Here is a 62,848-nt window from a genome sequence, read left to right as displayed (position 1 = left end):
CAGTGGCTGGGAACTTCATGGTGAGTCCAGGGGGTGGGAGTGGGGGCGGGTGCCCTGTAGCATGTGGGGCCTGCTCATGGGGAGACCGTACCCCCCTTGCAGGCCTTCTCTGCTTTCTTCTACACCGTGGACTTCCTAAGGTCTGTGATGGGGCTTCCTGTGGCAACCCTGCAGCAGCTGGAGACAGCCGTAGTCGCCGTCTGCAACCAGACATGGAGTCAGGTGAGGCCTAGTCCCGCCTTCTCCAGGGTTGCACAGGAGGCCCCGGTCAGCTGGCATCATGCCTCCCTGAGGCCTGACCCTAGAACCGAGATCTGGAGGACAGAGCGCATAGCAAAGGCCCCGTGGCAGCAGGGCGCACAGAGGGAAATGGGGTGGGGACTGGTTGCAGCAGGAAGGACCGGCGGAGTTTAGGGGTGGGGGAGCCAGACTTTGAAGACAACACCCAGGCTTCTGGGGCTTCTGGGGTCTGCCACCGGTTAGACGCTGGTACCAAGTAAAGGAAGACAGAAGTGCTTGCTCAGGTGGAGTGTCAGGTGTCTGCCAGACCCCGGGAGAAACACAGTGTCTGTGGGCTCTGGTGGTGACCGAGGCCCCGTCCTGTCTTCTCTGGGTCTAGTCGCAGGCAGACTTAGGGGGGGCGGGGAAGCGGGGGACAAAAGGCCAGCCCAAGGTCCATGCGGAGGGCCTGGAGCTTCTCCTGTTGCCCTGACCACGGGCTAAGGTCGCTGCCAGCCTGCTGCGCCCTGGGTGGTCATCCCTGCTGTGCCCCCGGGGGCCCACCTCCAAGGCAGGGGTGTCCACTGCCATCCATCCACAAGTCACACTGTCCTTCCTGGAGGGCACAGTCCTGCCCTGGGTGGGGGGGGGGAGGGGAGGAGGTGGCCCCTCTGACCCTTCACTGCCCGTGGGTGTGTGTTGGGGGGAGGGGTGCGGCACGCCGCCGGCCAGCGCTCCTCGTGGGCCGGGACCTCCAGGTGGCGGCCGGCCCCACAGTCTCCCCCGCGCGTCCCAGCTGCAGGCTAAGGCTCCAGGGCAGCGGGCCCGCCTGCCCGACTACTGCGCGGGGGCCATGTTCGTGCAGCAGCTGCTGAGCCGCGGCTACGGCTTCGAGGAGCGCGCCTTCGGAGGGGTGACCTTCCAGAGCAAGGTAGGAGCTGGCGGGGGTGGGGGAACCCCCGGGCCGCGCGGAGGCTGAGGCCGTGCCCCTCGCCCGCAGGCCGGGGACACCGCGGTCGGCTGGGCGCTCGGCTACATGCTCAACCTGACCAACCTGATCCCCGCCGAGCCGCCGGAGCTGCGCAAGGGCACAGACTTCAGGTCCTGGGTCGCGCTTCTCCTGCTTTTCGCCGCCATGCTTCTGGCCGCCGTGGTCCTGCTGCTGCGCCAGGCGCGCTCGGCCGGGGCGTCGAGCGCCATCTAGCGGCGGGCCGGGTCCCGGTTCCCCGTCCCACCCGTGACGCCTCCGCCCACAACGCTGCTCCGGCCGAGACTGGGGGCCGGGCCCACGGGGGACCGGGGTGGGCGAAGGGAGCCACCTCCGGCCCCTGCCTGCCTGCTGCAGCCTTCTCCAGCCTCCAAGGTCTCCTGCTCCTCCCCGCGCCCCCACGCCCCCCCCCCCCCACTTCCTGGGGGTGGGGGATTCAGACACCCCCCCCCCTCCCCGAGCCCTGGGCTGGTGACTTCAGGACTGGGTGTCTAGGGACCCCCACCCCGCCCTCGGGAGTCTGGGTCTGCATCCGGGCGGTCAGAGCCCACAGGCCGGGAACGCAGTGCTTCCTTGTGACAATTTTGTAATAAAAGCTTCTTCCTAGAGCCGCGGAATGTTCCTAGGGTGGGGCCTCCTTGCTGCTGCCTGCCCTCCCTCCCTCCCCACAGCTATGTTGGCCAGGAAGGCCCGCTGCTGGTCCCCAGGGTGGCCCCGGGCTCCTTCTCCTTCCTTCTTCTCTGGGCCCGGACTGGAGCGGCGAGGGAACCCTGGTTCCCTGGTCCCCTGCTCCCAGTGTGTGGCCTGGAGTAGCTATGGGGTGGCCGAGCCAACACAGACCCCGTGTCCCCTGAGTCTTCTCCGGCCAGCAGTTTCCCTGCGGTACCTCCAGATCTGCATCAGTGACCCAAGCAAGATTGGAGCTGGGCCCTGGCCTGGAATTGGGCTGGGGGTGGGGGTGAGGGCGGGGAGCGTGGAGGTGGTGGAAATAGTGGGCAAGGCAGCTGTCTGGCTGCAGTCAGTGCTGGAAGAGTGAGGGGGGCGGTGGACAGACCCTCGGCAGGAAGCGGTGTTGGGGGCTGTTGTGATCAGGACCAGGAGGGCCGCGGGCCCATTGCTCAGAGAGACGAATCCCGTGAAGAGGCTGGGCTGTAAGGCCCAGGGGCCACCACACTGGGACGCGGCTCCCTTCCTGCCTGGGTGTGGTCTTCCGCACCCCCAAGAAGCACCAGGTGCCCCCACCTGCCTCTCCTGCAACCTCCTCCCCCAAGCACTGTTGCACTGTTTGTTAATTTAATTTTTAATTTTTCCCCAGCATGGGAAGGCATGGTCTTGCCTGTGTCTCCCTGCCCCCGACCTTTCTAGAAAGTGAGTGCAGACACCATTTCTGTCTGGTCATTGCCCTGAGGGCAGCGCTTGCTCTGGGGTTTTGAGCCATTTCACGAGCCCGAGGGCAGCCAGCCCTACCTTTGGGATTGTGACACAAAGGGCTGAGAAGACGCATCGGGTGTGGAGGCTCACCCCTGTTCTCTCGGCAAGGTGAGCCGGAGGGAGGTTTCCAGGTGGCAGGGGTGGCTGTGCTCTCTGGAGGCAACCGGTGCGCTGTAAGGGTGTGCATCCATAGGTGCGTGCTGCCGTGAGGCCTCGGGGAGCTAAGGGCTGTCACCTAGGGACCGTGGACAGCTCCCAGCCGCTCCAGGTCGCTCTTGCCCCCTGGCGGCCTCACTGAGAGCAGCCGCCCCATTCCCCCGAGCGGTCACCAGCACCCGCCTGGTTCTGCGAGTGTCCGCTGCACACCGAGGGCCGTGTGTCCCTGAGGGCCCAGGTGCGGACGCACCTGTCCACCCGTGTGCGCCTGGTGTCCCTGTGTTCCTGGGGCTCGCGCCTCCAGGCCCAAGGCAGGTGCCCCGCTCCAGCGGGGCGGAGGTTGGGTGGGAATTGACGACAGAGAGGGGACCCGAGGGAAGTGTGTCCCGCGGAAGCCCACCCCAGGCCTAGCCGGGTTTGTGGAGGACAGAGAAGGCCCCCGGCTGCAGAGGCCACAGAAGTCGGGGCGCCCCGAGGCCCCGAACGAGGAGGTGGAATCGGAACTAGAGGAAGGGGGAGGGGGCGCAACCTGGAGGCGCCGGCCCTCCCCCGCAGGTGGAGCGCGCAGGCGCACTCCCCGAGCGCCTCCCGCCGCCGCGCCTGGATCCCGGATCCTTTGCCGCAGCGTCAGCGCCGCCGCCGCCGCCTCTTTTCCGCCTCCTTTCCTCCTCCGTCTCCGCCTCCGCTCCCTCCTCCTGCTCCGGCTCCTCCGCCTCCCGGACGCGGCGCCCGCAGCCCGCGCCGAGCCCCGGGCCGCGCGGTGCCATGCTGCCCCGGCGGCGGCGCTGAAGGATGGCGACGCCGGTCCCTCCGCCCTCCCCGCGACACCTGCGGCTGCTGCGGCTGCTGCTCTCCGGCCTCGTCCTCGGCGCGGCCCTGCGCGGTGCCTCCGCCGGCCGCCCGGGTGAGCCAGCGCGTCCAGCGCAGGCCGCGGGGGCACCCGGGGGCCGGGGAGCGCTCGGCTGCGCGGCGCCGCCGCCCTCGCCCGGCCGCAGGCCCCGCCTCGCCCGGGATGGGTAAACAGGCTGGGCCCGGAGGGCGCGGCGCCCTAGGGGCCGCCGAAGGGCTCCCCCGGATGGCGCTTCTCCTGGGTTCCTGGCGGCGAACCCGAAGTTCACGCGCGTCTGGCCTTTGTCTCTGGATCCGTGGGCTTGTTCTGTGTGTGTGTGTGTGTGTGTGTGTGTGTGTGTGTGTGTGTGTGTGTGTGTGTCTGTGTCCGAGGAGGGTTCTCTCCGGGTGGGCCCGCCGCTGGGAGTCTGTCCTGTGCGCGTCTGTGTGTGTGCGCTTCTTGGCCTCCGCGTGTCCGGGCCTGGCTCCGGGTGCCTGCCGGCCTTGCTGCTGGTGTCCGTCCTGGGGACTGCCTGTCCCCCTGCGTCGGGTGGCCGGTGGGGACGAACCTTACCTTGCTGCGGTGAGGGAGTCTGAGTTGTCCCAGGCTTAGGGGCTTGTTCTGGCCTCAGTGGGGCAGGAGGGCTACCAGTCTGGAGCTTCCTCCCTCACCTCCTGCCCTGGAGGGCCCCCTTATGCGCTAGAGGCTGAAGGGCACCCCCCCAAGGTATGCTCCGCAGAGCCTGAGGAGCCCAGCGTCCTGGGAGATGGGCAGTGAGGCTCCAGGTCCGAAGGTCTGCGGGAACCCAGGATCCAAAATGCACCCCCCACTCCAGGGCTGAACTGGGAGACTGTGCTCACACATTCATTCACTTCTCCTGGCAGCAGCACAGGAGAGGTGCTATTCTTAGCCCATTTTACAGGTGAGAAAACAGGTACAAAGAAGTTAAGTGACTGGTAGGTGGTACAGCTGGGGTGCCAACCTGGGCCGTGTGGTTCTGTGGGAGGCCTCCAGAGGCCTCTTGGGCATAGCACCCCTGGACAGGGGGCTGGGGCATGGCTGGCCAGGGATCGTGAAGGCTGCCTGCTGAGAAGCTGACCCTAGAGCATGAAGGGTGGGGCCTCCGGAGGAAACGCAGCCTCTGTGCTGAGCCCCTGGGGTGGGCAGTTGCTGCTGATCAGCCTTATGCTCTCACAGATGTGGGATGTGGTGCCAGCCAGTCTCCAGCTGCCGCTGTTCCTGGGACCTCATCCTGCGCCCGAGGCGGCACTGGGGACTGTCCCTGGGGCCTCGTCCTGCACCCGAGGCGGGGAGGACTTTTCCAGGATTAGCAAGGCAGCAGCCATGTCCTTCTAGGCTGGAGGACTGGGAGTGGAGGGAGGTCTCTGCAACCCAGACCCTGGCACCAGCTGTGCGCCTTGGGCCTCTACCCCTGGCCTAGTGCACTCTGGGTTCTCAGCACCAGGAGCAGGGACTGTCTGGCTTCCTGGGCACCCAGCTGGTGGGTGGGGTCCAGACTGATGGGCCGACACAGGCTTAACGTTTAACTAGCCCACGCCCCAGGCCGGCTTTCTGATACCGGTGCCTGCTGACCGGAGGTAGTGCAGGATGGGGTCCCCGGGATGGGAGTCTGCCTGCTTGCCGCAAGGACTGCTGGGACTTCCTGCCTACAGACAGGAGGCTGGGAGTATCAGGTTACCAAGGAAACCAAGTCAGGCCAGCCAAGGTCTGGAGAAGGACAGGGCCGGGGAGTCCCTGATCCCTCACATACCTTGGGCTCTAATGGTCCTCCTGCAGTATATGTGTATGTGTGTGTGGGGGGGCTAGGTAGAGAGGAGTAGTCCTAGTCCTCCAGAGATGCCCCATCCCAGCCTCCCCAACCAGAATTGATGGGCCCGCTGGGTATCTTCCGGGGTCCTCTGGCTCTGCTGCTCATACCTGGGGCCAGCGTCCCAGGCCTTGGGAGATTCCCTCGTTTCGAGGCAACTCTCCTGCATCTGAGAAGGGAAATGGTCATGGAGGCCTACTAGCTGCGTATACAGGACACCACGGTTGGGACCCAAAGTCCCAGGGACTCCCCGGTCCCTGGCAGCGTGGCTGCAAGAGTGACCCTGGCCTGGCTTCCGTATTTCAAGCAAGTCAGATTTGCTGACCCTATTCTAGAGCTCCCCAACCCAGCGGCTTCTCTGTGCTCTGGTGACAGGCCAGAGGTCAGACGCTGGAGGAAGGGCTGTCTTCCCTTGTTCTGGGCTATCTTCCGGCTCTGCTCTGGGGCTGGGGGACGGCATGCTGGGACTTGCAGGGCAGTCCTGACGTGGTGGGAGAGGCGGGCGGCCAGCATCCTACGCTGTGCCTGTCAGAGACGGACCTGGGCCCCACCTTCCGGGCTCCCAGTCTGGATGGAAGGTCCAGGGCTTGTTCAGGGCACGTTGCAACTGCAGGCAGGACCCAGAGGGCTGCACGGCCCTGGCCAGGAGCGCTGTTGCTCTGCAGCCAGTGAGGGAGGGCTTCCTTACAGGGCTGGCTCAGGCCTCCCAAGTGGACTCTGGGGAGTGGGTGGGGCAGGGAAGTTCCAGTAAAATGTTGGGACTGTTTGTCTTCCTGGTCCTGATTTCTGGCTGTTGGGAGGAAGGGCCTGCCCAGAACAATGGCCGGAGCCAGGCCAATGGGTCAGCTCAGTGGGGGAGGAGTGGCCAGGGCAGTACTGTCTCTGTGCAGGGGCTGAGCCAAGCAGGGCGGTGACCTGGCTCTGCTTTCTTCCTAGATGCCGCTGTCTGTCCTGGGAGCCTGGACTGCGCCCTGAAGAGGCGGGCACGGTGCCCCCCAGGCGCGCACGTCTGTGGGCCCTGCCTTCAGCCCTTCCAGGAAGACCAGGAAGGGCTCTGTGTACCCAGGATGCGCCGGCCTGTGGGTATGGGAGAGAAGGATGTCCTCCCCACCTCCCCTGTCCTGACACATTCGCCACTCAACCTCGGCTCTTAGGTCCCTCGAGCTTTGTCAGGTTCCGGAGACTCTTCCGTCTCCGAGTAGCCTGGTGATCTTTCCAGATAGCACCAGCCCAGAGCCTGGCAGTGTGCCGAGGCCTGGGGCAGCTAGCCCCTACCGGGACAAAGGGTGTGTGGTGTGAAATGCTGGGGTGACTCCAGGAGAGAAGGGGGTTAGAGCTCCCCAAGTCCTACCCCCTGGGCTGCCCCGGCTCCTCGCCCAGGGTGACCTCTTTCTCCGTGGCTCACTCACCCTGTGCAATCCATGTGGCTTACCGACCGATCTGAGCCCGGGATGTCTGGACAGCCAGCCAGATGCTGAGTGACTTCAGGTGTGGAGGGGATTACAGAGGGATGCCGGGGGAGCTGAAGTCTGGTGGGGCAGGAGGACCTTCCTGCCTGTAGGGGAGGCAGGGGAATGAGATGTACAGGCTTGCTTCTAGAAGGTGGCAGGCGTCCTGCTCTTTCGATGCTGTGCAGAGTGTCGGCCTGGAGCCTCTGCCTGAGCTGTGGAGCCCACGGCAGGGACGGGGGGGAGGAGCCGAGACACCAGCCCTACTCAGAACTCAGAGAGCTGCCCTCAGTTCCTGCTGATGATGATGACCTGGTGGGGGGGGCGGGGACAGAATGGGGCCTCTCCGCTCTTCTTGAGGAGCCACCGCCTGTCTTGGTAGAGAAGGGGTGGAGTGATGCATGGGTAACAGGTAGGGCGAGGAGCACCCTGCCCTTCTCCTCCTAGCCTCTGCACATTCCCCTAACTCCTCCGCTCCCTTGCCCCCACCCCCACTTTCCTGGGAAAGCTGCCGCTCCTGTGGACTGCCTTCGGCTGTCACCATGGCAACTCAGGGTGGCCGGGGCTGGCAAGCTGGTACCTGGTCCTCTGGCGGCCACCGGCCCCTGGGAGGAGCCTGGAGGGAGAAGGAGGCCTAGGCCTGGAGTCTGCTTCCTGGACCGGCCTCCCCTTCTCTGGAGGGCCGCCTGCAGCTGGCGTTGCCAGGGATGGGCTAGGAGCCTCTCCATCTGATGGCCCCTCCCCCCACCCCCCCAGGGGAGAACCTGCCCAGGCCGAGACTGGAAGACGAGATTGACTTCCTGGCCCAGGAGCTGGCCCGGCAGGAGCCCCGGCACTCCAGGCTCACGGCCCAGCCCCAGCTTGAAGGCGCACAGCAGCACCTGGAGCCTGGTGAGCCCCAGCCGGTCCCCCTGCGTCTCCCCGCCACTTTTGACCCCCCAGGCTGGTCCTGTGCTCTAACCATACCCTGCCTTCTCTCTGCAGCAGCCACCCTGGGGCTCTCAGAGCGTCGCCAGGGCCCCAACCTGGGCCTCCCCTCCACTCGGGGAGCCCCGGCACCCACGGTCCACACATCCTTGGGCTCCCCTGTGTCGTCTGGGCCGGTGCACATGTCTCCCTTGGAGCCCCGGGGCGGGCGCGGTGACGGCCTCGCCCTCGGTAGGTCTGCGGGTCTGTAGGTCTCGGTGGGCCGGACGCAGGGTCCCGCCCTGAAGGCCGTCCTCACCGCGCCCCCTCCCCGCAGTGCTCGTCGTGGCGTGCTCGGTAGCCGGCGCGGCCGCTCTCGCCGTGGCCGCTCTCTGCTGGTGCAGGTGAGCGCGGGGCGGGCCGGGCGGACTGGGGACCGCGGGCGGCGACCCCGCGGGTCTCAGGCTCCACTCCCCGCAGGCTGCAGCGAGACCTCCGCCTGACTCAGAAGGCCGACTACGCGGCCCCGCAGGCGCCGGGCTCCCCCGCGACGCCCGGGATCTCGGTGCGTGGCCCCGCCCCGCCGCCCCACCGCCCCGGCCCGGCCCCTCCCCGCCGCGGCCTGACCTCCCTGCCCTCCCCCTGCACAGCCGGGCGACCAGAGGCTAGCGCACAGCGCCGAGATGTACCACTACCAGCACCAGAGGCAGCAGATGCGGTGCCTGGAGCGGTGAGAGGCCCCACCCGGTCCGCCCGTCCCCATACCGGCCAACCTACCCGGCCAGGCCCTGCCGGCTGCGGCTCGCCCCCCCTCCTCCCCCCGCCCCCCCCCCCCCCAGCCTCCCAGCCCGCCGCCCCTGCCCTTGGGCTCTGGGGCCAGACGCTCCGAGCCCCCCTTGCAGCCCGGGCCACTAGGCGCTGGAGGGTGTGGGAGGACCGAGCCGTCCCGCCCCCCACCCAGGCATAAAGAGCCGCCCAAGGAACTGGAGTCGTTGTCGTCCGACGAGGAGAACGAAGACGGCGACTTCACGGTGTACGAATGCCCCGGCCTGGCCCCCGTAAGTGCTGGGGCCGGGAGTGTGTGGGGGCGGGGGGGTACTTACTGCCTCCTGGGCCGCTCCCCCGTGCACCCCGAGCCTGACACTGGCCTTCACAGACCGGAGAAATGGAGGTCCGGAACCCGCTGTTCGATCAATCGTCGCTGGCCGTGCCCCTGCCGCAGTGACCCGAAGGCTGCCGCCCACCGGCTCCCGGACCGCACGGCCCACGGGTGGGGAGGGGCAGGGCTTGGAGTTTCCCCCTACAGAGACCCTGTTGAAGGTGGGCGTGCTTGTGGCTGGGCCAGGGCACGAGGGCGGGAACCCGCATTGAGCAGACTCAGCCCCGTCCTGCCAGGGGCCACGTTCCCCTTGCACCTGCCCTCTGGAGTGGGAACCGCCAGTGAGGGGATGGGGCGAACCCCCTAAAGACCAGGCACGGATGAGGCATCCTGGAGACAAAACCATTAAAATACATTTCAAACACACCATCTTGGCGTGTGCTGCAGACCGGCCTCCGTCCCACCATCTGGGGCTGCGGAGGATGGGGGTGCAGTGGGGACCTGGGGCTCCTCCCACGCTCTGAGGGTGGGGGAGGGGCATCTCTGCCCCCTGCTGGGGAAGAGAGGCTTTATTTTTCCACCAACACGGAGGACCACCCGTATCCAGTTTCCCCTGTGGGCCTCACCCCTACTGAAACTTCTCTCTCAAGTTGGGGAGGGAGGGGTGAAATGTGGGGCCAGGCGGGTCTGGAGTTGGTACCACCCCCTAAAAGAGCCCATTCCGTGCGTGCTAAAAAGGGCAGGGGAGCGGGGGAAGTGGGCGCCCACGCACACCTGGCAGTCGGCACCCAAATGCCACTCTGCAGTTGCCCACCTGGGCCAGAAGGCGGGGAAGAAGCAGGCGCTGAGTGTGGGTTTGTTACAGGGACCACAGAGACACCTGGGCCCCTGCAGCACGTGGGCACGGCAGGCAGAGGGACCTGAGGGCTGCGGGCCGCACGCAGACCAGGGTGGAGCAGGTGAGGGGGGGAGAGGTGGCCGGGGCCCTGAGTGTCAGGAACTGGGTCTTGGCCCACACCAGCCACCCACCCGGGAGCAAGGATGCCGGGGGAGGGGAAGAGTGACCTTCAGGTGGAGGTTCAGAGCGGGGGTGAGGGGGACCGCGCTGTGTCATCAGAGGTGTGGAGGGGTTTCAGGGAACAGGAGGGCCTACTGCAGACACGGACGGGGTGCAGGGATTGGGCCCGTCTGCCCCACTGAGGCGGGGGGGCGGGGGGAGAGGGTTGGGTTCAAGAGAGAAATCTGAATTTCTTTTTTAATGTTTACTGGTGTATTTTTTTTTCAACGTTTTTTATTTATTTTTGGGACAGAGAGAGGCAGAGCATGAACGGGGGAGGGGCAGAGAGAGAGGGAGACACAGAATCGGAAACAGGCTCCGGGCTCCGAGCCATCAGCCCAGAGCCTGACGCGGGGCTCGAACTCACGGACCGCGAGATCGTGACCTGGCTGAAGTCGGACGCTTAACCGACTGCGCCACCCAGGCGCCCCCTACTGGTGTATTTTGAGAGAGAGAGAGAGAGCAGAGGAAGGGCAGAGAGGGAGAGAGAGAATCCCCAGCAGGCTCCGTGCTGTCAGCTCAAAGCCAAACGTGGGGCCCAACTCACGAACCGTGAGGTCCTGACCTGAGTCAAAGTCAAGTTGAGCCACCCAGGCACCCTGAGAATTCTGAACTTCAGGGGCGACCCTGAGAGAGGAAGACAGCCGGGTTCCTGAGGAGAGACCGGTGGGCTGGGCTGGGGGAAATGAGGTTGCCCCTGTTTGGAACACCCAGCCTGTCCTAAAAACGTCTGTCTCTGGGGCTAGTGCCCACAAGGCTGGGAAGTCCTTTCTCCCCACCCTGGCTCCTGGGCCGTGGCCTTGGGCTGGCCCGCAGCTGGGAGCCTCAGTTTTCCTTCTGTGCACTGGTGTGGGAGATGGAAGGAGGCAGGTGCAGGGAGCTGGGAACCTGTGTGGGTGAGGGCAGGGTGACGATCGCATGTCCACTGTTGCTTACTCTGTGCCTTCAGGGGAGATAGCCACGGAGGGAAAGGTGTGGAGGGTCCCAGCCTCTCTCAGGAAGGCCCAGGCGGTCTGCATTGCTGGCTGGCTCCTACATACTGAGGGCCAGGAGGTTCCCCTTGAGCTCTGGGGTCAGGCCCGGTGTCAGGACCCTTGCCTTTCCCGCTTCCTGTGGCCTGACCTGGGCAGGAGTGGCCACCAGGGCTTTCCTAGCTTCTGTCCCCAGCGTCCTTGCTGCCTGCTCCCCAGGGCCTCAGACAGGAGGGTCCCCCTTCCTGGGTAGCTGCAATGAGACAGGAACCGGTATGTCTGGGCCAGGGAAGCAAGGGCAGGGGCTGGGGTCCTCCAGGCGGTTGGGTCTCCCTTGGCATAGGCCCGAAGCAGCTCAGCAGCCCGCTCCCTACCTGGTTCAGGCCTTCCATTGGCCTCAGGCAGGGCCAGTCCCTGCTTTTGCCTAGACTCCAGCCACCCTTTTTCCCCACAGGCCCAGGATACAGTGGGCTGCCCTGGGGTGGGGGCTCAGGGCCCAGGAAAGCTCTGTCTCCACAGGGACTTTGGAGGCCCCAATCCTGGGCGAGGGGCCCATTGCCTCCCTCCGTACCACCTGTAGCCTCGTACCCCCGCCACTGTTCCTGTTGCCGTCCCAGGGCCCCTGACCACAAACGACCTTCTTGGCACAAGAGGCTGATCCCATCTCTGCCCTCTGGCCCGACCCTGTGCAGAGCCCTCCTGCTTTAGCTCTTTACCAGCCTTCCCCAGCTTGACATTCTCCTTGAGCATAGGTGACGAAAGGTGACATTCTCACAGCCCAGCAGAGACTCCAAGGTGACACCCATCTGTTGGGAGATACCCCCGCCCCCGCCAGACCCTCACCCTGCAAGAATGTAAGACCACATTTGGCACAGAACGTGGGGTGGTCCCTTAGCCAAGACCCTGTGAAGTGGGCACTTTCTACGTGCAGACTCCAGGAGGTGACGCCTTCCTCCCGCAGTTCAGACACACTTCCCTGTCCCCCTGGGTGGCTGGCTGGGCTGGTTCCGGATCCCAGTCCCCCAGCTGCACCCCCACCCCGGGTTTCGTGCGGAACAGAAAGGGACGAGGCAAACTCGGTGCATGGGCATCTGGCGCTGGTCTTGGATGAGGAAGTGAACGTGCTCCCGGCCTGGGCGGGAAGGGAAGGGGTAGGAGAGGAGGCGCTGTGCTGCTGGCCTGGACCTGTGTGCCCTGTGGCTGGCCCACGTGGCCTCTGCAGCTCGAGACCAGAGTTGTCTCCCGCGGCAACTGGCTCCCGGCCCAGCCCTCGTGCTGCACCCCCAGCCTGGGGGCTCCTTGGCTACCTGCCAGTCTCTGCACCCACCTTCCAAAGGCTTCCCTGAACCCCCGGCATCATCTTGCCTTTGACAATGAAGTGTGTGCTGCCCTTGCTCCCTCCCCTGCGGGAGCAGGTGGCTTTGGAGCACGGCCACCAGGGGGCCTTCTGGGCACAGGCATGGACTCTGCCCTGCTCAGGATAACCCTTGGCCGGCAGGCAGCTAGGCTGTGGCCCCCCTTCCCTGAGGCAGCCCCCCAGGCCGGAGCTAACGCTGGTCCAGCCCTCCGCCGCCCTAGGTGCTGCTGCCTGGCCGCTGTCTGCAAGGGGGAGGTGGCCAGTGGCCCGCCCTCCGTCTGGGGCAGGGCCCCCCACCCCCATCTGTGGTTCCTTCAGTGGGTGCCCACGAGGAGGCCGGCCCCGAAGCAGCCCCGAGGGCTCAGCTGGGGGAGCCACAGTCCGCTCCTGCCCCCAAGATGCTCGCGGGCTGCAGAGACGGAGTTGGGTGCCCGCCTGCGTCCCAGAGAGTCACAGGGCCTGGGGTGAGGCGGCAGGATGAGGCCCCCGCTTTCCCTTTGACTCACGTTTTCTCGCCTTCTTGACTTTCCCCTGAGAGCGTCTCATTCTGACCTGTTTCTAGGCCAAACCTCAGGGCCCCATTTCCCAGCCAGCAGGTTTTCATGACAGGGGGCCGCCAACCCGAGCTGGCAGGTGTGTGACTGGGGAGCAGTGGACCTGCGGCGGAGGGCAGGGAGGGTCCTTTCAATCCACCCAGAAAGGCAGCGGGCTGTGGGTGTGGGTGAGGCCTGTGGTGAGCGCCTTGGCCAGCCTGGCCGCGCAAACAGGAAGGGCACGGGTGCCAGCAGCCAGAAGCCAGGTCCTAGCTGGCTGCAGTGGGATCGGCCCCTGCCCACCTGTCCCCCTGCCCACCTGCTGGGTGCCTGCCGCGAGGAGAGGTGGGCTGAGGCCGGGGTGTGGCTGCTCTGTGGTGCCCCTGTCAGTGAAGAGACGCCAGGGTGGGGCCAAAGGCTCAGCGCCACCCGGGGCATCCCCCTAAACGTCGGCGGGGGGGGGGGGGGGCTCCGGGCAGGCCCTGGTGACCACCGGCAGGGAGTCAGGCCTGGCTGCGGCACCCACACCACAGGCTGCCAGATGGTTGCCGCCAGACCCCATAGCCTCCCTCCCCTCCTTCCACGTTGCGCAAAGCCCCACTGCAGCTCGGTTATGCAGCGGCAGGGGAGCCCCACAGATGCCACACTGCCCCCTCTCCTGCACCGGCGTCTGTCTCCTCCGTGGATCTCACGCCAGCTCCCGGCTCCACCCTGACAGCAGTCTGGTCCTCACTGGGGGGCGGGGGCTGGGAGAGGCCAGCAGCTTCAGGTGCCACAAAGTGAGAAAGGATGGGGACAGCGGGCTCTGCAAGGTCCCCAGAATGGGGTGGGGCAGCAGACCCAGCCAATAGTTCCTGTTTGCCCTTCCTTCCACAACAGCCATCCCGCAGGTTCAAGAGCGGGACCGGCCTGAGGCCTCCAGAAGCTGAGCACGAGGGCCAGTCCTTGCCCTGCCACGTCGGGGACCACGTGAGGGTCCAGCCAGGGTGAAGGAGGCAGATGGGCGCTGGCTGAGCTCAGCGTGGGGAGGGGGCCAGAGCTCAGGGGAGGCCGACCTTGCTGGTTTGCCGTGTCTCCCGCTCAGAGGAACTGGAGAAGAAGGGGAAGGAACTTGACCTCCAGGCCTGGGCCCCCAGAGCTGGCCGGAGAGCAGCGGTGGGGGTGGAGAAGGCCTCTGGACTTCTGCCTTCCTTTTCCTGGAGCAGGAGCCGGCCCCCTACCTGCCAGCGTCAGGGACACAGCGACTCCTTCCCTTTCCACCCTGGAAAGCCCCCTCCCTGTCCCCACCCCCATCCTGGGCTGTGGGGCCCGGAGGAAGAGGCCTGGAGCCCCCAAGGGCAGGCCCCTGCCCACACTCCAGGCTGGCCAGGACCCTGGGACTTCGGTGGACATGTGTCCCTGGGTGAGGAAAGAAGGCACGTGGCCCTGCAGCCCACCCTGGGGCCAGGCCCAGGCTGGCGCCTGCCCTTTCTAGGCACGTGCTGTGGCCTGGTGTGGATGGAAAGGGCACGTGCTGTGGCCTGGTGTGGACGCTCCCGGGACCCCGGGGCAGTCCCCCTCCCTGGGAACCTGGGTTCTGTGTCGAGGCAGGCGAGCTAGAGGCGGCAGGGGTGAGGAGGGGCGGGGCAGTGCCGTGAGAAGCTGTGGCCGAAGGCTCAGGCTCCTGGCAGGGCGCTGAGCACAGCAGGTCTTTGTGGGGGTCTGGGAGTGGCAGAGCGGGCGGGCGTTGGGCAGGGGAAGTGGGTGATGCTACCGCAGGAGGGGCCTCCCGGGGAAGTGCGCCCTGCTTTCCGGGCCTGGGTGGTGGGCAGTGACTGGGTCCTTGCCAGCGGGGCGCTCTTCTGGGAAGGGGGCCCCCCCCGTCGGCCCAGGACGGCCCCTCCCCTGCTGGCCCCAGGCCCCTTCAGCAGGGGAGCGGGGCCTGGTGTGGGCTCTGGATGGCGCCCCTCCTAGAACCACCCAGCCCCCCTCCCCCACAGCCAGAGGCTCAGAGGAGAAAGCCAGCGAGCTGGCAGGCGGGCGGGCAAACCAGGATGGTGGCTGTTGCCAAAGGTCACCCCCAGGGCGGGGGCCGGGGCGGAGCGGGAGCAGGAAGATACCCTGGTTTCTCTCATCTTGGGCAGATGAAAGGAGATCGCTTCCAGGTGGGGCTGGGCGCGGGGGCGCAGCCGTGATTTCAGGGCGCCTCTGCCTAGCGGCTGCTGTGATTTGAGATCCTCGGGTGGCTGCAACCGGGCGCTGTGGATGAGCCATGCTGGTGAGTGCGTGGTCCCCCGGGGAGACCTGGGCCGGGAGGAAGGGGCCCGTGGGGCGCGCCGGGAAGACAGCCGCTCTCCCCCCCGCGTGTCCCGTGTAGGATGTGGCCCCACTCAGACGCGTCGGGCATCTGGGGACGCTGGCCGGAGCCGCCCTGCTCTCCACCCTGTGGCTCCTGTGGCAACTCGGGTGGGCCCCCGCGAGGGTCCCCGCGGCGCCGCCCACGCTCACCGTCCTCGTCTGGCACTGGCCCTTCGCCGACCAGCCCCCAGAGCTGTCCGGCGACACCTGCGTCCGGTACGGGGTGGCCCGCTGCCGCCTGAGCACCAACCGCAGCCTGCTGGCCAGCGCGGACGTCGTGGTGTTTCACCACCGCGAGCTGCAGAGCCGGCGGGCCCGCCTGCCCCTGGCCGAGCGGCCGCGGGGGCAGCCCTGGGTGTGGGCCTCCATGGAGTCGCCCAGCCACACCCGCGGCCTCGGGCGCCTGGGCGGCATCTTCAATTGGGTGCTTAGCTACCGGCGGGACTCGGACATCTTCGTGCCCTACGGCCGGCTGGAGCCTCACGCGGGGCCCGCCCCGCCGCTGCCGCCCAAGAGCGGGACGGCAGCCTGGGTGGTCAGCAACCTCCAGGAGCGGCAGCGGCGCGTGCAGCTGTACCGGCAGCTGGCGCCCCACCTGCGGGTGGACGTGTTCGGCCGCGCCAGCGGGCGGCCGCTCTGTGCCAGCTGCCTGCTGCCCACCGTGGCCCCGTACCTCTTCTACCTGGCTTTCGAGAACTCGCAGCACCGAGACTACATCACCGAGAAGTTCTGGCGCAACGCTCTGGCCGCCGGCACCGTCCCCGTGGTGCTGGGGCCCCCGAGGGCCACCTACGAGGCCTTCGCGCCCGCCGACGCCTTCGTGCACGTGGACGACTTCGGCACGGTCCGAGAGCTGGCCTCGTTCCTGGTGGGCATGAACCAGAGCCGCTATCGACGCTACTTCGCCTGGCGGGACCGGCTCCGCGTGCGGCTGTTTGGGGACTGGCGGGAGCGCTTCTGTGCCATCTGCACCCACTACCCCCGCCTGCCGCGAGACCGGGTCTACCGGGACCTCAAGGGCTGGTTCCAGGCCTGAGCCCTGGCTGCAGGAGGAGGCGGAGGGGGGCGGCTGGGCGCTGGCGGTGTGGGTGGAAGGCTGGATGTTGAAATCAAACCACCGGGCATCCGGCCCTGATGCGCAGCCGTCAGGTTAACGTGGAGGCTGGGGTCAGAGGCTAGAAAGCAGGGGTGTAGGAGGAGGGGGCCGATGTGGGCAGGCTGCCTGGAGGAGGCTGGTGAGCACTGGGGCGAGCGTTTGGCGGTGAAGCTTGAGAGCAGGGAGTTAGTGGGGGTGCGTGTTGCTAGTTGATCACAGACACAGGCTCCCACGACCTCTGAGGACCTCCCTCCCCACCTTGGTGACATGCCGGGCGAATCGAGGCTGTGCCAGACACGGCGGCGGGGGGGGGGGGGGGAGAAGGGCAGAGGCAGGGCGCTGGGCCTGGGGGGCATGCCCTCCTGCAGTCTGTGGGGGGAAAGACCGTGCCCCCCGACCTCCTCTGTAACGGACCACTGGCCCGGGTCGTGCGGGCACATCACCCTTGCCCTCCATGGTCCCGGAGCCCCGGTGTGCAGACCTGTGCCAGGCCTGGGGACACCACACAAGCACACCAAGAGCTCGCTGGCCTCTCCCACCCGCGGCCCACTCTAGGGAGGGCAGCTGCCAGTAAAGGGAGAACGAGAATGGCATGTGCTGACTCTTTGTCTCTCTGCCCCCACCCCCCGCCGTTTCACCCCTGCTACACAGGCCTCCTTGTCCTGAAGGAATCGGGCCTGCTCCTCCTCAAGGCCTCTGAGCTCCCTGTGCTTGAGAGACCCTCCCCCACACTCTGCCCGCGCCTCCCAGCTTCCCTTAGCCACGGCCAGATGAACAGCATGGCATTGGAGAGCCTTCCCTGACCGAGGCGGGTGGGGGGGTAGGGGTGCCGAAATCTGAAGCCTGGCTCGAGGGGGCCAGAGATACCCCGTCTTAAAGACCCTGGGATTTCATTTTCAGGCTGCAGAGGCGTCTGGGGTGTGGCAGGGCTTGGTTTGTGATACCAGGTTCTCTGTGACAGGTGGTTGGTGGCCGCAAGGGCACAGGTGGGTACTGACAATGAGGCGGTCAGGGCAGCCCCCGTGGCAGGCTGCGTGTGGGGGAAGGAGCGGAGAAGCCGGTGGTGCTGACGGGGGCCTCCAACAGGCTGAGCCCCTGGGGCAGGGGACAGGATTCGCCCCTGCCCCAGGTGGGGTTGGATGGCATGTGGAGGCAGGAAGCTGCCCTCCCCCTGGCAGTGGCTTGTGGGAAAGGCCTGCCAGTGACTTCCTGCCCTGACCTAGCAGGGAAAAGGAAGCGTCCTCAGGATGTACGGTGGGGTGGGTGGGGGACCGTGCCCCCCACCCACCCACCCCACTGTAAAGAAGGAGCTGGGAAGGGGCAGGTAGCTGTGGTTCCCCCCAAAGCCTGCCATTCAGCTTAGGGTGCACCCTCTATGCGAACCACAGACACTGGCCATCTCCCGGCCTGCACCTCCCGTTGGCAAGTGGGGAGACCGAGGCTGGGGAGGAGCCACCCGAGCCACCCACAGAGGTTCCCTGCCCCCTGCTGGCCTCTGCTGGCCTCCATGGGAAGCGGCAGCCTCACCCCACCAGGCATCAAACTGCCTCTGCGGAAATCACTCCATTCCAAATTCCGTGTGTGGAGGCCTGGCTCGCTCTGCTCTCCCAAACAGAGAGGAAAACGAGCCCCTTACAGTGGGGGCAGCCTCCGCCTCCTCAAGCACCCTGCCCGCCCCACCTGCCGGGAGCCAGAGAGCTGCAGCACCACACCCCCGGCCCAACCAGGCCCATCCTGACTCTTGGTCAGCAAGTGGCTCCTTCACAAGGGACCAAGGGACGAAGTTCTTCCGGCGGTGGGACAGCGCACCTACAGCGCTTCTCACAAAAGCCCCACCCCCCCCATCCCCCGCCTTAAGAGGCGCGGGTCGGGAAGCACCTGGCGGGGCCGGAACGTTGCTTCTGGACGCACTGAAGGCAGACGTTGCCCGCCCTGCACAGGTGGCATCTCCAGCCCGTGCTAAGCTTTCCCCTCCCCACGTGCGGGCGGCCACACCCTTCCAGCCTGGCAGTGACCCTGGGGACCGAGACCTGGCTCTGACGTCCAGGTGAAATCCCTGCCTGCAGCACTTGAACGCGGGCGGGTGGAGGTGTTGACGCGGTGGGAGCCGAGCCTCCCCTAGCATCCCTTCAGGGCGCCCTGGGGGCCAGTGACCGCCTTGGGGCGCCTCTGCGGGAGCGCGAAGATCCCAACGGGGGCTGCTGTGCGCGGGCCCGATGCCCCCGGGAGAAAAGCGCCCCGGAGGGGCGGGATGAGTCGGTTTAGACGGGGGCTCTGGGGCACGTCACTTCAACGCCTGGCGAGATGGGGGCGACCGAGGAGGCCGCCCGCGGCGGGGCAGAGCTCCAGGAACCCGCGCGGGTCGCGGCGGCGGGCGCAGCGCAGCGCGGCGCCTTTAAGCGGGGGCGGTGCGGGCGGGGGGCGGAGCCAGAGCGGAGCCGGTCCCGGACGCCCGAGGCCCCGCCCCGCGCGGGCGATGCCGAGCGGCGCGGCGGGCGGCGGGGCCGGCGGGGCGCGCAGAGGAGCGGGCCGCGGCGCGAAGGCGGCCGGAGCGCGGCCCCGCCATGGGCTTCCTGCACCAGCTGCAGCTGCTGCTCTGGAAGAACGTGACGCTGAAGCGCCGGAGCCCGGTGAGCGACCCCGCGCGCCTCCCGGCCTGCCCCGAGCGAGAGGGCGCGCGCACCGGGGCCGGCGGCGCGCTTTCCGCGCGCACGTGCGGCCGGGCGCGCGCAGACCCCGGGCGGGCGCCGGGGGCGGCGGGCCCGAGACCCCTTCCCGCCGGACCCCGCCCGCCCTGGCGGGCTCCGGCCTCCGGCCTCTGGGGAGGGGGCTCGGCCGTGCCCAGCCCGCGGCCCGCGCCCGCTGACATTCGCGGTGCTCGGCTGAGTCACGGGATGGGCGCCCTGCGCGGCGCGCTCTTGGGGTCTAGCTGCGCGAGTAGGGGGGCGAGCGGTCCCAGGACCCTGGGGTCGCGGGAGGCCCTGGTTCCCGGGACAGAGGACAGTCATGGGGGGACTCTGTCCAGCCCAGAGGCTCCTTGGCCTCTGGGCCCAGCCCCCCTGGAGTCCCTGCAGGGACCCTGCCCCTTCCCTCCCTGCACCACCCCTCTGCCCTTGGGCAGACACCTCTCTTCCTCCTCCTCCTCCTCCTCCTCCTCCTCCTCCTCCTCCTCTTCCTCCTCCTCCTCTTTTTCACCCTTCCTGAAAGTCCCTTAGCCCGTGCTCCTGCCTTCTCACCAATGGGAATGTCCTTGCTGTGGCAGCATCGGCCAGCCTGCAGCCCTGCACCCTTTTGTCCTTTGGGGCAGTCCTCCCTGAGGCCAGTCCGCCTTCTGGTCTCCCCAGCCCCAGCTTCCTTTGGGAGCCGGATCCTGCTATTTGGAGATGTGACCTCCAAGCACCCCAGCTGTCCGCCCGTGCCTGGGGCGGCCAGGGGCCTGAGGGTACAGGACACAGCAGCTGTCAGGGGCAGAGGCCCTGGTGAGGAGCCAGCCTGGGGCAGAATGGGTACCATCACGCCGGCCCTCACCGCTCTTGCCCCGGGAAGGGCAGGGCCATCTCTTGTTGTCCTGCCCAGCCGACAGCAGCACATGCACCAGAGAGGCCTGGGCAGCTCCGGTTTCTGAATGGGCCCTGGGGATTTTCCACAGTGAGGCCCAGAGCAGGCTGGGGTCCAGAGTGGGGGCCCGAGGAGGAGGCATCCCCTTGCCCACCTGGGGCCCAAGAGGCTCCTTTCCCACCTGACTCTGAGCCCAGTGGGGCTGATGAGCCTCTGCATGGGTGCCTCCTTGAGAAGGGCTCTGGAGTGCATAATGAGAAGCCCAGGGCTTCAGGCAGGGTGGGGTGGCCATCATCACCATGGCTGGCAGGAGTGCCTTGGGCACCTGAGCCTGGCAGGGAGCCGGGGTTGAGCACACTCCCTGCCCACGTGCCTGGGGCTGGCTGGCACCGGGTCCCATGGGTCAGGCCTGCAGCCTCTGGTGCACCTTCCCCTGCTTCAGATTTGGGGTTACTGGGGGCACCAGGGCAGGGCTCAGGGGAGGAAAGGAGACTGGGATGTGGGCATTAGCATTATCCCCAGGGTTCTCAGCAGGAAGGGCCCCCAGGGTCTGGGAACAGAGCCTAGAATGATGGTCCCTGCATCCACTGGAGACCTCAAGGCTCAGGGAAGGGAGCAGTGGCTTGTGAGGCACCTGGCAAGCAGGTGGGAGGTGCCTTCTGCCAGGTACCCGGGAGTGGCCCCCACCTGCTAGGTTGGGCCTTCCCTAGAGTCTTCCTGTACCCTGCCCAGCGGCACCACCAGGGACTGGTTGGGCCACATGGAGGTCCTCGGCCTGAGGCCACAGCAAATCAGAAATTCCTCCTCCAGGGTGGCTAAGGCCTTGCTGGGCTCGTGCCGTGGGGCTGGGGCAGGGGCTGGCCAAGTGCCTAGCCCACTCCTCCTGGCTCCCCACTTTCCTGGGAAGGTCTTGGGCTTTGGAGTTGGACCTGCGGGCTTGGCCAATAGAGGTTCTGCTCTGCGTTGTATGCGCTTCTCTGGGGGAGGGCTGGGTTTGGAGGGAAGGGACGAAGGCCCTCTGTGCCCTGCTCTTTCACTCTTCCCATCTCTGTGCCTTGGTTTCTCCATCTGAGTGTCGCCTATCCCCTCTTAGCTGGGACAGGTCTGCCCTGCTGTAGGGACTGCTGTAGCCTCACCCCTGGGGTCAGGGTCAGGCCGCTCCGTTCAGGTCTCCTCTGTTCTCCCCTTGACACAGCAGGAGGTGGCTCAGGCCCAGAGTGGGCACCCAGGCCCCGGCAACACCATGGGGGCACCCGGCTAGTCTCAAGGGACTGGGGTTTAACCACCTTGCCGGCCGCTGGTGGGGCGCCCAGGTGGGGCCTAACCTGCACTGCCTGCCTGTAACCAGATGCCCCTCTGGCCGCCCGCCCGCCAAGCAGGCCTCCCTCCTCCCAGCAGCTCCTGCGCGGCTGTTGCTATAGCAATGAGGAGGTAGCCGCGGCCTGTTGCTGCAGTTACGTGGTGGAGGTGCCCGGTGGCAGGGCGGGTGTGGGTGGGGCTGGCACCACGGCCGCGACCCCGCGCTCCTGCGTCGCCACCTGCATGCAGCCACCCTCACTCTGTGCCCGCCCCCAGCCCCGTGGCTGCCCGTGGTGCCTCTCCAGCTAGCCCTGGGAGGGGGTGGAGGCTGGCACGGGCTGGGGCGAGTGTGGGGTGCAGACACACAGTGGGGTGTTCCAGGCCACAGAGCACGATTGTCAGAGTGCGATAAACAGGAGCAGCTGGTCCACCCCAGGGGACCGGGAGCCTGGGCCCTGGGCCAGGCGGAACCGCCACCGGGGTGGGGGCTCTGAAGCTGCTTCGGGGGCAGGGGGCGAAGAGGAAGGAAACCTGGAGCCTCTGAGAAGAGCCAGTGGAGGTCGGGGCGTGTCTTTGGGCTGAGCAGGGGGCTCCCCCTCAGGGCAGCTGGCCTGAGGTCCCGTCTCTCCACCTTCCCTCCCTGAGCTGGGAGAGGTGGGGGTGGTCACGGGAGGCCTGGGTCCCTGGGGCTGCTGGCATTTGTCTTCCACACAGAGCAGTTCCATCAGGGCTCACCTTGGCGCCCAGGCGGGGGTGGCCGGGGCAGTCCCAGGAATGCTGAACAGGGGTGCTGGGGAGGGCAGGCAGGGCTGCTGAGCGCCCCCCACTGCCGTGAACCACGTTGGGGGGGGGGGAGGGGAAGGGGCCAGGGCGGAAGAAGGTACCTGTGCCTCAGGGACTCAGGGCTGTCAGACCTCTGACCAGGTTTCTCTGGGGGCTCAGGACCCGGGGCTAGAGCCATGCCTTCTCCTGTCCAGGCTTTGGGGTGTCATGACGGGTGTCACAGCCAGGAGGACTCACCCTGGGGGACTGTGGGAGCTGAGATGGGGCCCACGACCACCTCCAAGATCTTAGCCTGGGGAAGGGGAAGCTGAGCTGGGCAGATGCACGGGTCAGAGTAGACCACAAGCTGGCTGTTTTGTCTCTCCTGGCAAGTCAGTGTGGCAAACAGGACCCGGGCCAGGGGGAGGGAGACCTGGTTGACCTGGGCCAGACAACACTCGCAGTTGCGCCCTTCGAGAAGGCCCTTGAAGGAAGGGGGTGGGGCTGCAGACTCTGTTGGCCCCCGAGGGCCTGCGTTGACCTTTTGTGGCCTCTGTGGGAATATGTGGGGCCCAGGCTGGCTCTGCCTACCAGGAAGACATCTGTCTGGGGAGCGGGGGGCTCAGGCCTGTCCCGTCCAGCCCCCGGCAGGTGGCGTGGGAGGCCAGGCTGCCGGGCAGGTACCTTACTCAACCTCCCTTTCCAGTGGGTCTTGGCCTTTGAGATCTTCATCCCTCTGGTCCTCTTTTTCATCCTGCTGGGGCTTCGGCAGAAGAAACCGACCATCTCCGTGAAGGAAGGTGAGTGTCCTTGGTGGGGGGGGTGCCCAGGGCACAGCTGGGGGGTCAGGGTGGGGCAGGCGGTCCTCACCGCATCACACATGCCTGTCCTGTGTGCACGCGGCCACACACGTGTCCCAGCTGCCACGCTCCCCCGCGCGGTCCCTGGCCGCGCCTCCTGGCTGGGCTAGGGGCCCGGGGCGGCCGTGGCGGCCATCCCTCACGGTTCTCCTCTGTTCTGTTTTACCCGTCCCCCGCATGGTCTCTTGTCCTCCTCCTGGGCCTGCATGCAGTCTGTAAGTGAGGCCTTCCTGGTGCAGCCTAAGCGTGCCCCAACCCCGCTTGCATTAACAGCCTTTCCGGGCCTGGCTGCGTCCTGCAAAAACCCCTCTCCGCTGTCAGGGACAGCTGGAGCACTGGGGGACGGTGGGCGGTGGGTGCTGAGTGTGCCTGGGCCACGGTGGCTCCCGGGCCCAGCTTCTGGGGGTTTCCATCTCCCTGTGGGGTCACCCGGCCCTGCTTGGCAGGCCCGGGGCCAGGTCACCTGGCTGCTCCCCCAGCAGACCCCTGTGGGTTCCTGCGTTCTCTCTGCTAACCAGCTGGCCAGAGAGGTCAGAGGTCACTTCCCGGTGGGGGGGCCCCACGTGCTCCCCTGGGCTGTGGCACCCGTGCCACACCTGAATTCTTGGGGAAGGCGTCAGGGCACTTTGGCCTTGGCTGGCTAAGGGAAGAAGGACACCCTGGGAGTTGGGCGCAGGGATGGCGAGATACCCTTTGACCTCTGACCTGCTGGGGTCCTTTGCACCAGAGCTCTTGGCCCTCTGTCCCCTGTCTGCTGCCTGAAGCTGCTTTTCCTCCCTGACTTTCTCTAAATTTCTTTATTCGGCTTCATCTCCCTTCCCTTTCTTGACTCCTTCCCCGTCTCCTGTCCTTCTGTCTCCACCCCTCGGGTCCTCTCACCTGCCCTGACCGCCAACCCCCCCCAGCTTTCTACACGGCAGCGCCGCTCACCTCTGCGGGCATCCTGCCCGTCATGCAGTCTCTGTGCCCGGATGGCCAGCGAGACGAGTTTGGCTTCCTGCAGTACGCCAACTCCACGTGAGTGCCCCCCACCCCGCCCTCCGGGAGCCCACCCCCCTGCAGAGGCCAGTGGGTGACCTCGGATGGTGGTGCAGGGTCACTCAGCTTCTGGAGCGCCTCAACCGCGTGGTGGAGGAGGGCAACCTGTTCGACCCGGCGCGGCCCAGCCTGGGCTCGGAGCTCGAGGCCCTGCGCCAGCACCTGGAGACCCTCCGCTCGGGCCCGGACGCCTGGGAGAGCCTCCCGGACAGACCTGCAGGTGCACACCGGGCCCTGGGCGGGCTGGGCTGGGCTGTGCCTGTGCGGCGGGGCGGGGGTGGAGGTTGTTGAGACCTGAGCTCTGGTGTCAGCTGGGTTCAAACCCCGGCTTGGTCGCTTCTGACCGTGGGCTCGCGGCTGGGCCTCCGTCTGAACGGTCACTCCGAGTTCCCGGGGCAGACGTGCTCGGGTGGTCCCGGCCGAGCTGACCGCCACAGTGGCCGAGCCTGGTGCGGGGAGCTTGGCGCTGAATCTGTTCTGGGTGCCTAGACCCTGGGCCCAGCTGGCCCTCAGCGCCATCCTTCTGCCTGTCCAGTGCCCTCCTTCTCTCTGGGCTCGGTGGCCAGGGACCCACGGGAGCTCTGGCGTTTCCTGATGCAGAATCTGTCGCTGCCTAACAGCACGGCCCAGGCCCTCCTGGCTGCCCGGGTGGACCTGCCTGAGGTGAGGTGGGGCAGGCGGCCTCTGTGAGCGCGTGTCTGCTCCTGGGTAGCTGCCAGCCCTGGGCACTGCGTTCCACCCTCCTCCCCTGCTTGTAGGAATGGAGGGCACGGGGGGGGCGGGGGGGGGGGATGCGGGGCTCTGAGGCAGCCCCGGGGCCAGGCTCTGGAACCTCCTGGCCTGAGCCATGCCCCCTTTACACCCCAGGTCTATCACCTGCTGTTTGGCCCTTCGCCTGCCCTAGATGTGGGGTCAGGACTCCCCAGGGGTCAGGAGCCCTGGAACAACCCCCTATTCCGGATGGAGGTGAGAGGGCCTCTTAGTGGGATGGGGGTGTGCTGCCTGCTTCTGCCAGAGCGGGTGAAAAAATGGGCCCCCTTGATAATTCCCAGCTTCTCCTGGGAGGTGAGGGAGGTCTCTGGGAGTCTGGCTGGCATGGAGAGGGGGAAGGCAGGACAGTGATGTGTGTCCATCCCTCCTACTCTCCCCCCCCCCGCGCCCCCCCCCCCCGCCCCGTCACAGAACCTGGGCTGTCTCAGACTTGACACAGTGGGTGGCGCAGGGGGCGACCCGAGGCCTTCTTGGGTTAGGGCCTTGGTTTCCTCTGGGCTGAGGCTCCCGCCCAGCGGTTCCCCGTGCCTCGCCCCCAGGAGATGCTGCTGACGCCTGCCCTCCTGGAGGAACTCACGTGTGCTCGGGGATCCAGGGAGCTGGGTCGGATCCTCACCGTGTCCCAGGGTCAGCAGAGGGCGCTGCGGGGCTACCGGGATGCCGTCTGCAATGGGCAGGCTGCAGCCCGCGCCCAGCGCTTTTCTGGGCTGGCTGCTGAGCTCCATAACCAGCTGGATGTGGCCAGGATCGCACAGCAGGTGAGGTCCTGCCTGCCAGCTGGCCCACAGGTCCACTGTGCTGGGGCTTCTCGGTGTCCTAGGGACTCCCGGGCCCAAGGCTGTCAGTGGGGCGTGCCCATGGGTGGGTGTCCCGCGCTCCCCCAGTGACACCATGCCTCGTGTCCCCTGCCTCACCCCGTGGCCTCGCCCCAGTGTGCTTCCTAGCCCCTCGCCAATGCTCACCTTCTCTCTGGATGCCGACCCTCCCGCATCCTCTCATCCCAGCCTGTGCCCTCCCTGACCCACCTCCAGATCGGCCCCCAGCCCCTGCTCCTCCTAGGGCTGCATTTCCCCACATGCTCATTTCTCCTCAGCTGGGCCTGGACACCCCCAACGGCTCGGCTCCCCAGCAGCAGCCACCACCCCCACAGCGGCTGCAGGCGCTGCTGGAGGACCTGCTGGACGCCCAGAAAGTTCTGCAGGATGTGGACGTCCTCTCAGCTCTGGCCCTGCTGCTGCCCCAGGGTGCCTGCGCCCGTCGCCCTCCGGGGTCCCCAGCCAGCGGCCCCGGCAGGATGGCCAACGGCACGGGGGCGGCGGCGGCGGCGGCGGCGGCGGGCACGGGCTCCAACTCCACAGCGGAGGAGGGAGCTCCGTCCGCTGCGGCTCCTGCCTCCTCCGACGCGCTGCAGGGCCAATGCTCTGCCTTCGTGCAGCTCTGGGCCGGCCTGCAGCCCATCCTGTGCGGCAACAACCGGTAGGTGGGCGGCAGGGAGACAGGGGTGGGGGTCGGATCCCAGGCCTGGCTCTGACCCCCGCCCATCTTGACACCGGGGCACCCGGCTCTGTATCCCGGCCCCATGCCCCACCCCTGCCGATGCACCCCTTCCACGCTGAGGTCCCGCCCCCGTCAGTTCTTGAGGCTCCACCCCCACCCCCCTCCCTCCCGGATCCAGACCCCGGGCTCCGCCCCTCATGCCCCGCCCCCACCCTAGCACCATCGAGCCCGAGGCACTGCGGCGGGGCAACATGAGCTCCCTGGGCTTCACCAGCAAGGAGCAGCGGAACTTGGGCCTCCTCGTGCACCTTATGACCAGCAATCCCAAGATCTTGTACGCGCCAGCAGGCTCCGAGGCCGACCGCGTCATTCTCAAGGTTGGCAAGTCTGGCGTGCCGTGTGCTCGAGCTGCACGTGTCTCTGGGGCAGGAGCTGAAGGAGCTGGGCACCGGGTTCTGCAGGCCCGGGACCCCTGTGCCGAGTGGGGTTGGTGGAATTGGCATGGGAGGGGCGCAGCCTGGCGCTGGAGCACTGACTCGGCTCTGCGGGGGAGGGGGAGAACCCACAGGGGGCGTTTAGGGTGCAGAGGCCCTTGGGGGTCAGGCATGGCCAGGGCCCGCAGTGCTGGTTTGGACAGAGGAGAGGCTGCACGTGAGGATCTCTGCGGCACCCAGTGGGTGACGATTGGGTGGGGTAGCTAGGCGGTATGGGACCAGCTGAGGGCAAGGTGTCGGTGGCCAATCCAGGGGGAGTCCTGTCTGGGAGAAGTAGAAGCTAGGGCTGGAAATGGCCCCGGAAAGGGGGGAGTCTATGGAGGGGTCTTTAGGATGACCGGGGGCAGGGAGGCAAGGGCCAGGTGTCAGGACCCTGGAAGGGACACGTGGAGAAGGGTCCGACAGAGGAGGCAGGAAGGCACAGCTGGCGACGTAGGGGAACCCCGAAGCCATGTTGCCCCAGGAGCCAGAGCACAGCCTGTTTCGTGGGGTCACTGCGGAAAGGTTGGGGAGGGGAGGGTTTCGAGCTTCTAGGTGGCAGTGTGGCCAGAGCAACACTGGTTTGGGGGAGGACTGGCCTAGGGGGAGACAAAGGAGTGGAGGTCCCCCCTTGCCGGCTGGGGTCCGCCCTGAGCCCCATGACCCGTGCCCTCACCCTCTGCAGGCCAACGAGACCTTTGCCCTTGTAGGCAACGTGACTCACTACGCCCAAGTGTGGCTCAACATCTCTGCCGAGATCCGCAGCTTCCTGGAGGAGGGCAGGCTGCAGCAACACCTCCACTGGCTGCAGCAGGTGGCGGGGGTCCCGGTGGGGGGCTGGGCTGCCGAAGGCGGCGGGGGTGCTGGGCGGGGCTGGGCTGCAGAAGGCGGCGGGGGTGCTGGGCCGGGGTGGGGTGGGCGGAGCCCCCGGTGTCAGCCCCGCCCCCCTGAGCCAGGCTTCCACCCCCAGTACGTGGCGGACTTGCGGCTGCACCCCGAGGCATTGAACCTGTCGCTGGAGGAGCTCCCGCCTGCCCTGCGCCAGGACAATTTTTCGCTGCCCAACGGCTCCGCGCTCCTGCAGCAGCTAGACACCATTGACAACGCGGCCTGCGGCTGGATCCAGTTCATGTCCAAGGTGGGGTGCGTGGCCCCTCGGGCTCCGCCGGGGCGGGGCGCCGGCTCCAACAACGCCCCTCCCCTCAGGTGAGTGTGGACATCTTCAAGGGTTTTCCCGACGAGGAGAGCATCGTCAACTATACTCTCAACCAGGCCTACCAGGACAATGTCACCGTGTTCGCCAGTGAGCTGGTCCCCCTCGGGCGGGTCCCTAACTCCTGTTCTTCCTCCTCCCCCCTCCTCCAGCCCTAGCCTCGCGTCTCTCCATCACAGCCCTCCTGTCCGCTGTACCTGCCCCTGTGCCCCTTTTCCTTCTTCAGCCTTGCCCCACCTCGGTCCCCCTCCTCCCTAGCCCTGCCCTACAACTCCCCTATCTTTTCCCAGCCCCGCCCCTCACCCCCTGGCACTGCCCCAGACCCTGTACCTGCTTCACGCCCCGCCCCCAGCCCAGCCCTGCCCCTGCAACAGGTACCTTCCCAGCTCCCCGGCCCCACCTTTTCCCTGGACCTGCCCCTCGTGGCCCAGTGGTGCTCTGGCTAGACAGTCCCCTTCGTGTCCCCGCCCCTTCCTCCCTTCACACCTTCACCCTGAGGCCAGCCTGGGCTCTGCCCCTCCACCTGCCCCTCGTCCTGTCTCCAGGCGTGATCTTCCAGACCCGCAAGGACGGCTCCCTGCCACCCCACGTGCACTACAAGATCCGCCAAAACTCCAGCTTCACTGAGAAAACCAACGAGATCCGCCGGGCCTACTGGCGGCCGGGGCCCAACACAGGCGGCCGCTTCTACTTTCTGTACGGCTTCGTCTGGATCCAGGGTGAGGGCCGCTCCTGGGGCAGCCGGGGTAGGGCCTGGCCACCCCCCCCTGCCGTGGCTGACCTCTCCCACCTGCAGACATGATGGAGCGTGCCATCATCAACACCTTCGTGGGGCACGACGTGGTGGAGCCTGGCAACTATGTGCAGATGTTCCCCTACCCCTGCTACACGCGAGACGAGTGAGTGTGTGTTGGGGGGGGGCCGGGGGCTGGGGCTCAGGCTGAGCCCCTCCCCTCACGCCCCCGCCCCGACCCCCCCAGCTTCCTGTTTGTCATCGAGCACATGATGCCGCTCTGCATGGTGATCTCCTGGGTCTACTCAGTGGCCATGACCATCCAGCACATCGTAGCAGAGAAGGAGCACCGGCTGAAGGAGGTGGGGGGCCGGGGGGGTGGGGGGGGAGGGGGGAGGGGGCAAGGATAGAGGCAGGGGGACCGGTGAAGGTGGAGGGGAGACCGTGGGCACCTCTCCTTCCCTGGGCCTGGCTGGTAGGGCAGAGACCCGTCATTCCTTCGTGGCACCCCATCCCAAGGCCTCCTGCCTGCATCCCCCCCCCCCCCCGCCTCCCCCGGCCACCTGCCCACAGGTGATGAAGACAATGGGCCTGAACAACGCCGTGCACTGGGTGGCCTGGTTCATCACGGGCTTTGTGCAGCTCTCCATCTCTGTGACGGCCCTCACGGCCATCCTCAAGTACGGCCAGGTTCTCATGCACAGTCACGTGCTTATCATCTGGCTCTTCCTGGCCGTCTACGCTGTGGCCACCATCATGTTTTGGTGAGCACCGTGGGGCTGGCAGGGGGCTGGCAGGGAGCCTTGCTGGGCCCTGGCAGAGTGCCTCTTGCGTTCACCCAGAAAACGCAGAAACACCCCTTCTGGAGCTCCTCTGTCCCCCGGGAGGTTGCGCCAGGAGGGCTTTGGGCTGTGCCCTAAGGGTCGGGTGTGGCTGATGGCCGTGGCCCCACCCACCCTAGCTTCCTGGTGTCTGTGCTGTACTCCAAGGCCAAGCTGGCCTCGGCCTGCGGTGGCATCATCTACTTCCTGAGCTACGTGCCCTACATGTACGTGGCGATCCGCGAGGAGGTGGCCCACGATAAGATTACCGCCTTTGAGAAGTGCATCGCGGTGAGGATCAGGGATGGCTGGGGGTGGGGCGGGGCCCATCCTCCTTCCCCCGCTGACACCACTGTGCCCTCAGTCCCTGATGTCCACCACAGCCTTCGGCCTGGGCTCCAAGTACTTTGCCCTGTACGAGGTGGCAGGTGTGGGCATCCAGTGGCACACGTTCAGTCAGTCGCCTGTGGAAGGTGATGACTTCAACCTGCTCCTGGCCGTCACCATGTTGATGGTGGACGCGGCCGTCTACGGGGTGCTCACGTGGTACATCGAGGCGGTGCACCCAGGTACCAGCTGACCCTCTGCAGGGGGAAAGGAGAGGCTGTGTGGCTCCCTAGAGGGTGCGCATGGCCTGGGGCGGACCTGACACCAGGCCCGGGGTCAGCCTGCCTTCTGCACCACCCCCCCAACCCCTAGGCATGTACGGGCTACCCCGGCCCTGGTACTTCCCACTGCAGAAGTCCTACTGGCTCGGCAGCGGGCGCACAGAGGCGTGGGAGTGGAGCTGGCCATGGGCTCGCGCCCCCCGGCTCAGCGTCATGGAGGAGGACCAGGCCTGTGCCATGGAGAGCCGGCGCTTGGGTGAGGCGGGCACCCAGGGGGCGGCCGGGGCAGTCACTGGGGTTGGGGGACCCCGGGGCGTCCTCGGCTGACCCGCGGCCCTCGTGCAGAGGAGACGCGGGGCATGGAGGAGGAGCCCACCCACCTGCCGCTGGTGGTCTGTGTGGACAAGCTCACCAAGGTCTACAAGAACGATAAGAAGCTGGCCTTAAACAGGTTGAGCCTGAACCTCTACGAGAACCAGGTGGTGTCCTTCCTGGGACACAACGGGGCTGGCAAGACAACGACCATGTGAGTGTCGGGGCCGGGGGTGGGTCCTCACCAGGTGGGCAGCAGGGTGGGGCTCCCGGCAGGAGGTGGGGGTCGTGACCCTGCCCACCCGCCCAGGTCCATCCTCACGGGCTTGTTCCCGCCGACCTCGGGTTCGGCCACCATCTACGGGCACGACATCCGCACGGAGATGGACGAGATCCGCAAGAACCTGGGCATGTGTCCGCAGCACAACGTGCTCTTTGACCGGCTCACGGTGGAGGAGCATCTCTGGTTCTACTCGAGGCTCAAGAGCAGGGCCCAGGAGGAGATCCGCAAGGAGATGGACAAGTGGGTGGGGTGGGGGCGGGGCTCCGGGGCGGCCCCGGGGCGGTGGTGGGAGCCCGCGCGCGCACGTAGGGGCTTACGTGCGCGCGCGCCCCTACATGCGCCGCGCCCCTACATGCGCCGCCCTGCCCGCAGAATGATCGAAGATTTGGAGCTGTCCAACAAGCGGCACTCGCTGGTGCAGACGCTGTCGGGCGGCATGAAGCGCAAGCTCTCCGTGGCCATCGCCTTCGTGGGCGGCTCCCGCGCCATCATCCTGGACGAGCCCACCGCCGGCGTGGACCCCTACGCACGCCGAGCCATCTGGGACCTCATCCTGAAGTACAAGCCGGGTGAGCGGAGCGCGGGGTGGGTACAGGCGGCCCCGGCCGGCCCCACCCAGCCCAGCACCCTGAGCCTGGTCCCTCACCCCCCTCCAGGCCGCACCATCCTGCTGTCCACCCACCACATGGACGAGGCCGACCTGCTGGGGGACCGCATAGCCATCATCTCCCACGGGAAACTCAAGTGCTGCGGCTCCCCGCTCTTCCTCAAGGGCGCCTATGGGGACGGTTACCGCCTTACTCTGGTCAAGCGGCCTGCTGAGCCTGGGGACCCCCAAGGTCTGTGCTGAGACTGCCTGAGCCGGCCTGGGGCCCCCCTCTCCCAGGACCCCCTTTCCAAGACCAGTGAGCTCGAGGGGCGGGCCCTCAAGGCTTACCTTAGTGAGCCTGGGGTGCCTGGTCCCTCTCCTCGGTCCTCCTCTTGACCTGGCTGGGCTCCCCCCGTAGAGGATCCCCCTCCCCCAGCCCCCCACCCCCCTGGTGAAGCTCTTCTCCATTCCCCACCCCTCCTAGAGCCAGGGCTGACGTCCAGCCCCCCAGGCCGCACCCAGCTGAGCAGCTGCTCAGAGCCCCAGGTCTCCCAGTTCATCCGCAAGCACGTGGCCTCCTGCCTGCTAGTCTCCGACACGAGCACAGAGCTCTCCTACATCCTGCCTAGTGAGGCCGCCAAGAAGGGGGCTTTTGAGCGCCTCTTCCAGGTATGGGGTGGAGTGAGTTGCGGGGCGGGGCGGGGTGTGGAGGGGGCGGGGTCGTGGTGGTGGTGGTGGTGGTGGAGTGGGCTCCAGGGCGGGGTGTGGAGGGGGCGGGGTCCTGGTGGTGGTGGAGTGGGCTCCAGGGCGGGGCGCGGGAGGGGCGGTCCCTGCCGCATCGGGTCACGCACAGCCCTTTCCCAGCATCTGGAGCGCAGTCTGGACACTCTGCACTTGAGTAGCTTCGGGCTGATGGACACGACGCTGGAGGAGGTGTTCCTCAAGGTGTCAGAGGAGGACCAGTCTCTGGAGAACAGTGAGGCAGGTGGGAGCCCCGCTCCACCCCACCTGACCTTGGACCCGCAGCTGTCTGCCCACTCTAGCCTGGTCTCTGGGGACCGAGGATTCTGGGTGGGAACAAGGTGCCAGGGTTCCCTGCCAGGCTGGCTCTGGGGCTGAGGAGCCTGGGTCGGTGGGTGGCCATGGGAATTGGGGCGCCCCAGGGTGAGGTGGGGTGAGGGTCTTGGTGGGTGAGCATGGGGACTGGGGGTGGCACGCTGGTCTGAGTCCCCCTTGTCCCCTCCCTGGCCCCTGTGCTGTGGCAGATGTGAAGGAGTCCAGGAAGGATGTGCTCCCAGTGGCGGAGGGCCCGTCGGGGGAGGTGCACGTTGGCGATCTGGCCCGGAGCACAGAGCTGGCCCAGTCACAGGTGTCACTGCAGTCCGCGTCCTCGGTAGGCTCTACCCGTGGAGACGAGGGGGCCACCTACGCAGACGTCTACGGCGACTACCGACCCCTCTTCGACAACGCGCAGGACCCCGACAACGTCAGCCTGCAAGGTGGGGGGGTGCGGCTGGCTGGGGCTGGTAGGGTCCCCGGAGGGTGGCGTCGGGCCGCCTGCTCAGCCCCCCTCCCTGTGCAGAGGCTGAGGCGGAGGCCCTCTCGAGGGTCGGCCAGGGCAGCCGCAAGCTGGAGGGCTGGTGGCTGAAGGTGCGCCAGTTCCACGGACTCTTGGTGAAGCGTTTCCACTGTGCTCGCCGCAACTCCAAGGCCCTGTCTTCCCAGATCCTGCTCCCCGCCTTCTTCGTCTGCGTGGCCATGACCGTGGCCCTCTCCGTCCCTGAGATTGGTATGGCCGTTGGGTCAGGCAGCGTGCTGGGGGGACCAGAGCCCCACTGCAGTGGGGCTGTGGCTCTTCCCCCTTCCTGGACCGCCCGCTCTGGGCCTGGCGGGCACACTTGGGGGCTTACTGGGGACTCGGGCCTCCTCAGGGCCAGGCCCCCAAGCTCCAACCCCGTGGGTATTGGGAAGAGGGGACTGAGGCCTGGGGGCCACCAGCAGGCAGTCAGAACCTGCTCAGGTTTCCTCGTGCATCCTGCCAGGTGACCTGCCCCCTCTGGTCCTGTCACCCTCCCAGTACCACAACTACACCCAGCCCCGTGGCAACTTCATCCCCTATGCCAACGAGGAGCGCCAGGAGGACCGGTGAGGCCATCTGCTGGGCAGCTGTGGTGGACAGGGGCCGGGTGAGGGAGGGGAAGGTGGGCGGGCACTCTTCCCCCCCCACCGCCCAGGCTAGGCTCACACCGCGGGTTTCCACAGATTGCGACTGTCGCCGGATGCCAGCCCCCAGCAGCTTGTGAGCACGTTCCGGCTGCCATCGGGCGTGGGCGCCACCTGCGTGCTGAAATCTCCGGCCAATGGCTCGCTGGGGCCCACGCTGAATCTGACCAGTGGCGAGTCACGGCTGCTGGCCGCGAGGTTCTTCGACAGCATGTGCCTGGAGTCCTTCACGCAGGGGCTGCCGCTGTCCAACTTCGTGCCGCCCCCACCCTCACCTGCTCCGTCCGACTCCCCTGTGTCCCCAGAGGAGGACCCCCTGCAGGCCTGGAACGCTTCCCTGCCACCCACCTCTGGGCCAGGTATGGGCCCACCAGGCTGCCGGGGGGCGTGGGACGGCACGGACCTAAGCTGACTGCCGGCTGTACCCGCAGACAACTGGACGTCAGCACCCTCCCTACCGCGCCTGGTGCGGGAGCCTATCCGCTGTACCTGCTCTGCGCAGGGCACCGGCTTCTCCTGCCCGGGGGGTGTGGGTGGGCACCCGCCCCAGATGCGGGTGGTCACAGGAGACATCCTGACCGACATCACCGGCCACAACGTCTCCGAGTACCTGCTCTTCACCTCTGACCGCTTCCGGCTGCACCGGTGAGTCAGGTGGGGCTTCGTGCCAACTGTGGGCGAGGGGGCAGACCACCCACTGCACGCCTGGCCTCACGCCGCTCGACCCACCTGCCCAGGTATGGGGCCATCACCTTTGGCAACGTCCAGAAGTCCATCCCAGCCTCGTTTGGTGCCCGGGCCCCAGTCATGGTGCGGAAGATTGCGGTGCGCCGGGCAGCCCAGGTGAGCGGCACGGCCCCGGGCCCTGCAGCGTCCAGCTGTGGCCGGCATGCTGCAGGGACCCACGGTGCTCTAAGGGTGTTTCTGCGTCCCTCCCAGGTTTTCTACAACAACAAGGGTTATCACAGCATGCCCACCTACCTCAACAGCCTCAATAACGCTATTCTGCGTGCCAACCTGCCCAGGAGCAAGGGCAACCCGGCAGCCTATGGTGAGCCTGGGTGGGCTGGGCTGGGGGCCGGGCAGGGTGGGCGTGGAGCAGGTCCCTGAGGCTGCCCTCCCCTGTCTGCAGGCATCACCGTCACCAACCACCCCATGAACAAGACAAGTGCCAGCCTCTCCCTGGATTACCTGTATGTATGCGGGCGGGTGGGGGGGACGGGGTGCGGGTGCGGGGCAGGGCTGATGGCTGCCTTGCCCCCAGGCTGCAGGGCACAGATGTGGTCATCGCCATCTTCATCATCGTGGCCATGTCCTTCGTGCCAGCCAGCTTCGTGGTCTTCCTGGTGGCTGAGAAGTCTACCAAAGCCAAGCACCTACAGTTTGTCAGTGGCTGCAACCCCGTCATCTACTGGCTGGCCAACTACGTGTGGGACATGGTGTGCTCCTCCTGCATGGCTGAGGGGGGTTCCCTCTACCCCTAGACCCCTGCCGTCCCCTCCCCCTGTCTCCTGCCAGGCCCGCTGGTTCTGGCCCCAGCACCCCCCCAGCCCCACTCCTGCACCCCTCACCCCTGCTCCTGGGCCCTCACCTGCCACTCTTGCTCTGGTAGCTTAACTACCTGGTCCCGGCCACCTGCTGCGTCATCATCCTGTTCGTGTTCGACTTACCGGCCTACACGTCACCCACCAACTTCCCCGCCGTGCTCTCTCTCTTCCTGCTGTATGGGTAAGGGGGAGTGGGCCGGGAGGAGGGCCTGGGGTGGGGGCGGGCTCCCCGTGACCGCCTCCTGCCCGCCTGCCCGCAGGTGGTCTATCACCCCCATCATGTACCCGGCCTCCTTCTGGTTCGAGGTGCCCAGCTCCGCCTACGTGTTTCTCATCGTCATCAACCTCTTCATTGGCATCACGGCCACCGTGGCTACTTTCCTGCTGCAGCTCTTTGAGCACGACAAGGTGGGGCAGCGGGGTGGCCGGGCGTGGTGGGCAGCAGGCCCGAGGCTGTGCCCGTGACCCCCCCGTCACCCTCCAGGACTTGAAGGTTGTCAACAGTTACCTGAAAAGCTGCTTTCTCATCTTCCCCAACTACAACCTGGGCCACGGGCTCATGGAAATGGCGTATAACGAATACATCAACGAGTACTACGCCAAGATTGGTGAGCGGGGTGGGTGGGCGTGCGGAGGGGGGTCCGGCCCGGCCCGGCCCGGAGATTGAGGGTTCAGGCGTGAAGGACATGGCTGCCGGGGGCGCAGGCACAGGCCCTGAGCCGGCTGCCCCACAGGCCAGTTTGACAAGATGAAGTCTCCATTCGAGTGGGACATCGTCACCAGGGGGCTGGTGGCCATGACGGTCGAAGGCTTCGTGGGCTTCTTCCTCACCATCATGTGCCAGTACAACTTCCTGCGGCAGCCACAGTGAGTGGGGGAGTGCAGGGAGATGTGGGGGCCAGTGGCCGGCCGGGCACTGCCCGTCTCCCTGCCGTGGCCACAGAAAGGTGGGGAGCACTGGGTGATGACTCCGCCACCCTGTCCCCACAGGCGAATGCCAGTGTCTACCAAACCTGTGGAGGATGATGTGGATGTGGCCAGCGAGCGGCAGCGAGTGCTGCGGGGGGACGCTGACAATGACATGGTCAAGATTGAGAACCTGACCAAGGTGGGCCCTGGGCTTGTGAGATAGAGGCCAGGTGGGAGGCGGGGCCCAGGTGGGGTGTGTTTCCGAGCAGGGGCGGGACCCGGGGTGGGGTGGGGGGGCCGGAAGGTGTACCAGGGCCCAGGTGGAGTCTGTTTCCAGACGGGGGTGGGGCCCAGGTGTTCGGGCGGGGCCAGGTAGGGGCGTGTTTCCAGGCAGGGCGGAGCTGGGGGGGGGGGCGGTTTCCAGACAGGGGTGGGGCCCAGGTGGGTCATATTTGCAGGCAGGGGCGGGGCCCAGACAGAGGGCGGAGCCCATGTGGGGGCCATGTTTCCAGACAGGGGCAGGGCCCCGGTGGGGCACGTTTGCAGGCAGGGCGGGGCCCAGGTGTGTAGGCGGGGCCCAGGTAGGGGTGTGTTTGCAGGCGGGGGCGGGCCCAGGCAGAGGGGTGGGGCCCAGGTGGGTCATATTTGCAGGCAGGGGCGGAGCCCAGTGTGGTTCAGGGGCCGGCCAGCCCGACTGGCAGCCCCGATGGGTGGGCTGACCCTTCCCTTCCACCAGGTGTACAAGTCCCGCAAGATAGGCCGCATCCTGGCTGTGGATCGCCTGTGCCTCGGCGTGCGTCCTGGCGAGTGCTTTGGCCTCCTGGGCGTGAACGGCGCGGGCAAGACCAGCACTTTCAAGATGCTGACGGGTGACGAGAGCACGACAGGGGGCGAGGCCTTTGTCAACGGGCACAGGTGCGGGCGGGCGGGCGGGCGCCTGGGCGGGTGGGGTGACTGCGGCCGCCGGCGCTGATGGCACTGTGTCCCCAGTGTGCTCAAGGAGCTGCTCCAGGTACAGCAGAGTCTGGGGTACTGCCCGCAATTCGACGCCCTGTTCGACGAGCTCACAGCCCGGGAGCACCTGCAGCTGTACACGCGGCTCCGTGGCATTCCCTGGAAGGACGAGGCCCGGGTGAGGGTCGCCCAAGGGGGGCGGGGCGTGGGCGTGGCGGGCAAGAGGGGCGGGCCCTGACGCCAGTCCTCGCCCCCAGGTGGTGAAGTGGGCCCTGGAGAAGCTGGAGCTGAGCAAGTACGCCGACAAGCCGGCCGGCACCTACAGCGGGGGCAACAAACGCAAGCTGTCCACAGCCATTGCGCTCATCGGGTACCCGGCCTTCATCTTCCTGGTGAGCCGGGGCGGGAGGCGGCCGGCCGGGCCGGGCGGGGTGGACGCGCCGCAGCCGCTGAGCCTGGCGCCGCCCGCCCCCAGGATGAGCCCACCACTGGCATGGACCCCAAGGCCCGGCGCTTCCTCTGGAACCTCATCCTCGACCTCATCAAGACGGGGCGCTCGGTGGTGCTGACGTCGCACAGGTGCGCCCCCACCCCGGCGCGCCCCGCCCCCACCCGCGCGCCCCGCCCCCACCCCGCGCGCCCCGCCCCAGCCCCTGCGTCTCCGCCCCGCAGCATGGAGGAGTGCGAAGCGCTGTGCACGCGCCTCGCCATCATGGTGAACGGGCGCCTGCGCTGTCTGGGCAGCATCCAGCACCTGAAGAACCGGTGAGCCGAGCCGAGGGTGCCGGCGGCGGCGGGGGGGGGGGGGGGGGGGGAGGGGGGGCGCGGGGAGGGGACGGGGGGCTCGGGGCTCGGGGCCACAGGCCTGTCCCGCAGGTTCGGAGACGGATACATGATCACCGTGAGGACGAAGAGCAGCCAGAACGTGAAGGACGTGGTGCGGTTCTTCAACCGCAACTTCCCGGAGGCTGTGCTCAAGGTGGGCGGGGCCCCAGGGGCGGGGCGGGGCGGGGCCCCAGGGGCGGGGCGGGGCGCCCAGCCGCCTCTGACCTCCCCGCGTCCCCAGGAGCGTCACCACACGAAGGTGCAGTACCAGTTGCAGTCCGAGCACATCTCCCTGGCTCAGGTGTTCAGCAAGATGGAGCAGGTGGCGGGCGTGCTGGGCATCGAGGACTACTCGGTCAGCCAGACCACCCTGGACAACGTGAGTGCCCCAGCTCGGCGCCTCGGGCCTGCCTGGGCTGCACCCCGCTCACCCACCCACGCACCCCGCCCGCCAGGTATTTGTGAACTTCGCCAAGAAGCAGAGCGACAACCTGGAGCAGCAGGAGACAGAGCCCCCCTCGGCTCTGCGGTCTCCCCTGGGCCGCCTGCTCAGCCTGTTCCGGGCCCGGCCCGCCCCCACCGAGCTGCGGGCACTCGTGGCTGACGAGCCCGAGGACCTGGACACAGAGGACGAGGGCCTCATCAGCTTCGAGGAGGAGCGGGTGAGCCCGGCCTGTAAGGTCAGGGCGGCCAGGCTGGCCAGAGAGAGGGCTCAGGCTCTGCATAAGGAGAGGGCTTGGAGAGGAGTGGCCCCGGGGACTCCTGCCGCCCTGAGGGATCCGTCGGATGCTCAGGACTAGGGTGGACACAGGAGGCTCCGGGCACAGGTGGAAACAGACTGGTTGTAGACCCCGAGACACGTTGGAAACCTTGAGGGATTCCAGACACGGGCAGAGGTGGGGTAGGGGGGAGCAGAGCCTGGGGACACAGGAGCCACCAGACTTGGCCACTGAGGGAGAACTCACGGGAGACCGAGGTGGGGGATCCAGTCCCAGGCCCGCGGGTGCGTGGGGTAGCGGACGCCTCCCCCAGCGCGGCTCACCTGTCGTCTACCTACCAGGCCCAGCTGTCCTTCAACACGGACACACTCTGCTGACCGTCAGGCGCTGGCTCAAGGACGCGCAGTGGGGACAGAAGTCAGGCGGTGGCCGAGGCCCCACCCTGTGCCCCCCAGTGCCCGCCACGAGGCCCTGGAGTGGGGGCCCCCTCCAGCCCCTCACCTGTCCTCAGCACTGCCTGAGGCCACTGCGCTGCCCTCCCCTGATTGTGCCAAAGGTTGGCCTGGCCCTGGGCCGCACACACCCTCACCCTGCTCTGCCTTAAAGCCTTGGGGTCTGGCCGGCCCCTAGCCTCTGACCCCGTCCAGCTCTGCCCACCACCCCCAGGGCCACCAGGTGCCACCAGACCCTGTTGGCCGGGCCTGGCTCCTGAACGGGCCTTTCTCTGACACCCGAGACTGATGGGCCGGCCTGGGGCTGAGGATGGGGACTGGGTTAGGTCCCGCCCCCGGCCCTTATTTATTTTGCTCTAGGAAGAGGCCCCCTCATCCTGCTCTCATCTGGGGAGGCCCCCACCTGAGGGAAGCCATGGGCATGGGCCAGGGAGGGCTGCCTCAAGGGGGTGGGCCGGGCAGCAGGGACGGAGAAGCTGCCCCGCTGGCCAGACGAGCAGCCGGATCCCCTCCCCACCCCTGCCCCCTGCCATTGCTCTCTCCCACCCAGCTTGGCCCCCTGCACACCCACCTGCCCGGGAGCCAGACCTGTACATAGCGCACAGATGTTTGTTTTAAATAAATGAACAAAAAAACCAGCGCCAGCCTGCGTGTGTGGAGTGGGGCGTTGGGGTGAAGATGGGCCCGGTTGATGCTGGTATGGCCCTTGCCCCACAGGGGCATCTGCAGCGTCCCGGAGCGGTGGGCCCAGCGTGAGGGGAAGGTGGCTGGGTTAGCCTGGGGGGAGGGTGGGGGGGGGAGGGCCCTCATCCCTGTAAATAGCTGTTGCTACAGATGGGGAGACTGAGGCGGGGGCTGTCCATCACCCCCCTCCCCTGCCCCGCCTACATAGCCCAGACTGCCTGCCCGGAGGCAGGTCCTACATGGGCTGCTCTGAGCCACGGTTGCCCGCCCTTCGGGCCTGTGCTCCCTGAGGCCTAGACCCTGGGCCCCGTGCCCACTCAGGGCCCATGGGCAGTGTGCGCTGGGCTGTGTCCCTCTCACCCAGGATGTAGGAGGGCTCTCAGGAGGAGGTGGTCTCTGGGCTGAGACCGGCGTCCCGGTGGAGCGTGTGCAAAGGTTGGGGGCAGTGTGGGGACTCCCAGGGACTGCAGGGCTCGGTGGCAGTAGAGCCTGGAGACAGTGGGGCCACAAGGAAGGATCCCAGAGCCCGCACCGCTCAAGCTTGGCCGTGGTCAGTCTCCCATCAGAGACCCCTTCTAGGGGGCTGGAAGGGACACAGAAGGTTCCGCGGGAGGACGGAGGGCCATGGGAACAGCTTGTCTCCCAAAACTTTTTACCCCAGGGGGTGGCTGCAAAATGTCAGGTTTCTAACGATTTCATCTTTTCTGCATTTATTAGCTGGCATTTTGCTTAAAGATTTCCACTTTTAGAAACATATCATTGTGGATTCACGGCTTTTTAAAAAATCACCATGTTACCGTCATTGCTATCCTCTAAATTTTTTCGAGTTCACTTATTTTGAAAGAGTCACACAGGAGAGGGACAGAAGGAGAGAGAGAGGGAGAGAGAGACTCCCAAGCAGGCTCTATGCTGTGAGCACAGAGCCCGGCAACAGAGCTCGAACATCATGACTAGAGCCAAACTCGAGTCGGACACTCAACCGACTGAGCCACCCAGGTGCCCCACTAATATTTTAAATGTACATAGTATTTACTGTTTTAGCCATTTATCAGTGTACAATTCTATTGCCATCTTTTTTATGCTCAAACTGCCCCAGATGTGGCCGGTGGGAACCCCTTCGTGGTGGCTTCTATGTCCTTTTGACTTGCCCTGGACATTTTTTGGAACACTTTTCTGTTACAATTTCCAGGCCTGCTTATTACCTCCCTGACCGATGTCTGGATTCAGCAATTTTCCAAGGAGCCCCATTTCTTTGGGAAATGGGTTTTGGAACCCCCATCTGGACTCTGGCTGTGCCCACTGCTCCTTGGCTCTCTCAGGGGGCAGAGCTCCTGCTCAGATCCCAGTGCCCCCCAGTCCTTCCCCCCCCCCATAGTGTCCCCAACAAGTCTGTTAAAATGTCACCAGGAAGGGCCCACAGACAGGGCTCAGGAGAGAAATGTTTCTAATGTGTCACGTCCTGGGACTGTGGGCCAAGAACCGTCCCCAGGAAGGAAGAGAAGGACGTGAAAAGACAAGGACAGCAGGCCCCCGGGCCCCTCCAGGGGCTGCTCTGTGGATGTGGCCGGGGCACTGTCAGGGAAGTTTATTCAACGCCCAGTAGGTCATGGGTCAGTTAGGGTTGGTGACTGTGAGCTTCTGGTCTCATTTATTTAAAAACATTTACTAGGAAATCATGGTAGAAAATTCAAAAGTCGGAGGACATCCTCGTGGCTTTTTCCGAAAGCTCAGGGCACAGACTCGGAGTGACTGCTATGCAGTGCTTTTCAGTTTGCGGGGCTCTTCTCTCACTGGTCTTTGCTAGAGCCGTGGATCACGCTGGAAGCCACAGAGATCTATCCCCCCACAGTCTGGAGGCCGGAAGTCCAAGATCACCGTGCGGGCAGGGCTGGCTCCTTCTGCGGCTGTGGGCGAGGGTCTGGCCCCAGCTCCCCGGAGCCGCCCCCCCCCCCAGCTGCCGGTGGTTTTCTGCAAGGCTCCGTGTTCCTCGGCTTGGAGATGCACGGCCCTGCCCTCTGCCTCCACCTTCGTTCGTGTGGCGCCCCGTCCATGTGGGTCTGTGTCCAAATCTCCCCCGTGCACAAGGACAGTCGTATTGCGGTAGGACCCCCCCCCCCCCCCCCCGATGACCTTATTTTACTTTGATCTCTGCAAAAAGTCTGTCTCCTAGTCAGGTCACATTCTGAGGTGCTGGGGGCTAGGACTGCCACCGTGACCCGGGGCCAGTGCAGCCGTAAAACCACCCAACCTCCGGGCCCCCCCCTCTGTCCTCTGTGAGCAAACCAGGACTCTCCCACGGAAAGGCTTGCATCAGGGGGACGGCCCAGATCTGTCTACACATCCCTCGTGTGTACCAGGACACCTATGGGCTGATGCCCCATTTTGCCGGCCGACAGGGCGTCCGGAGCAACGCCGAGAACATGGTTACTGCGTTTCTGCTCACCGCAGCCGCGGATGTGTGCTTCTTCACAGCAGCGTGAAGTTTCACGCCTCCCACTTCCCGCTGGGGTGCGTGTGTTTGTTTCTGCACCGCCAGGTCCTTCGTCCAGCTCACCGTTTGTCCCACGGACGTGTGAGGGTATTTTCACAGGCGCGGAAATCCGCACGGGACATCTGGCGAACGGGTGCAGGTGTGGGGGGCCTTTGTGCGGCATCGAGGCAGGAAGTGAGCAGGCCCAGCCCTGCCCCCACCCCCACCACGCGGAGGAGCAGCTGAAACACCGGTGCTTGGACTGGAAGCCCAGCCCCGGCGGGGAGCCAGGGCCCAACCCCAGTGTCAGGCCCGCACCCGGGCTGCGTCTGGGGGTCCTGGACGGCGTGGGGTCCCAGGAGGGGCCGGCCGGCTGGAGGCCCTGGGGGAGGAGGCCATGGGGGCGCCGGCCACCCTGACGGGGGCGGTGCAGGTGGGGGGGGGGCGGGGCTGTATGCACAGCGTCCCCTAGTTTTTCTGTTCCAGCCAAGGACGGGGCGGGCGGCAGCACGGGTCAGGAGGTTGCGGCTTCCAACCCTTCTCCTGGTGCTTCTTTTTAAAGATTGAGAAGGAAAGAAGCCTGCGTGGAACCGATTGCGAAGGGCAGGGGTGCGTGGTTGGCGGAGAAGAGCTACCTGAGCGGGCGGGCAGCGGTTCTGGAATGTGGGCGGGCCTGGGGGCGGGGCTCTGCCAGACGGAGCACAGTGGTGTCCCGGGCGTCCCTTCCAAGGAGGAGGCTTAACGCTCTGGTAACGCCCTGGTAGGCAGCTAGGGAAACTGAGGCTGGGGCCAGGCTGTTCATTTCTCCTCCCCACCCCCCGGCTTTCTGGGCTGGGGACCCCCGACAGATAACGGGGTGTGCACTGCAGGGCTGGGGGGTCGGTGGCAGATCCCGATCTAGAGCTGCCTTCTCCCCAGGCTGGCACCCTTCTCTCCCCGCCTCCACATCCACCATTCTCCGCCCCCATCCCACACCCACCCTGGGGTGCTCAGGTCCCCAGCCCCGCCAGCCCCGAGCACGCAGTGCCCCCACAGTCACACCCTCATGCTTGGACACGGTGCCCCGACAGCCCCGACAGCCCCGTCCACCTGCGTAGGTGGCTGTCAGGGCGGGCCCTGGGCCCGGGAGGGCGGGGCACCCCGGGAGCCTTAAAGGGCTCTCCAGATCCCCACCCTGCCTCGGCCGCCGCAGCTCCTCGCCATGGCAGAGACGGCTAAGCTCCAGCTGTTTGTTAAGGTGCCGCTGGGCCGGGAGGGAGGTCTGGGGAGGAGTGTGCCGTGCGGGGCTCCAGGGCTCTCTAGGGCGGGCAGTGGGTCTCCAAGGCAGCATCTGTGTCCCTTCCTCTGTGGTGGGCTCGGGCAGCCCTGCAGAGGCTGAGCAAAGAGGGATCAGGACCGGGGAAGGGCCCAGTGAGCTGTCCCCAAGGGCGTGGGGTGCTGACTCCCAGCCCTGGCTCCTGGACCCAGCCCAGCCCTCCTGGGGGAAAAGCCCCTCGGTGGGGACGCGACAATCAGGCAGCTGGAGGCCAAGGCCTACGTGGAGCTTGAGGTCAGTGAGGCAGGTGGGGGCTGGGCCAGGCAGCCCCGTGGGCGGTCACATCACTGCCCAGATCTGGGGTCCCTGTGCAGGGCTGCGAGGCCCTGGCCTCCTCCCCACTGTGGGAGGTGGGACAATGAGTGTGCTGGCACCCAGTGTCCAGTCCGGCAGGGTGAATCACTCAGAAAACAGCTCACTCGGCCCACCCCACCCTGTGACCCGCCTGTGGGGCCTGGAGACCAGCAGCCTGGCCTCTGCCCAGGCTCTGAGGATAAGGGTCAAGGGGCCAGGCTCCAGAGCTAGGGTCCCAGCCCCATGTCCCTGTGCCCCTCCCCAGCTCCCAGGGACCACGCCAAGGGCTCTCGCGTGTCGAGGTCATACCCAACCAAGCTGGAGCCCGGGATCATTCCAGGCTCTTGGCCCTGGGAGGCAGGGTCCCCTTTGGTGGGATTCTTAGGTCTGCTCTCTTCCCTGGCACCCTCTACTCCACGCGCCCCAGGCAAGCGAGGATGGTGAGAGCGTGGGACACTGCCCTTCCTGTCAGCGGCTCTTCATGGTCCTGCTCCTCAAGGGCGTGCCCTTCACCCTCACCACCGTGGACACCCGCAGGTGAGCCCCTTGCCCCCACGGGACCGCTGCCTGGTCCCTGGCCCTTCTGACCAGCAGCCTCCCCACCTGCCTCATGCCCACAGGTCCCCGGATGTGCTTAAGGACTTCGCTCCCGGCTCGCAGCTGCCCATCCTTCTCCACGAGGGCGACACCAAAACGGACACACTGCAGATCGAGGAGTTTCTGGAGGAGACGCTGGGGCCCCCCGAGTGAGGGCCCGGCCTGGCAGGAGGGGCGATGATGGGGCGCCCAGGGAGGGTGCTCCCAGGACAGAGCCCGGGAAGGATGCTGAGGGTCCCCGCAGGGAAGAGGGCCTGGCTCAAGGGTCTGACCACAGATCCCCTACTTCCCCGCAGATTCCCCAGCCTGGCGCCCCGCTACCGGGAGTCCGCCACGGCGGGCAACGACGTCTTTCACAGGTTCTCCGCCTTCATCAAGAACCCGGTGCCCACGCAGGACGATGGTGAGGAGGGTCAGGAGCGCGCCGAGGGTGGGGGGAGCTGGCCCAGGCCGGGCCTCACCGCGCCCTGCCCCCCCCCCCCCCCCAGCCCTGTACCAGCTGCTGCTGCGCGCCCTCACCAGGCTGGACAGCTACCTGCGCGCGCCGCTGGAGCACGAGCTGGTGCGGGAACCGAAGCTTGGCGAGTCGCGCCGCCGCTTCCTGGACGGCGACCAGCTCACGCTGGCTGACTGTAGGCTGCTGCCCAAGTTGCACATCGTGGACGTGAGTGCCGGGCCGGGGCGCGGAGCGCGGGGGGCGCCCCCCACAAGGCCCTGACCGCGCCACGCCCCTCGCCCACAGACGGTGTGCGCGCACTTCCGCGGGGCGCCCATACCCGCCGAGCTGCGCGGCGTCCGCCGCTACCTGGACGGCGCGCTGCAGGTGAAGGAGTTCAAGTACACGTGTCCACACAGCGCGGAGATCCTAGCGGCTTACCGGACGGCGGTGCGCCCCCGCTAGCCGCCGCCCCCTCTACCGCCACCCCCTGCCCCCTCTTCTACAGCCCCATAAACGCATCTCTGCCCCAGCAAGCATGCCCGGACATCCGAGGGACCAGAGGGCCCTTGACTTCTGCCACCCCCAAAACCCCCACCACGGAACACTCCGTCCCCACAACAGCCTGGAATGATGGGCAGAGAACCCAGTGGGTGGCTCTGCTCCACTCACCCTGTCGGGGGCGGGGTCGGGACTAGACTGGGCTCCCAAACCAGTCAGGCCAGGGTGGAGCTGCAGGACGGCCAAGAAGGGTGGGGACCAGAGCCCACACTGGGAACCTAGAGGCTCCAGGTCGGTGGGTGGGGCCGGCCCACATTCCTCAGCCCTTGCCCAGGCGGCAGGCCACCACCCTCCAGCTTCCACACGACCTTCCGCGGTGTGGGACACCGGTGGCTGTGCCTGTTAGGTGAGGTCTGGAAGAGTGAAGTGTGTGGAGTGGAGGGGCCGGCAACAAGTTCCAACCTTGAGGAGCCCTGACCTGCCTTCCAGTCCCTCTCTGCTCCTTCACGAACCGGGCAGGGGCAGCTGGGTGCGCCTGGAGAGAGTGGTGCTCCCCCCACCCCCACCCCCACCCCCCAGGCGGTGTGGAAGCTGGCCCATCCGCTTACACACTGCGGCCCGAGCCAGATCGCAGGCCCAGGGAGACCCCTGATCCCTCTCCCCCGGCCAGACCCCAGGAGCCAGAGCATGGCTGTTTCCTCCACCTGAGGAAGCCATTTATTTAAGGGGGAAGGGGTCCGAGGCGCAGGTTTGTTCCCCTCTGGCAGCAGGACGGGCTGTGGGGTCTCAGGGGCTGTCCCCACCGCGTGAGCAGACTCCTGGCAGGGTCACACTTTGTGCTGCGCCTTCAGGGGCTGTCAAAGTCTACACCACTGGCTGGTTTCTTACTGGGAGAGAAGAGGAAGAGACACTATGGTTTTACGGAGGGAGGGGCAGGGGTCCAGGGCTTGGCCAGGGACACAGGAGGGAGGGGCAGGGGGTGAGTACCTCTTGAAGCCAGGGTTGATGAGGGACTCTCCTGGGCACCGCCTCCTGACCCCAAGTCCAGGGCCGCCTCTCTGAGGGTCGGGGTCTGAGGGCAACAGGACGGGACGGGGCTTCCTGAGTCGGTAGAATTCCAGAGCCACAGCCCCCTCTCCGTGCACATGCTGTCTTTGGGGCCCGACTCTTGTTCTGGGGAGGGGGAGTCACAGAGGGAGGAGGAGCACCGCCCCCACCTGAGTCCCAGGTGACAGGCCTTACCTGGTAAGAAGAACTGAGGCCCTGCCAGACAAGGGCTCTTTTTGGGGCTGGCGGCTGCCGCCTGCAGGCCTGGGGAAGAAAGCCAGGAATGGAGGCACGAGCAGGGGGACCCTAGTGAAGATTCGGGGTACCTGCTCCCCACCCCACCTGCCAGCTGCCTCTTCAAGTTGCACACTTGCTCTGCCAGACCCAGCGTCAGTGCCTGCAACCTGGAGGCTGCCTCTGGGCCCGGCACCTTGGAGAGCTCAAAATCCAGGGCCCAGGGCCCCCCGGAAAGGGTTAGGGATGCTCCATCCTCCCGCAGGGCGAAAGTCACAGCTTGCTGCTCACAGGCCGCCCTAGGAAAGGAGGTGTGCCGAGTGCGGTGTCCAGACCCCCAGCTCCACACCCACCCTTCCTTCCCCGCTCAGGGACTCACCTGAACCGGGGGGTGATCTCCTCAGCCGCACTCAGGCCCAAACGGGCTTTCTGCAGGGCACAGGGGCTGGTCACCAGCTGCCCAAGACTCCGGAACCGCCCCAAAGCTGCCTGACGGAGGGCCACCCAGGACCCCGCGCCAATCTTAGGGCTACAGTTACAAAGCTGGGGGAAGGGTGTCCAGACCCCCCCAACCCACCCCTACCGCGGGATCCCAGACCGCCCCCTGCGATCCCAGAGGTGGTCCGCACTGCAGGTACGGAGTGCCGGGGGCTTCCAGGCCTGCCCGGGAGCCCCGATACCCACGAGGGCCTCCAGGCTGTCCGCCGTGAAGCAGGTGCTCCAGAGTTCCGCGGCGTCCGTCACACTGTGGGGGGAGGGGCTGTCAGGCGGAACGGCCCGCAGAACTGTCGGCGCCCCCAGCGCCCCGCGCTCCTCGCCAGCCACTTACTAGAGGTTGAAGCCGCCGCCGCCTCCGTCCTCGCTTCCCTCCCCCTCGCAATAGCACACGAAGCGCGGGGGCCCGGGCCCCGGCGGCAGCGTGCAGAGAGGCGGCGACAGAGGCGGCGGCGGCACCATAGCACCGCGGCCGCGGCAGGGACACCACCCGGGAGGCTGCGGGCCCCAAGGCGCCTGCGCGGGAGGACGGCTCCGAAGCCGGGGGCGGGGCTTACGGCCCAGGTCCCGCCCCGAAGACCCAGGCCCTTCGCGCCGGCGGCGGGGCCTGGGGGCGGGCTGGAGGGGCGGGGCTCGGTCTCCGGCGGGCGGGGTCCCCCGGGCGGGCCTGTTCCGGGTGCGGTTCCCGCGTCCGCGCGGAGGCCTGCGCGCCTACGGCGCGCGGAGACCGCGGTTCCCTCCCCCGCCGCTTCGCCCCCTGCTGGTCCCAGCGGCCTCGTCCTGCCTTCCGCACCTGCTGTCGCCCTTCCCGAGATACTATCTCACGTGGTCTTTAGACGCGCAAACTTTCCTAACGCCGAACCGCAGCAGGTCGGAATACGACCATGAATTAAGCGTGGCGGCCAGCGCACGAGGCTCCCGGCACTCATCCATCCATCCCCTCCTTTGTGCCTCCCGTTGTCCTAGCCTTGAGCACTTTGCTTAACAGACAAGGTCTCTGGTCGCCTGGAGCTTGTGAGATCTAATGGATTGGACAGATAATAAACGAAACATGAAACTCTGGGGTAGTCCACGTGCGATCGGAGCTGTGTGACCCCGGGGAATCGAGGGATGATGGTGACGCGCCAGGATGCGGGATCCCAGGCAGAGGGGCAGCCACTGCAGACGCCAGAGGAAGGCACAGAACGGTTCTGCTCAAGGCCTCGCCAGAGGGTCAGGGTGACCACAGGGCGGTCGTGGGGAGGGCTGAGGCTGGGCCTGTAGGCCGCGCTGCTGATGTTGTCCTGCCCCCCTCCCCCCCCAACCGTGTGCCTCCTATGGCCCAGCCTGACCCTCCCTTACGGCCCCCTGGGTGACAGCCTCGGTGACCCTCCCTTACCGTCCCCTTGGTCCCCTCAGACTCACATGCTTCCTTTGGGGCTTCAGTGAAGTGCCAGCTTCTCAGTCTTCCTCAGTCACCTGACACAAAGTGTCGCAGCCTGCCCACTACCTCCAGTCCTCTCTCCTGTTTTGTGTACTTGCTTCCCAGCCCTGTCACTAGATAAAGTACCTCTGGCCACTTACTGTGGCAGCAGACTGTGAGACGGCCCCAACCGGGCCGGCCTCCTGTGTCTGCCCCATCGTGGTCCGGTCGAGTAACTTGCCCCTGGCCAGTAGACTGGAGCGATGGGCTGCCCATTCTTTCTCCACACGTGGCACAGGACCAAGGCCTGGCAACAACTAGTGAAGGGCTGGCATGCAGACCCCCTCCTGGCCGAACCTTCTGGGGAGAACACAGCCCTGGCCTGTGGCTTGACCACGGCCTTGTGGGAACTCTTGTGCCAGAGGCCCTAGATCACCCAGGACCAGATTCCTGACCCTCACAAATGGGGGGGTAATACATGCTTCTTGTTTCCAGCCAGGGAATTGGGGGGTAATCTGTTATCAGCAGGAGGGAACTAATGCATTTTTCATCCTGTTTATGGTGGTTCCCCCAGAGGTCCGTGGAGGGGGGGACTTCACGTCTGTTTCACTAGCCTCGTCTTCAGGGCTTAAACATTGCATTCAGTAGATATTGTGAATGAGAGAATGCAGAGTGGGGGGCTGCTGGAGGGCTTAAGCAGGGGCGGAGTGGGGAGGGGCACAACTGATTTATTTGTAGAAGGCCCACATTGAGTGCCAGGAGGAGAAACAGCTGAGGGCTGCACGGGTGGAGGTGGGGGTGCAGGGAGAGTAGCAGAGGGCTGCTGAGAATCCCTCAGGGCAGAGCTGACTGAGGCTGGAGGCGGGGGGAGGGTTTGCTCAGAGTGGAGGTGGACAGGGGTGAGGTGAGGGGGGTAGGGCTCACAGGTGCCCCTGTCTGTGGGTGGTGTGGGCACGCCCTTCCCCAAGGTCGCTGGGCCGAAGCAGGTTTGGAGAGAGCCTGGGGGCCACTCCTTTGCTGTAGGAACTCCGCGACATGTCGGTATCTGAAGGGGATGCTGAAGTCTACTGTGTACCCAAGACTCCGGAGGAGGGTCAGGTGTGGCAATGGGAGTGTGGGGCCACCAGCCCCCAGGACACCTTTAAACATTGCTTCCTCTGGGCACAGTACCAGGGGCCTGGGGGAATGTTTCCAGGGAGAATGCGGCGCACTCAACGGAGTCTCCCAAAGTTACTGGCAACAGTCAATGGCAGCTTGTGTGGAAGAGGGCTTTTTGCCGATGTGGTTACGGATCTTGAGATGGGGAGATTTTCCTGGATTATCCAAATGCTGTCATAGATGTCCTTAGAGGTGGAAAGAGATTTCACTAAGAGGACACTAAAGCCTCTGGAGGGAACGCGGCCCTGACAACATGGTGATTTCCGCCCAGGGGCACAGATTTTGGACTTTGGGCCTCCAGAACTGTGAGGAGGTAAATGTTACGTTTTAAGCCACCAAGTTTGTGATAATTGGCTACAGCGGCCACAGGAAACCAATACAAGACCTGAGCCGAGGAGTTCAAAACATGGTAAGAAAACCGAAAGATCTGTTTTCATTTTAGACACAAGGGTATAGAAAATGTAACTTACCAGCCCATCTTCCTGCAGGGAGCAATCTTCTTTAATGTGGGTGTGGGTACGTGTGGATATCTGGGCGCCAGGTAGGTGGGGAAGGGAAAGGACACTGGAGGGAGTGGGGGGGGCGGCAGGGGGAAAAGGGTGGCCTCTCACCCCAGGGCATGCAGGGCTGAAGCCTGAGAGCTGGGAGAAGAGCGCTCCTGGCAGGGGCAGCTGTGCTCTGAGGCAGGCGTGGGGCCAGCATGTTCAGGGTGGTCAGAAGCAAAGATGGGAGGGGATGGGGTCAGAGGTGGGCGGATCGGGGAGGGCCTTCTTTTTCAAGTTAAAAAAAAAATTTTTTTTTAACTTTTATTTATTTTGAGAGAGAGAGAGTGAGCAGGGGAGAGACACAGAGAGGGAGACAGAATCCCAAGCAGGTTCCGTGCTGCCAGCACAGAACCTGATGCAGGACTCTAACTCAGGGACCATGAGATCATGACCTGAGCTGAAATCGAAAGGCGGATGCCCAACCGTCTGAGCCACCCAGGCGCCCCAGGGAGGGCCTTCTTGCCAGCTAAGGACTTTGGCTTTTCCTGTCGGGGAGATGGGACCCCCTGGGGGCGGTTGGGAGCCCAGCAGGGAACGAGCTGATCCAGCGACGAATTCCGTGGCTTCGGGCGGGGAACTGGCTGAGGACTGCCCCCGTGTGGTCTGAGCGGGTGGTGCAGGACGACATGAGCCCCTAGTGGATATTCCTGAGGGGTCCTATGGGGCTGCCCCACCCCAGAAGAGGGCCGCCCCCCTGGAAAAGGTGTCCATAAGGCCACGGGGGGGGGCAATCTGCATCTCCCCACTCCGGCCCTTCCCAGGGGACCTGGGGGGGGACAGCGGGGGAGGGCAGGACCACCGGAGCCTGGTGGCCAGGCTTCCTGCACCGCTTGCCAGGGGAGCGCATCCCCACGTCTCCACCTTAAACCCTTGTTGCTGCCGTGACAGCCTTTGTCCTTCTTCTCTGGGTCCATATGGAAGGTGAGTGACAACAGATAAATCAACCCCTCCATCCACTAATTTATCACCTGGAGCTCGGACAGTATCTCTCAGCAGATGCCTCCCTAGGTGGGCAGACAGGTCACACATGTGGGAGGGGGCTGGCTCTCTGGGCCTTCCCACACACTCTTCCCCATCCCCAGGGCTCGACTTCCAGACTGGTGTTGTGCTGGGGGCGGGGGGTGGGGGGGAAGACCGTGTCCACAGGTGGGCAGAGGCTGGCATGTGGGTTGGGGCAGCCAAGGTGCCCAGGTGTTGGGTGCAGGTGTGGAGGGGCTGTCTGGGGCCCCCAGAGGGTGACCTCCCAGCCCAGAAGGGCCCCAATCAAGGCAGCAAATTGGGCAGGACAGGGCTGTGTTTTTAATTAAAAATGTCCAACCAGGGGCGCCTGGGTGGCTCGGGTGGTTAAGCGTCGGACTCTTTGTTTCGATTCAGGTCACGATCTCACAAAATGTGAGATCGGGGCCGAGATGGGCTCTGCACTGACAGTGTGGAGCCTGTTTGGGACTCTCTCTCTCTCTGTCTCTCTCTCCCTCCGTCTCTCTCTGCCCCTCCCCCACTTGTACTCTCTTTCAAAATAAAAAACTGAAAAAAAAAAAAAAAGAGCAGCGATATTATCCTACCCAGACACAATGACAGGACAGAGTTTTGTGCATACCCCGCTTTCCTCTGGCTCTGGGTCAGGGGAAGTGCGGGACGGAGCGGCTCAGATACCTGCTCTGTGCTGTGGAAGGAAGGGTCCCAAAGGCCCAGGAGGTCCCCTGTGTCCGCGGGAGCTCTGGGTGGCCGCCCGGGGCTGGGCTGCTGAGGCTGGTGCCCTGGTGCGTGGGGAGGGGGAGCGAGTGGCAGGAAGGCCCCTGCGATGCCCTGGTCAGTCTGGATGAGCTTGCCTCCCTTGGAGCAGAGCCTCAGCTCCTTCCAGGCCAAGCGCCTGCCCAGCCCCGCAGAGCTCTGCTCGGCCTAGCGAGGGGTCCCACCCTGTGCCCGGAAACCACCGTGGAGGGTCAAGAAATGCAGAGCCATGGGCTTTAGGAGAGTATTTATTGTGCAGGGGATGGGTGGCGGACAGAAACGGTGTGCTCCTGGGGGAAGGCTCCGTACAGCATGGCCCCCAACGGGCACTCCTGGGAGGACGCTTTCCTGCAAACAAGGGGGCAGGTGTAGTGGGGTGAGTGCCGTCTTCTCGCCCCCTCCTGCCCTCCCTGGGCCCAGCCCCAGGGCCCCTCTGTCCCTGCCCACTGCTGTCTGCTGTCCCACCCTGATTCTATGGTTCCCACCCCCCTGCCACCTGCTCCTGGCAGGAGGGCCCCCACAGTTCAGCCTTCTGCCTAAGAGGGGTCTCCATGGGTCTCAGGGCACCGGGCGCTGCATGCTGTGGGGACTGGCGTCCAGGCCGGCCCGAGCACTCACCTAGGAGAAGGCGCCAGCACACTGGTCTGTGGGAGAGAGTGGGGTCTGAGGAACCAGCCAGAGGCCCCTTCCCCAGGGGGGGAGGCCCCCAACCGCCCCTGAGGAGCCAAGCCTCCCTGCCTGCAATCTCCTTCGGAGAGGCCACTGGCCAGGGCACTGGCCCGCCCTCTTCTGGCCCAGATAGGTTTGGTGCTTGTCCCACACCTGGGGGGAGTGGTGCTCCCAGTCTGAGTCTCCTGCAGCCCTGAGCTGGCTCGGGGACAGCACTCACCGGACTGGGGCAGCAGGGCGCCCTGGCTGGGGTTTAGGCCCACTTGGGGTGCCAGCTGCTGCATTTTCTGGGCACCTTCAGGAAACAGCTCCGGGGCGCGGGCTGAGGGCAGGGAGGGTTGGTGAGCAGAAGAGGGCAGGGTTGGGAGGCGGAGGGCGGTGGAAGGCGGGGTGGGGTGGGGTGGGGTGGGGTGAGAGGCAAGGGGAGGAGGCACGGGGGTGGGGGGAGGGGTCCGGACCCCTCTACCACAGACACGGGGGTCCCCAGGAGACCCAGGGACACAGCGGTCCCGCCTGCCGTGGACCTGGAACTTGCTGGAATGTGTGCGTGGGCAGTGCAGACGGACCTTGGGCACACGGCTCCCAGAGGAGCGGCCTGCGCCTGGTGACCAGTGGGGGGACGGGGGTGCTGGGAGCCCCTCCCCCCGGGACGCCCACCGTAGAGCTGCAGCCAGACGCTCCTGACGCCTGCCTTCCGGGTCTCCACGTAGAGCACGGCGAAGTGCTCGTAGTCGGTGCTCACCACCCGGATGTCAGTCTGCGCCATGGCTGAGGGGGAAGGGCCAGCTGAGCTGCCTCGGCCCGGGGCCCGCCCCCTGCCTCTCTCAGGAGCCCCCCGCCCCTGCCCAGCCTCACCCGCGTTGCTGAACTGCCCGTCAGCAGCCCCCTTCGTGAAGGTCGTGAGCATCTTCTGGCACCCGCCGTCGGGCCTGGGGAGGAGGAACCACGGCGTCCCCGAGGCCACCGCTTGGGGACTCTGACCACGTGGGGTGGGCCGGGGCCCAGGCCACCCCAGCACCCCTGTGCCCCCTCCCAGCGCTGCTTAGAGGTGAGGCAGCCCTCTAGGGGACAGGGGGCAGGCGTGAAGTACTTGGGGGAGCCCTACAGCCAGGACACGTGGGGTCTCCCCTTCAGACACACACACGCCCCGGGGACGATGCTCCTCCACGGCTGAGGCGTCTGCTGCGGCAGCCTGACCCCACCAGGGGCCTGGGACTAGCTCGCTAGTGTGCCAGGGACACCTGTGTTCTCAGTGGCTCACACTGGCCAGGTCTAAGGCCCAGTCCGAGGTGGGGTTTGTGGGGTCACTTACGTAGGGTACCCGAACTTGAGGGCCAGGTCACCGTTGTCCAGGGGGGTCACCAAGACCACGGGCATCTTTGTGTCGTCCTTGGAGTTCAGGAAGTCCTGGTCGTCTGAGGCCACCCCGACCACGTACCAGGTGCCCTGGAACTGCAGGGAGGGTGCGGGGAGAGCTGGGGCCCTGCGTCCTTATCAACCCTCACCCAGGTGGGGGGCGGGCAGCTGCAACTCCTCCCGGTTCCAGGCTCTGGGGAGCCGTGGTGGCCACAGGCCACAGAGCAGGCCTGCTGTCCTCCCCAGCCCAGCCCGTGCCCAGCTGATGGGGCGGGTGGAGGGGGCTGTCCCCCCTGTCCCCCTGACTTGAGCTGAGCCGGGACCGGAGGATCCCCAGGGGCTCCCCTGGCCCTCCAGCCTCTCTGCGGGTCATGCACGCCCCGGATGGAGAAGCAGGGCAGGTAATTCGCGAGGAGGAGGGGCTGCCAGGACCCACCTGGCTGGCATCGAAGTTGGCCTGGATGGGGACCTGGCCCTGGCCTAGGGACAGCCTGAGCAGGACAAAGAGGGAGCCGATGAGCAGGGCCTGTGGCATCTTGGAGGACGGTTCTCAGCAGGGGACCTGGGGTGGCTTCTCCTGTCCGGCATTTATGACCCCCAAGTGCGCTGGCGTGGCTGTCTGCTGGCCTGGGACCAAGCCCACTGAGCTAGGCTCGGATGGGGTTGTGCCCAGCTGCCCCGCCCATGCCCGGCGGCGTTTCCTGCTGGGGAGGCAGCAGGTACTTGGATGCAGGGGGAGGAGAAGTTCTGGCAGGCTTTCTGAGGTGTCTGCCCCCAGCTCTCTGCTCACACATACCCCACCACCCAGTCCCCTCCTCCGGGAAGGCTGCCAAGAAGCTCCCCGTCACATCTGAGCCTCACAGCCCTTGGTGCCTCTGTAGGGCCAGGCTGAGGTTTGCCCATGGGGGGCGGTGCAGGGGATCCTGCCAGGAGGGCTCCGGACAGGGCCTGAGGGGTGGCAGACGGCAGGAGGTGGGGGCAGGGCCGGGCGGGGAGACCGTGCTCCGGGGCCCAGCGCTGGCTGTGGCGCCCGGGGTCTGGCGAACGGGCAGGGCTGTGTACTCTCGACGCCCAGGCCGGAGAACGGGGGACTGGAGGCGCTACAGTAGCCAGAGAGGACGTGAGGTTGTCCGGTGGTCAGCCCACTCTCCGGGGCAGCCCAGGGTGGGGGGCATGGATGCCGAAGCCACCTTCCTCTCTGTCCTCTGGTAACACTGGTCCCTACCCCGTGTTCTAATCCCACACCTTCAAAAGTCCATCGGGTACAGAGCTCCCCTGGGCCTCAGGCCTCTCCGGGCTCGGGGTGAGGGGGCCAAGGGCACCTGCCTGGGGAGTAGGAGATGACGGGGCACCACCCAGAACCGGCCAGCAGGAGGGGCCGTGGTGCGGTCAGAGCCCAGCCTGCGCTGGGTGGGGGACGTGAGGGCGCCTCTCCGTAGCGGTCCTGACTCCGGGCCCGCCCACCGGGACCGAACACCAGTGTGCCCTTGCCCAGAGTCCGAGATTTTACAGACAGGAAGGGGAGACTGAGGCCCAAAGTGAGGGGGGTGCGTGCGGTCAAGTCCCCAGGGAGCTGGCCGGAGCCAGGCCCAGGGCCCAGAGCGGCGAGGACTGCAGGAAACACAGGCAACAGCTGGATTGTTGACTTGCTTCTGGAGTTTATTCTCAGAGCCGGGATAAAGTCTGAGGGGGCAGAGGTGGTGGCAGGGAGGAGCCAGGACTGGGTGCTTGGGGATCCCGGAGGAAAGAGCAGAGCAGGGCGCGATGGCCAGGTCCTGGGGGCTGGGGTCGCCTGGCAGAGAGAGCGGCACCCGTGGGTGGGGCGGGCAACACCGGCTCTCCCACCCCCAGGGTGCCCAGGTTCCTCTTTACTCCCGGGAATCTCACGGAATTCCCGGGGGAAGCCCCTCCGCCTCGGAAAGCCCCCGGGACCACCCTGGGGTGGTGGGGTGGGTGATGGCAGGTACGAAGCCAGCCCACAGCCCACAGCCCACCACACTCACCTATCTGTGCTCCTCCATGCACCGGTCTGCCAAGAAAGAACCCGGGGCCGTGGTCAGCACCCCAGGCCTGGGCCACTTCCCCACCTGGCCCCCTCCCCGCAGCCCTGGAGAGCGGTCTCAGTGGAGCCCCCCCAAAACTGCTGGGTCCGTCACACTTCAGCACTCTCTCCCCTCCTCCCAACAAAGAGGGGTCGTGCCCCCAGCTGGGCCCAGAGCAGGCTGCCTGCCTCAGGGGGCCGTGGGCGCTCCGCCCAGTGCGGCTGCCCCCCCCCCCCCCCCCTCGCCTCGCCATGTTCCCATAGCACCGCTGCCCTCCACAGGCATCCCAGCCCACTGGTTCTGTTTCTGGGGCCCGTTTCCCACCAGGCTACGGACCCCTGTGTCCTGAGGGCCGCCCAGGGGCCTAGAACACCGCGGCTGCTTGGTGAAACTGGGCCGGCGGGGGGGGGGGGGTTGTGCTGTTCCTGGAGAAGGAGTATCTTCCTGTGCTGCGCCCAGGGCTGCAGGCCAAGGTCACAGGGTGAGGACAGACTGCCCCCACTCTGGAGGCCACAGTGTGCCGGTCCGTGGGCGGTCTGACCGGATGCACTCCACCCCTCAGCCTCCCTTGAATCAGGAGACTTGCCTGCCTCAAATCTGACCTTAATCCTCTTCCCATGAGATTAGCAGCCCCCCTCACCGGTCTTGGGCAGGAAGACAATGGCATCCTCTGTGAAGCCCCGGGTCTTGGCAAAGGTGCTGAATTTCTCCTTTACCTCAGCCCTTGGGGTCTGGGTGCGGCCTGGGGCAGGAAGGAGAAGCCACTGGCCTCAGTCGGGGAAGGTCTCTGCTGCCCCCACCCCTGCAGTTTAGGGACCCGCCCCTTGAGACCCCCATCTGTGGTCGGGTGGGCCTCCGGCCAGAGCGCGGGTCGCTGGCGTGGGGTACGTACTGTAGAGAGTGGCCATGTGGAAGTCCTGGCCCGGGCTTTTTGTGCCCGCCGTGTACAAAAGCGCGTACTCCTCATAGTCTGTCGCCACCACCCACACGTCGTGGGTGCTGCCCCAGTCTGGGAATCCAGGAGAGAATCCCAGTCAGGGACCCTGTCCCCCAGCCTCTGGCCCGCTTCTGCCCGGGCTGGCTGTGGGAGGGAGCCAGGGATGATCCCCTCCCCCACCGGGACAGGCAGCCAGCCCCCAGCCTCCTGTCCGCACAGCCCCTGAGCCCTGCGGGGGTCCAGTGCATTCAAACCAGAAGTCCTAGGGGGTCAGCAGACAGAAAATTAGGGGCTCACGGTGCAGCCACAAACCTCTGGACTAGAACGGGTCAGAACTGGGGAGAGACTTCCCAGTGGGAAGGCCTCCCCAAGGAAGGGGGTAGATGGTGGGGTGGGAAATGAAGAGGCGCCTGGCCCTGGTTCTGCAGAACTGTGGAGAGGTGTGAGGGGGGCTGGGGGGCTACCCCAGTGTGCTCTGTCTGGCCAGCAGAGCAGAGGCCGGCAGCAAAGATCTGGGGGAAATTCCATCATGGGGGCGGGCAGGGAGGGGCCTGGCGCTCAGCTCCAAAGAGGATCCAGTGTCCTAGAGACAGGGTTCCTGGTCCCCCACCCGGGAGCCTGGGGTCGATCGGGCCAGGCCTTGGCCCCGACCAAGGGCCACCAGCCCACTCCGTGTACTGCTGGGGCAGGAGGGTTGCCCAGAGCCACCGCCTGCAGGTTGCCCAGGGCTGGACCCAGGGGTCCCCAGCAGGGGGGCCCCACTCACGGGGACTCGTGTAGCTGTAGCAGCCTGGGGTTTCCGCCGGCCGCAGCAGCAGGGTCCGGGTCTCACACTGGTCTTTCCTGTGGGCAGGTCACCGAAGGGGTCAGGGGTCAGGCCGGGGGCTGTCCCTGGATCGTGACCGTGGGGCGGGGAGCTCTCGGCCCCCCGAAGCGCGCGCCGCCCCGCCCACCTGAGGAAGGTGGTGGTGAGGTTGAGGCCTCCTTCCGCGCTGGGGGCCACCACTGATATGCACATGGACAGCGCGTTCTTCTTCTCCCGGAACCAGCTCGAGTTGGAGGCGAGGCCCGAGGTGAACCAGCGCCCCAGGAACTGCGGCGAACGGACCCCGCCCGGGTCGGCCAGGACCCTCCTGGACCGACCTGGGTGGGGGCGCCCCTGCCCCTCCCCTCCGGTCTCCAGCCGGGCCCCGCCCCGGCCCCGCCCCCGGAGGCCCGTCACGCCCCCCGCCGTCCCCTCCGCTCGGCCGGGCTCCGTCGGTCGCGGGAGCGGGCGGCAGAGGGCGCCCCGGCCGTCCCTGGAGGGGTTGGGCGGCCGCGACGCCGGGGGAAGGGGCGCGGGGCGGGGCGCGTGGGCGGGAGGACCGACTGAGCGCGCCCGGGTTCCCGTGGCCCTCCCCGCGTGCCGTCCCCGTCGGCGCGCTCGCGCACGATGTGTCCTGAGACCCGGGTGTGGGACGTGTGCCTGCTTTCCTCCGGGCGTCGTGAGCTTAGAGGGGTGGCCGTGTTTGGACGGCGCACGCCCGCGCTCGGCCCGCGTGTCCGCAGGTGCCGTGTGCGCGCTCACGGACACAGGTCGGCCTCCGTGGCTCAGTTCTCTTGGTCGGCGAATTGCTTTAGGCCCAGGGAGGCGGGTGGTTCTCCCGCTCGGCCTCCTCCTTCGCTCAGCTCCCCTCTTCCCGGGAAGACATCTCGGCCCCCTGCAGAGCGCCCCCCTCCCCTCGCAGCGCCCTGTGCCGCCTTGGGGACTGGGCAGGGGAGCCTCTCACCTTGTCCTGTTGGAAGTTGGGCTGCAGGGAGACCTGGGCCTGGGCCCGCGTCTGCAGGACTCCCAGGACTCCCAGCAGGACCAGCCCCATCCACAGCGTGTGCAGAGCGGCCATTGTCCTGGAGCTGAATAGCCACCCGGGCCGGTGGTGCCAGCAGTGCGGGTGGAGTGAGGGAGCCGGCAGGAGGAGCAGAGGCCACTGGAGAGACCCCTATTTATGGGCCTGGCTTGGCCTCCACCCAGGGCCCAGGGACAGCCCACTGCAGGCTCGTGATGCTGGGGGAGGACAGAGCCGGGAGCCCAGCTGCAGGCTTGCCCCCCACACGGCTGCTTATGTAAGAGGCTCTGACCAGGACCCGCCTGGGCCTTGCCACCTGGGGCTGGCTTTGGGGCGGGGGTTGGGGGGGTTGCAGGCAGAGGCTCCTGCAAACTTCGTCCTCCCTCCAGTCCCCGCAGCCTGGATGGGGGTGGGGGCACGTGCCCCGGGGCCTCCGGCCACTTCTGGGCCCGGGACCCCCTCTCACAAGCCCTACCGTCATTCTGTCTCCAGGTCCAGGGACCCCGGGAGGGGACACTGTTCATACGGTATGAGTTTGGTCCTGGAAGGCCTGGCGGGCTGGGTGGTGACAGGAAACTTGGGCCCAGGTAAAGGAACCCAGTCTGCCCCTCAGTGCGGCCGGAGGGCCAGGTGTGCGGGGCATGGCTTCCCCACGGTCAGCTGTCGGGGCTCTGGCCTGTGGTCCCCTGGGTACCCTTCTCAGCCTGGGCCCCCCTTCGTGCGGGGCCCGCCCACCAGTGTGGCCCAGCAGCACCACGTGAGACTCGGGGCAGTCCCTACCTAGGGCACCCACCGAGACCAGGGCTGCTCACGGCCACGTGCCTCCCTGCCAGCGCAGGACTCAGGGACACCCCCACCTTACAGAGAGGGCTGCTTCCAGAACTCACACGTGTCGCCTTGCCTCTGCTCCAGCCCAAGGTCACCCCAGGCCGGCGGGGTCTCAGCTCAGGGCCGAGTGGGGTCGACAGCGCTGACCAGCTATGAGTGGGTTGGGGGTGAGTGTCCCGAGGGAGGCGGGGAGCCTGGGCTCTGACCCTGGGAGAGAAGACGAACCAGGGCAGAGTTCCTGTGTGGGTGCAGACACAGAGGGGCTATAGGTGTGGCCCGTGGAGGACAGGAGGCTGTCATCTCTGGGCACAGGCCCAGCCCATTCAGGGGGTGCCGGCTCCTGTCCCAGGGCTTCTGCCCAGAAGCTGGGTTCTTGGCAGCCCTGGCCTCTGGCTTTGGAATGGCCCGGAGGCTGTTCAGAAATGATCAGAGGGAGGCACAGGGTCAGGTCAGCGCCCTAAATGGGACCAGCATGGGCACTGCCACCCACCTTGCGAGGGCAGGGGGGTGGGTACCAGGTCCGGGGATCCTGGCGATGTCAGGGCACCGGGCTTCCTGGCCCTGGCTAGACCCCTGCCACGGGACCATTGCAGGTGGCCGCGAGTGCCCTGGTGGGACTGGGCTCCCCTTCTGAGTTCGGGATCTCAAAACGGCTGGTGAAAACAGGTGTGGCCGTCCTGTGGGAAGGGCTGAGTGGCTGCGGGGAGGGCCCGGGACACCACAGGTCAGAGCCTGCCTCTTCTTCCCTCGGCACTTTTGCCCTGCAGCCCTGATGGAGGCCAGGGATGTGAGATTGGCGTGTGCCGCCCTTTGTCCCCCCTCCCCCGTGGCCCAGGAGTGCGGGAGCACAGTCTGGGGCTTATTGAGGGGGTACTGTGGAGCTACATCATCACGGCAGCCGGGGGAGCAGCTGGGTGGGCAGAGGCCAATGTGAGGGGGTGAGGTGGCAAGAGACAGGAGATGCCTAAGAGGGTGACTGGCAGCGGTGCAGGGGAGGGGGTGGGGGTGCAGGGGAGGAGGGGGGCGGTGCAGGGGAGGGGGGCAGCAGTGCAGGGGAGGGGGTGGGGGTGCAGAGGAGGAGGGGGGCGGTGCAGGGGAGGGAGGCAGCAGTGCAGGGGAGAGGGTGGGGGTGCAGGGGAGGGAGGCGGTGGTGCAGGGGAGGGAGGCAGCGGTGCAGGGGAGGGGGCAGAGGCAGGCCTGAGACTCCCACCCTTCCAGCCTGGCCTCCTGTACCTCAGGAGGGCACAGTCCTCAGGTGCCGTCTGTGCACTGGGCTGTGGGATGACAGTCCATCAGAACAGGCAGCCGTTGGGGGGCTGACCCCACAGGACCCTGCACTGGCCCAGGAATAGATCTTGGAGTTCCTTTCAGGCTGGGACGGGGGCAGGAAGAGGAAGGTGGCAGGAAGGCCCGGGGGACACCGGTTGCACCCCGTGTGGGCACCAAGTCTCCTGCCCGTTCGTCGGCCGACAGCCCTTTGGCCTTAGAGAGACCCGCGGCTCTCTGAGTGGCTGGGCTAGAGGTCCCTTTCCAGGCCAGGCCACCCCTGGACAGGAGCACCTCTGTCAGTGGTAGCACATGCCCCAAGGCAAGGCGGCAAGGTGACCCAGGACGCCGGACCAAGGCGTGGAGGGAGAGGTGATCTAGGGCAGCAGGACCCCGGACACGTGGGCCTCAACAGCTGTCATCTGGGCCAACCTGCCAGGAGGGGCGCTTGCAGCTGGATCCCCAGGGGGGGTGTCCCACGGATCCTGGTGGTGGGACAAGGTCCTCCTGAGGACAGAGTGGCTCCCGGAGGCCCCGGTTGTCTGGCCCCCAGACCCAGTGCCAGGGACTGAGTCCCTCCTCCTCTATTTCCCTGGTGGGGGGCAGAAGGCCAGGCAGCCCCCGCGCCCCTTCTCCCCCAGTGGCCGTTACCGGTGGGGACGACGTGCTTGTGGGTGAGGACAAGGCCCAGAGGAGCAGGAACTGCCCCTTGGTCCCCCTGTGGCCCAGGTGGCTTTCCGTGAACATTGTGGAGGACAGGGCCTGACCTCGAAGGGGGGGACCCTGGGTCCGGGCAGGGCTGGCTGCTCTCATCTCGGGTCCCTGCGTGGTGGGGTGCAGACTTCTAGAAGGGTGTCCGGTGCCCTGCTTGCCAGAAACCTGGAAGGGCACGACAGAGAACCGGCTGTCTGGGCCCACCCCCCGTGGCGTCGGAGCCCCTCCAGGGGGAAGGGGACCCTGCCCTGCCAGCACAGGCCGCCATCCAGGGAGGCACATCTGTGTGTGGGGTGGGCCGTGTGCGCCCCTTCGGGAGGCCCCGCTGCCCGTGCTGCTCCGGCGGGCGGCACACTGAGCTCACGCTCTGGGACCCAGAGGGGGGTGACCACCCAGGCAAGATGGGGGCCGGGGCTGCAGCCGGAGGGGCCACGAGCCTCATGCCCCGAGCCCAGCCCGTGGTCGGAGGAGACCCTCCCCTCTCCGGGGGCCTTCCCTGCATTGCCCTCCCCCAGGTGCTGCCTCCGTCTCCCGGGTGACATGCCGAGGCTCCAGTCTCCTCTGCCAGTGGCTCCCCAGCTCCTGGAATGACCCTCAAGCCCCTTCCCACTGTCCCTGCCCCCCAGAGCAGAGCTCCCGACACCTGCCTTCTCCACTCCCTCCCCCCAAGTGCTCCGATAACAGGGCTGCCCAGCGGCCAGAGCCGGACACCCTGGGCTGGCCGGTGGGGGGTCCGTAGCCCCTTCCCCAAGTCCTCATCTGCCACTCCCGGCACCTCCCACCCGTAGTGAGCACCCCGACGCACGCTGGTCTCCCAGCCTGCACCCTGCCATCACATTCCTGCTGCGGCCCTGAGGACCCCGCCAATGTGGACCAGGGTGACCCTGGTTCGGCAAGGACGGGGTGATGCTGGCTGGCGGCTGGCGGCTCTGAGCCTCAGTTTCCCTATCTGTGCAGAGGGAGTGGGGATGCTCCCACCTCACAGGACTCATGGGAGTTAGGGGGTGTGGCTCTCCCAGCTCTTGGGACAGATCTGCTCCCGGGAACCTCTCTGTGGCAAATGGGGAGCTTCTGTCCACCTGTGGGCAGAGCTGGGCTGAGGCCGGGGCCTTGGGCCCTCCCCCCTGCTCCGGGCCCTCTCCCCAATCCTTCTGGAAGGGGACCCTGAGCAGAGGTGGGGGAGGGGGGGTGCCTGGGGCACAATTCTGGGGCTCAGTAGGTAGGTGCCCCGCAGCCACTGGGTCCGGCAGGTAAGGGAAGAGGCACCCTGAGAGCTCAGTCACCTTTGCCTCGTCCAGGTAGGGTCCTGCTGAGCTGAGCTGCTTGTGAGACGTCAGCCCCCTTCTCCCCCACCCCCTCGGATGGTGCATGATGGAGGCCTGGGGAGGCGGGCGGGGGCGTCCAGGAGCCCCCCCTCGGTCCCTCCCCGCCTCTGCCTCTGCGGTCACGGGACTGCCCCCGCACCCTCTGCTCTGAGCTGCGCCCTGTGTGGCCGGCTGTGTGGCTGGGCGGTCTCTGCCCTCCAGGGGCCCCTGCTCAGCTGATGTGGGGACGGGGGATGGGGTGCGAACGTGCTGGATGCTGGGGCTGGTGAGGCCCC

The 62,848-nt window shown here is 66.5% G+C and overlaps 8 protein-coding genes across 12 annotated transcripts in view; 5 read left to right on the top strand and 3 right to left on the bottom strand.

Annotated features, from left to right (window-relative positions):
- The window catches only part of ENTPD2 (ectonucleoside triphosphate diphosphohydrolase 2), a 5,129-nt gene extending 3,535 nt beyond the window's left edge, over positions 1 to 1,594 (top strand). For both annotated transcript variants that reach the window (XM_042964422.1, XM_042964421.1), the window contains 4 exons: positions 1 to 20; positions 103 to 222; positions 1,016 to 1,150; positions 1,220 to 1,594. The exon at positions 1 to 20 is cut by the window's left edge and continues 235 nt beyond it. In XM_042964422.1, coding sequence (XP_042820356.1) covers positions 1 to 20; positions 103 to 222; positions 1,016 to 1,150; positions 1,220 to 1,423 — 479 coding nt within the window. In that variant the 3' untranslated portion in view covers positions 1,424 to 1,594. The remainder of the gene's footprint in view (positions 21 to 102; positions 223 to 1,015; positions 1,151 to 1,219) is intronic.
- Positions 1,595 to 3,394: 1,800 nt separating this feature from the next.
- NPDC1 (neural proliferation, differentiation and control 1) lies at positions 3,395 to 9,330 on the top strand. Its single transcript, XM_042964874.1, has 9 exons — positions 3,395 to 3,698; positions 6,388 to 6,534; positions 7,656 to 7,790; positions 7,884 to 8,057; positions 8,143 to 8,209; positions 8,286 to 8,370; positions 8,456 to 8,535; positions 8,767 to 8,863; positions 8,962 to 9,330. Exons 1-9 carry the CDS (start codon positions 3,587 to 3,589, stop codon positions 9,028 to 9,030), a joined length of 966 nt encoding a protein of 321 aa, XP_042820808.1. The 5' UTR covers positions 3,395 to 3,586; the 3' UTR covers positions 9,031 to 9,330.
- A 5,656-nt stretch (positions 9,331 to 14,986) lies between these two features.
- FUT7 (fucosyltransferase 7) lies at positions 14,987 to 16,848 on the top strand. Its single transcript, XM_042963798.1, has 2 exons — positions 14,987 to 15,079; positions 15,179 to 16,848. The coding sequence occupies exons 1-2, from the start codon at positions 15,074 to 15,076 to the stop codon at positions 16,193 to 16,195; spliced, it is 1,023 nt and encodes a 340-aa protein (XP_042819732.1). The 5' UTR covers positions 14,987 to 15,073; the 3' UTR covers positions 16,196 to 16,848.
- Positions 16,849 to 18,777: 1,929 nt separating this feature from the next.
- Positions 18,778 to 39,339, top strand: ABCA2 (ATP binding cassette subfamily A member 2). Of its 3 annotated transcripts, XM_042963795.1 has the most exons (49): positions 18,778 to 18,885; positions 22,581 to 22,674; positions 22,947 to 22,949; positions 23,640 to 23,751; positions 23,829 to 23,992; positions 24,308 to 24,435; positions 24,640 to 24,738; positions 25,083 to 25,301; positions 25,637 to 26,019; positions 26,258 to 26,417; positions 27,199 to 27,327; positions 27,484 to 27,651; positions 27,720 to 27,816; positions 28,272 to 28,445; positions 28,523 to 28,625; positions 28,707 to 28,821; positions 29,033 to 29,223; positions 29,421 to 29,571; positions 29,645 to 29,849; positions 29,980 to 30,144; positions 30,234 to 30,414; positions 30,511 to 30,723; positions 30,856 to 31,052; positions 31,140 to 31,322; positions 31,557 to 31,741; positions 31,937 to 32,057; positions 32,338 to 32,571; positions 32,655 to 32,861; positions 33,115 to 33,217; positions 33,335 to 33,654; positions 33,727 to 33,940; positions 34,033 to 34,138; positions 34,235 to 34,346; positions 34,428 to 34,488; positions 34,560 to 34,734; positions 34,908 to 35,023; positions 35,103 to 35,250; positions 35,327 to 35,450; positions 35,577 to 35,709; positions 35,833 to 35,950; positions 36,488 to 36,666; positions 36,742 to 36,883; positions 36,963 to 37,097; positions 37,181 to 37,284; positions 37,378 to 37,470; positions 37,582 to 37,684; positions 37,772 to 37,909; positions 37,986 to 38,192; positions 38,591 to 39,339. In XM_042963795.1, the coding sequence occupies exons 1-49, from the start codon at positions 18,820 to 18,822 to the stop codon at positions 38,624 to 38,626; spliced, it is 7,314 nt and encodes a 2,437-aa protein (XP_042819729.1). In that variant the 5' UTR covers positions 18,778 to 18,819; the 3' UTR covers positions 38,627 to 39,339. The 3 variants fall into 3 exon arrangements, with proteins under 3 accessions (XP_042819729.1, XP_042819730.1, XP_042819731.1); XM_042963796.1 differs by lacking the exon at positions 22,947 to 22,949; XM_042963797.1 differs by lacking the exons at positions 18,778 to 18,885; positions 22,581 to 22,674; positions 22,947 to 22,949; ... (3 more) ...; positions 24,640 to 24,738; positions 25,083 to 25,301 and having other exon boundaries at positions 25,871 to 26,019; positions 27,224 to 27,327.
- A 3,669-nt stretch (positions 39,340 to 43,008) lies between these two features.
- On the top strand, positions 43,009 to 45,720 carry CLIC3 (chloride intracellular channel 3). The gene is made up of 6 exons (XM_042964758.1): positions 43,009 to 43,092; positions 43,892 to 44,001; positions 44,085 to 44,210; positions 44,358 to 44,464; positions 44,550 to 44,725; positions 44,804 to 45,720. Exons 1-6 carry the CDS (start codon positions 43,057 to 43,059, stop codon positions 44,960 to 44,962), a joined length of 714 nt encoding a protein of 237 aa, XP_042820692.1. The 5' UTR covers positions 43,009 to 43,056; the 3' UTR covers positions 44,963 to 45,720.
- PAXX (PAXX non-homologous end joining factor) lies at positions 45,687 to 47,861 on the bottom strand. Of its 2 annotated transcripts, none has more exons than XM_042964760.1 (7): positions 47,109 to 47,861; positions 46,964 to 47,024; positions 46,659 to 46,708; positions 46,388 to 46,578; positions 46,241 to 46,309; positions 45,986 to 46,070; positions 45,687 to 45,881 (listed from the first exon to the last, which is right to left on the bottom strand). In XM_042964760.1, exons 1-7 carry the CDS (start codon positions 47,234 to 47,236, stop codon positions 45,863 to 45,865), a joined length of 603 nt encoding a protein of 200 aa, XP_042820694.1. In that variant the 5' UTR covers positions 47,237 to 47,861; the 3' UTR covers positions 45,687 to 45,862. The 2 variants fall into 2 exon arrangements, with proteins under 2 accessions (XP_042820694.1, XP_042820693.1); XM_042964759.1 differs by having other exon boundaries at positions 45,687 to 45,885; positions 47,109 to 47,855.
- Positions 47,862 to 51,840: 3,979 nt separating this feature from the next.
- LCNL1 (lipocalin like 1) lies at positions 51,841 to 54,372 on the bottom strand. Its single transcript, XM_007095900.3, has 7 exons — positions 54,072 to 54,372; positions 53,592 to 53,731; positions 53,135 to 53,208; positions 52,937 to 53,047; positions 52,500 to 52,601; positions 52,229 to 52,254; positions 51,841 to 51,958 (listed from the first exon to the last, which is right to left on the bottom strand). Exons 1-6 carry the CDS (start codon positions 54,168 to 54,170, stop codon positions 52,229 to 52,231), a joined length of 552 nt encoding a protein of 183 aa, XP_007095962.2. The 5' UTR covers positions 54,171 to 54,372; the 3' UTR covers positions 51,841 to 51,958.
- A 901-nt stretch (positions 54,373 to 55,273) lies between these two features.
- Positions 55,274 to 58,588, bottom strand: PTGDS (prostaglandin D2 synthase). Its single transcript, XM_007095902.3, has 7 exons — positions 58,384 to 58,588; positions 57,568 to 57,707; positions 57,381 to 57,457; positions 56,570 to 56,686; positions 56,318 to 56,419; positions 55,639 to 55,664; positions 55,274 to 55,427 (listed from the first exon to the last, which is right to left on the bottom strand). Exons 1-6 carry the CDS (start codon positions 58,495 to 58,497, stop codon positions 55,639 to 55,641), a joined length of 576 nt encoding a protein of 191 aa, XP_007095964.2. The 5' UTR covers positions 58,498 to 58,588; the 3' UTR covers positions 55,274 to 55,427.
- Positions 58,589 to 62,848: the final 4,260 nt, after the last annotated feature.

Source organism: Panthera tigris, chromosome D4 (assembly GCF_018350195.1).
Source record: "Panthera tigris isolate Pti1 chromosome D4, P.tigris_Pti1_mat1.1, whole genome shotgun sequence".
NCBI lineage: Eukaryota > Metazoa > Chordata > Mammalia > Carnivora > Felidae > Panthera > Panthera tigris.
Note: the sequence above shows the minus strand (reverse complement) of the source record. Positions and strands in the feature narration are given on the sequence as shown.

Excerpts from the sequence above, each read along its gene's own strand:
- NPDC1 (XM_042964874.1), top strand. The coding sequence starts at position 3,587 with ATGGCGACGCCGGTCCCTCCGCCCTCCCCGCGACACCTGCGGCTGCTG. Across the intron at positions 6,535-7,655 it reads CAGGATGCGCCGGCCTGTGG|GGGAGAACCTGCCCAGGCCG; the intron begins GTATGGGAGAGA and ends CCACCCCCCCAG. Across the intron at positions 8,536-8,766 it reads CAGATGCGGTGCCTGGAGCG|GCATAAAGAGCCGCCCAAGG; the intron begins GTGAGAGGCCCC and ends CCCCCCACCCAG.
- ABCA2 (XM_042963795.1), top strand. The coding sequence starts at position 18,820 with ATGGGCTTCCTGCACCAGCTGCAGCTGCTGCTCTGGAAGAACGTGACG. Across the intron at positions 31,053-31,139 it reads CATCCTGAAGTACAAGCCGG|GCCGCACCATCCTGCTGTCC; the intron begins GTGAGCGGAGCG and ends ACCCCCCTCCAG. Across the intron at positions 31,742-31,936 it reads CTTTTGAGCGCCTCTTCCAG|CATCTGGAGCGCAGTCTGGA; the intron begins GTATGGGGTGGA and ends GCCCTTTCCCAG.
- CLIC3 (XM_042964758.1), top strand. The coding sequence starts at position 43,057 with ATGGCAGAGACGGCTAAGCTCCAGCTGTTTGTTAAG. Across the intron at positions 43,093-43,891 it reads AGCTCCAGCTGTTTGTTAAG|GCAAGCGAGGATGGTGAGAG; the intron begins GTGCCGCTGGGC and ends CACGCGCCCCAG. Across the intron at positions 44,002-44,084 it reads ACCACCGTGGACACCCGCAG|GTCCCCGGATGTGCTTAAGG; the intron begins GTGAGCCCCTTG and ends TCATGCCCACAG.
- PAXX (XM_042964759.1), bottom strand. The coding sequence starts at position 47,236 with ATGGTGCCGCCGCCGCCTCTGTCGCCGCCTCTCTGCACGCTGCCGCCG. Across the intron at positions 47,025-47,108 it reads GGCGGCGGCTTCAACCTCTA|TGTGACGGACGCCGCGGAAC; the intron begins GTAAGTGGCTGG and ends CTCCCCCCACAG. Across the intron at positions 46,310-46,387 it reads CTTGAAGAGGCAGCTGGCAG|GCCTGCAGGCGGCAGCCGCC; the intron begins GTGGGGTGGGGA and ends TTTCTTCCCCAG.
- LCNL1 (XM_007095900.3), bottom strand. The coding sequence starts at position 54,170 with ATGCCACAGGCCCTGCTCATCGGCTCCCTCTTTGTCCTGCTCAGGCTG. Across the intron at positions 53,048-53,134 it reads CGGGCAGTTCAGCAACGCGG|CCATGGCGCAGACTGACATC; the intron begins GTGAGGCTGGGC and ends CTTCCCCCTCAG. Across the intron at positions 52,602-52,936 it reads CGTCTGGCTGCAGCTCTACG|CCCGCGCCCCGGAGCTGTTT; the intron begins GTGGGCGTCCCG and ends CCCTGCCCTCAG.
- PTGDS (XM_007095902.3), bottom strand. The coding sequence starts at position 58,497 with ATGGCCGCTCTGCACACGCTGTGGATGGGGCTGGTCCTGCTGGGAGTC. Across the intron at positions 57,458-57,567 it reads CTCACCACCACCTTCCTCAG|GAAAGACCAGTGTGAGACCC; the intron begins GTGGGCGGGGCG and ends ACCTGCCCACAG. Across the intron at positions 55,665-56,317 it reads TGTCTTCCTGCCCAAGACCG|ACCGGTGCATGGAGGAGCAC; the intron begins GTGAGGGGGGCT and ends CTTTCTTGGCAG.